The 68189-nt window shown below is 52.8% G+C and overlaps 5 protein-coding genes across 6 annotated transcripts in view; 3 read left to right on the top strand and 2 right to left on the bottom strand.

Annotated features, from left to right (window-relative positions):
- Window positions 1–6678, bottom strand: part of PRPF19 (pre-mRNA processing factor 19) — a 10741-nt gene extending 4063 nt beyond the window's left edge. The window contains exons 1-10 of the mRNA XM_032414897.1: window positions 6458–6678; window positions 4641–4790; window positions 4380–4456; window positions 3476–3617; window positions 3319–3392; window positions 3130–3192; window positions 2230–2271; window positions 2021–2095; window positions 1589–1664; window positions 1321–1430 (exon numbers count right to left, since the gene is read on the bottom strand). Of these exons, the coding sequence (XP_032270788.1) occupies window positions 1321–1430; window positions 1589–1664; window positions 2021–2095; window positions 2230–2271; window positions 3130–3192; window positions 3319–3392; window positions 3476–3617; window positions 4380–4456; window positions 4641–4790; window positions 6458–6476 (828 nt within the window). The 5' untranslated portion in view covers window positions 6477–6678. The remainder of the gene's footprint in view (window positions 1–1320; window positions 1431–1588; window positions 1665–2020; window positions 2096–2229; window positions 2272–3129; window positions 3193–3318; window positions 3393–3475; window positions 3618–4379; window positions 4457–4640; window positions 4791–6457) is intronic.
- Window positions 6679–10880: 4202 nt separating this feature from the next.
- TMEM109 (transmembrane protein 109) lies at window positions 10881–18400 on the top strand. Its single transcript, XM_032414326.1, has 4 exons — window positions 10881–10983; window positions 15110–15354; window positions 16223–16325; window positions 16782–18400. The coding sequence occupies exons 2-4, from the start codon at window positions 15118–15120 to the stop codon at window positions 17171–17173; spliced, it is 732 nt and encodes a 243-aa protein (XP_032270217.1). The 5' UTR covers window positions 10881–10983; window positions 15110–15117; the 3' UTR covers window positions 17174–18400.
- A 1167-nt stretch (window positions 18401–19567) lies between these two features.
- Window positions 19568–32574, top strand: TMEM132A (transmembrane protein 132A). Of its 2 annotated transcripts, none has more exons than XM_032414324.1 (11): window positions 19568–19772; window positions 22200–22414; window positions 22656–22874; window positions 23636–23967; window positions 25281–25430; window positions 26690–26888; window positions 26978–27121; window positions 29104–29306; window positions 30041–30320; window positions 30680–30871; window positions 31291–32574. In XM_032414324.1, exons 1-11 carry the CDS (start codon window positions 19673–19675, stop codon window positions 32332–32334), a joined length of 3078 nt encoding a protein of 1025 aa, XP_032270215.1. In that variant the 5' UTR covers window positions 19568–19672; the 3' UTR covers window positions 32335–32574. The 2 variants fall into 2 exon arrangements, with proteins under 2 accessions (XP_032270215.1, XP_032270216.1); XM_032414325.1 differs by having other exon boundaries at window positions 26693–26888.
- Window positions 32495–44532, bottom strand: SLC15A3 (solute carrier family 15 member 3). The gene is made up of 8 exons (XM_032414805.1): window positions 43993–44532; window positions 40939–41228; window positions 38657–38804; window positions 37182–37292; window positions 36331–36499; window positions 34773–34931; window positions 33259–33414; window positions 32495–32803 (listed from the first exon to the last, which is right to left on the bottom strand). Exons 1-8 carry the CDS (start codon window positions 44530–44532, stop codon window positions 32649–32651), a joined length of 1728 nt encoding a protein of 575 aa, XP_032270696.1. The 3' UTR covers window positions 32495–32648.
- Window positions 44533–61133: 16601 nt separating this feature from the next.
- Window positions 61134–68189, top strand: part of CD6 (CD6 molecule) — a 41027-nt gene continuing 33971 nt past the window's right edge. The window contains exon 1 of the mRNA XM_032414727.1: window positions 61134–61245. Within this exon, the coding sequence (XP_032270618.1) occupies window positions 61185–61245 (61 nt within the window). The 5' untranslated portion in view covers window positions 61134–61184. The remainder of the gene's footprint in view (window positions 61246–68189) is intronic.

Genomic DNA, 68189 nt, shown 5'->3' on the forward strand with positions numbered 1-68189 from the left:
GGGATAGCGCAGGTCTGAGCAGCACTGGGTCTAGGAGGGGCTGCAAGGGCATGTTCCACGTTCCAGTACCTCCCACGCTTCACCTCTGCAGGGGCAAGTTAATCCTCAGAAAAATTGGGGGCAAAGAGAACTTACATAGTGTCAGCCACCAATTATTTAGATTAGGACATTAAAAACTGTAAGGCAGAACCAACTACGCTAGTTCGTCAACACGATTTTATAAGAGACATAACATATTTTTTTTTTTTTTTTTTTTTTTAATTTTTTAAAGATTTTATTTATTTATTTGACAGAGAGAGACACAGCGAGAGAGGGAACACAAGCAGGGGGAGTGGGAGAGGGAGAAGCAGGCTTCCCGCTGAGCAGGGAGCCCGATGCGGGGCTCGATCCCAGGACCCTGAGATCATGACCTGAGCCGAAGGCAGACGCCTAACGACTGAGCCACCCAGGCGCCCCAAGAGACATAACATATTAACACCCAGTCAGCAAGAAAGGAGTGCTTTCCATCTGAAATACATTTAGTTTTAGGGCTCCTGGCTGGCTCAGTCGGGGGAGCATGTGACCCTTGATCTCAGGGTCAGGAGTTCAAGCCCCATGTCGGGCACAGAGATTACATAAATAAATAAAACTTAAAAAGAATAAATGAAAAACCAACAAATAAATACATTTAGGTCCATGAAAAATTCATGTTACTCATCTACTTCTAATTTCCTTAAGGGACAGGGAAAAGGCTGACTGTCTGGGAAGCACAGACTCAGCCACTCTCCTACAGTCTCAGGCCCAAACTGTCCCAGACCTCAAGACTCAAAACCTGTAAGGTCAGTAACCCGGTCTAATGAGCTGCCTTTGCCCCCTACGCCAGCACCCATCTATTTAAGCCCACACCACTTTCAATAGTCAACATCAAGTTCCCCACCCCCAACCCCACAGAACCATGGGAATGTGGACAAACCTGTCCTTCCCAGATATGCTGAGTCAAGATTTTGCTAAGCTTTGTTTTCCATAGTTTGTATTATAGATACTGTAGGGTTTTTCCTCTTCCTAACGTAACGTATGTCTCTGAATATGCTTATTCAAGCTCTCTGTTTCCTCTCTTCCCCTGCTCTGAAGGCCACTGCTCTAGGAGGTTCTACAGAGAACAGGGCAACCCCATTACTGCAAACAAAGGCCTAGTGCCCACTCTGGAGGCTCAGCGCTTCCTCGGGCCCGATTCACTTCGACAAGGACACAGTAGGGCACTGGATGACTGGGCCGCGACCCTAAGCCACTGCAGCAGGGCTCAGGAATGAGGAACCCAGGGTGACTGGCAGAACCCTTTACCTGGGAAGGATGAAATACCACACTGGTGACTTTCTTGGTATGGCCTTTGAGGGTGGCCAGGATTTGCTCAGAACTCTTGTCGAAGACGACAACATTTTTATCTGCCCCACCTAGAAAGGACCCAGATGAGATACAAAAATGAGTCACGCCCACCTGGGTCCCTCTGCTGAAGAAGGTACTTTTGTCCCCAGGCCATGCAGAGGACAGGAGCATGCACCTTCCCCACCAGCCTCCCCGCCTTGGCCTGCTGGGCTTGGCTGGCTCTCACCAGTAAGAATCTTGTTGGTGTCGGCAGGACAGAGGTCCAGGGCAAGGATCCCAGGAATGCTGGCACTGTGCAAACCCTGAGCAGAGGGCACAACATCAAACCCAGTCGTGGCCAAATGCAGGCCGGCCATAAAGCCACACAACTGCCCCATTCCATCCCCAGTCCCAGGGAACAAGAGCGACTTCTGTTCCTCATCCACTGCACTTGGCCTTCTGCCCGGACACAGCGCCACCCTGCGGCATTACTGGGAAAGCCAGCACCAGGCAAGAAGAGAAGCCCTGAGAGCTCTGCAGCCAGGGCAAGAAGCCGGGGCTGGGGCTGGTGCACAGCTCTACGGCCACCGCTCCCGATGCTGGCCGCCCAGCCCAGATACTGGCCCAGACGCCACGGGGGGCACCCTGACTCCCAGTTAGCGGGGACCTGGCCACTCACCACGTGGGATGCCACCTGCCGGTATTTGCTCAGCTCCTCCGGCTTCACCAGCTCCTCCGGCACCGTCTTCCCTCTCTGAGAAAAAGCAAAAGCCCCCCAACAAGAGCGGCAGTGAGTGCAGGATGCAGCGACCTCCCCTTCTCCCGAAGGCGGCAGCCGCCTCCACTGGCCAGCTCTCCCCTGGCTCCTCTGGCTCCGGGAGGACTCACCTTCTTACGCTCCGTGGTGAGCACAGTGGCCTTGTCTTGAAGCTGGGTGAGAGAGAGGAACAGGCACAACGTGAGACAAGTTACTTTGCCAGGGCAGCGGCATGCTAGACACTGGTCACATCTGCAGGTGTCACCTGCACTCGTGATCTGCCAGGTTCTGTGCTAAGGGCTTACGGGCATTCCCTCTTCTTACTCTCACCCCAACCTGATGAGGTGGTGCTGACCTTACTTCACAGAGGAGGACACTGAGCCTCAGAGGAGTAAGGTCCCTTCCCCAAGGCCTCAGTGGTGACAAACGGCAGAGTGAGCACCTGAACCAACTCCCACACCAAGTCTACACCATCAAGACAGCGGAGATGCAAGGTCAGCACAGACAAGACACAAACGATTAACTCCTACAAAAGGTGAGTTCTGTGCGTACAAGAGGGCACTGGCCCTGGAATCTGGCCCGCTCTGCCTTTGAATCTTAGGCTCTGGTTCTTTATCTGTAAACTAAAAACGGCAATTCCCCTTCTGTCTCCCTCAGAGAAAACACATGACAACGTGTAACAAAGTGTTTTACAATCTGCAAAGAACCCCGTGAACAGTAAAAGCTACAAGTTGCACTTATCAGTAATTACAATCTTTTAAATTCTCACAAGTCTACAAAGTAGACACTGTTATTCTCAGTTTAGAAACAAGGAAAATGAGATACAATGTTGGTTAAGTCAGCCCAAGGTCATAAAGCTTCTAAGAGGTGATAACAAAGCATGAACATGGGCAGTGCGGCCTGAGTCTGTGCTCTGCACCCCTCTGCTTCAGTCCCACATGGATGGGACTTCTATTCAATCTGGACTCAAGGCAGAGGGTGAGAAGTGAGGGCCCACGAGCATTCCCACTGAGTGACTTGCTACAACTTACCTTCTGGATAATCTCGGGGGTCATTCCCACCAGCTCACCCAAATCCATCGGCTCGCCTGCACCCTGAAGACAAGAAAGTTAAAGGTTAGGGAGGCACAGAAAGCCAAAGACACGTGCAGAAGAACCATGTGCAACATCGCACACAGGGGCTATGGACTGGCGGGGGGGGGGGGGGCTGGCCATACTCACCGCAACACTCGGCTGTGAGCTCGGCACGGCCTGCGGCACGATGAGACCAGCCTGTGGTTTCAGGGTGGCCAGAGCTGAGAGAGAAGAATACATTAGAAATGGGGTATTACAAAGCAGGACCAACCCAGAGTGGGGGATGGCGGGGCCGAGGCTGCACCTTCTCGGGCAGCTGTAACTTCCTTGGTGAGACGGGCAATGACACGGCAGGCGGCATCGTGCTGGTACAGAGCGTGGGACAGCTCTTGGCGGGTCGTCTGCAGCTGCTGGCGCAGAGTGAAGCTGTGCAGCATGACTGCATCCTGGGGAAGGGAAACGCCACTGTGAGGGGTGGGGAGGAGCAGGGAGCACCCAGCAGAAGAGTCAGCCCTTGATCAAGAGGACACTGCCCCGTATTCCCACAGCCTGGACCAGTATAAGTAACTCAAGCGATACGTGAGGGACGAGGAATGTGCTGGCAGCCATTCTGGAGCTGCTACCCCACACCAAATACTGGGCACAGAGAGGAGTGGGAGCCCGCTCTTTCGCACCCCCATCTCCTCTAATTTACTGGCAAATCTCAACGTCATGCCGTCACCTCCCCACGAGGGAAGAATAATGCTGCTGCTGCCATTTGTGGACTGCCCTCATTGTGTCAGGTACTGTGCAAGACAGTCGCTCAAGATGTATTCACTCATCCATCTTTTAGAGAGCCTATTACATACGGTGCAGCTCTTGGCGCAGGGGATATACTGATGAATAAAACAAATCCCTGATGTCACAAGGTTTATACTCTAACCTTATTCTAATTCTCCCCCAAACCCTGAGAGATTGGCACAAATCCTTGTCCTATAGTCAGGAAAACCAGGACTCACATATGAGCAATTTGCCCAAGGTCATATGGCAAATGAGCAAGGGAGCTAAGTGTGGAACCCAGATCTGTGTGAGCTCAACAACCAGGCTCCTCCTCCACTATCATCCTGCCCCTCAAAAAAAAAAAAAAGCTCCATCTTTCCCAACCCAAGTCTTAGAGCATTGGTCCCCTCTCTTCAAGTAGAGACATCAGTTCTCTTCCACGGACTCACCCACTCATCCTGCAAGGCTTTCAGAATGGCTGGGATGCTGGTAGCAGAGGGAGGCTTGGGTCGGATTGGGTGAGCAACTGCCAAGAGAGGGAAAGCAGGTATGAAGAACCATAAGCCGGGGACTCTTCCTCTCCCCCACCTCTTTCCTCTTTAGCCTGCATTAACAGAACACCATCTCCTCCTCCAGCGCGCTGGCACCACCTCCCAACTTCTCAAGCTCTGAGCTAAAACAGCCCTGGACGGGGGCCAGCCACCAGGCACCTTTGATGTCAATGAGCTGCTCCTCGGACAGAGGCTGGTTGTTGATGGGGTCTGTGCCATTCTCTGCAATATACTTCTCAATGAGCCGCCGCTCGTAAACATGATTAGAGACAGGGGACACGCACGGGTGCTCTGGCACTTCATTGGAGACTGTGGAGAAAAGGCAGGCAGTGAGCTTGGAGTGGTGAAAGGGACCCTGGGACAAAGGGATGCCTCACAGGCAACTGGCCCCAACAAAACCACACGTCCCCACATTCAACTAACAGAAAGCAGGACATGACGCTAGTTTTGTAGTGTCCCCAGCATCTTTTCAGCTACCTAACTAGCTTCTCCATCACTCTCCTGACAGGTAGTCAATCAACAATTACTGCATGACTACTATGTGCCACGTACCTACAGAGCAGTCAGTGATCCCCGCCCATCTCCATCTGGAACAAAGATGCCCAGCACCCATTATACTCCAGGACACAGAAATACACATGGCCACTCAAACCTCAGTCTAAAGCCAAAATGGATTATCAAAGAAATTACTAATGTTACATTAAGAAGAAACACTTACAAGGCATTCACCAGGTGCCAAGCATGATTGTAAACATTTTCCATAGATTGACTCAACCTCACAACAACCCCCAACAGAGGTATCATTGACACGCCTGCCTCAGTAGACTATGCACCCTTGAGGATAGGGATTACAGCTGGTCTGACTTCCAGTACGATGTAGATGCCCAGCAGGCATCCAGTAAACATCTAACAAAAACATCTAAACACAATCAAATGAAAGGAAGGATGGTGCTGGGAATATGGAAAAAACCCTCCTCAACACTGAAAGAAAACAATGAATGTGAAAATATTCTCCAAACTTTAATTTCTTCACTATGAAAGATTCCTTTATCTGGCCCTCATTTCCCTTCCTTCCTTCCTCCCTCCTTTTGGATTCATGGAGAGGTTCTGAGAAGAGCACAGGGCTTCCGAGTTGGAAGCAGATAGAGAAAGGGATGTTCTAGTAACCTGATGACACAGTGAGAATGGAAAACATCTGCGTGCCGCATTAAAATACCAAAAGGAAAGACCGTGCAAGGCAGGAAAAAAAAGCATGGATCTGGGGTCGGAGAAACGACCTCCACCACCCAGCTCCGCCACAGTCTCCTCCAGCCTTACATCCTCATCTGTAAAACCCCGATCTTCCTTTCTGCTTTGGAGAATTCTTGTGAGGATAAAATGAGATCACGGACTTGGAAGCGCCGAGTCAACCAAAGGCTTTATAAATGTGCGCTGTGTTCGGTAGTCGTACAGGGTGAGGCTGGGAGCCAGGGACCTGGATTCCAGCCCTGTCACTGCCTCTAACTCGCTATGTGACCTTCGCAAATTGCAGAATCTCTGACTACCCGAGCGGGACCTCAGACGTCATGCAGTGCAATGCCCTCTTTTTGCAGATGTGGAAACTGAGGCCCAGAGCCTGCGCCAGATCACAAAGCCAATCGGAAGGGAGATCCTGCACAAGCCCGATTCCTACACCACAGCTGTTTCCCTGCACCAGCTCCCTCCATCCAGGCCTCAGTTCACTGCGTAAACAAGGTGCTTGGCCTCAGTGACGTCTGCGACAATAAACTTGAGGCGTTATGTAAACTGTGAAGCGCTGCGCAAATGCACCCCACGCCGAGTAGGAGGAGGACCCCCGCGCTGACAGGTGGCCGCCCTGCCCCCAGGGAGCCCTGTTTTCGCCTCCGCCCCGACCCCGGCGCCGCAGCGGCCCGCAGCTCCTCCCGCTCCGCGCTCCGGCCCCCTGCGACCCGCGATCGGCCGCAGCCGACACTCACTCGAGCAGATCAGGGACATGGCGCCGTCGCTGCGCTCCGAGGCGCCTCACACCGGGCTCCGGGATTCGCTTCTGCGCCCCCCCCGGGCCGCTTCCGGTTCCCCGCTGCTTCCGGGACGCTCCGCGGCTAGCGGGGAGCGACCCCGCCGAGCGATGCACGCGTAGCGCTTCACGTGGGGCTGCGGCCGGTCGCGCGCCTCAGCCTCCAGCACCTAACGGAAACTGCCCTTTCCCAGAATGCAACCGGGCAGGAAAGGGCCCGCCAGGGAACCTTCGGCCATTTCCGGACCGACTCGGCGCCTTCCGTAAAGCGCTCCCGGGGACTGGGGCAGAGGAGGTTCCAAACTACATTTCCCACAATGCAGTGGGATTTTTAAAGCCAATGTATTGAGCAACACTTTCTTGAGACCGTCGTCTTACAAACTTTGGAGTGTATGAGAATTTCCTAATGAACTTTTTAAAATACATCTTCCTGGGGTCCGCCTTAGAGAGTCTGCATTTTTCGTGTGTGCCCCTCGTGATTCTGAGGCAGGTGTATCTCCGACCACGCTTTGAGAGACAGGGCTCGGTGACCGCGAAGAAAGCGCAGGTGCAGATGGGTAGAGAAACTAGCACTGAGGAAAAAACTGTTCTGGTTCTGCCTCTACTACCAATTTGCGCTGTGATCGTGGGCAAGTCATCTCCTTCTCCGCCCCTCTCCTACATGACTTCCAGGCCCCTTCCAGCTCAGATCTGTCAGGTTCTAAGTGGCTATCTGTAAGAGGCTCTAAGGAATCATGTACAGAACATGTGGTGTGGGCTATAAGGGATCCAAACAAAGCAGGACAGACAAGTGTAATCAGGGAAGTCTTCGTGGCTGAAGAGGGGTGAATGAGCTGGATTTTGACAGGTAGGCAATATTCAGATAGAAGGGGAGAACAGAGGGCATCCCAAGAAGAAGAGCATGAGCAAAGGCTTGGAGAGAATAAAATTTACAGGTATGAGGGGCAGAATGGCATAGGAGCCTGAAGTCTGAAGTCAGATTGCGGGTGCTCTAATCCCAGCCCAGCCAGCTAGTAAACTGTGTGAACTTCTCTGCCTTAATTTCTTCATCTGTAAAATAGGGGGAATGATAACAAAGGTTGAACTAGCTCATAGGGTTGTTGTGAGGAGTTAATATTTAAAAAGTGCCTTGGGGGCCGCTGGAGTGGCTCAGTCAGTTAAGCGTCCTTCTCTTGATCTCAGCTCAGGTCTTGATCTCAGGGTTGTGAGTTCAAGCCCCGCTTCTAGCCTACTTAAAAATAAATAAAATAAATAAAAAGTGCTTTGGACTTTGCCTGGCACATAGTAAGTATGATATACATATTCGGGTTTGTTATCATTATCCCTGAATCCAAGCAAGATTGTCCAAACTACTATCATGTCTCCCCTGCAGCAGTAAAATAGCATCCTAATTGGTCTTGCTTCCAGCCTAGCCTTCTAATTCACTCTTTACAGAACAGCCAGTGATCCACTTTCCATGAAAAATCTATTCCTGCTACTCCCCAGGCTTTCCATTCATCCAACAAGTATTGATTGGGTGCCTCCTAAGTGCCAGACTCCGCTCTGATAACTGGAGATACAAATGGTGAACAAGGTTTCTGCTCTGTTGGAGCTTACATTCTTTTTTTTGGAGGGGGGAGGGTCGCGGGGTGGCAGAGACAATCAACACATCAGAAGAAAATTCCAGAGTGGTAAGCGCTAAGAATAAAACAAATCAGAGAAAGATGGATAGGAGGTGGTGTGGCTGGGAGAGATGGGCTGCTTTAAGCAGGGTATTCAGGGAGGGCATCTCTGAGGAGGTGACATTTTTGCTGAGACCTGAATGAGGGAGAGTGTTTCTGGCAGAGAAAACTTGCCCCCAGGTCCTGCACCATCTAGCCCCTACTGACCTCCACCACCACACCTCATCTTCCCTCCAGCCACACTGGCCTTTCAAGTCCTCAAACTTAGCCCCTCTGGCTGGTTCCACTACTTGTGCCTGGCTCACCTTCCTCCTCTCTCCTCCCCTCCTATTCCCGCCAAAGTAAACTTTCAATCTCATCTTAAATGGCACTTCCTCTGGGGCCTTTTTCTTGACCCCTGTCTGAAGTTTAGACCCCAAAGCACCCTGTAATTCTCCTTCAAGCCATTCTGGTAGCTATAATCATTTGATTATTTAATTGCTTACAAGTGTCTGTTTGATATCTGTGTTCTCCACTAGACTTAAACTCTGTGACATCAGGAACCATCATTGTTCTGGTCACTGTTGTTCCTCAGAGTCTAACACAGCACCTGACACACAGTGGGAACTTCATAACTGTTGTTGCTTGAATGACAGGCTGCCCGACACCAAGTATCTTGAATATTTGGATTGATAGGGAATAAAATGGATGCATTTAGTCAGGGCCTTGAACCAGAGGCTAATTAGACTTGATAGGGCTGGCAGCAGAACAGCAGCTGAGCTGTGGAGTGATAGCTACACTTCCAAAAGATTCCTCTGGAACATACTTACTGAATGGGTTGGAGGAGAACAGACTGGAAGAAGAGAGCCAGAAATTCATTTGTTGAACAAATCCTTATTGAGTACCCACTGTGTGCCAGTCAAGCACTATCCTGGGCATTAGGGATACCACTGTGAGCAAAAGCAGAGGTGTCCCTATCCTGGGGAGCTTAGGGCTGTGACTGAAAAATGGAGAAAACAGGCAGTCCTTTCAAGGCTTGTGAATTTCAAAAGCCAGCCCCTCATGGATAGAAAGGATATAGGGTTAATAATAGGAGTAAATATTACAGGTAAGAACTTGATCTCAGAGTCCTCCCCACTCCCCCCCAATCTCAAACTCCCACAGGGGAGCTAAAGATCCCCTAGGCAGGGAAGGAAGACATAGTAAAAAAGGGATATATGTGTAGCTATAAGTCGCACCTTGAGGAAGGAGCTCTCTGCCTTGCTCCCTTGGCCAAGGCTGCTGCTACTCGGGAACTAAGGGGACATGTTGGCCAGTAACCCAGAAGAAGCTCCATTTCTCAGGTGGATTTAGTGGCAACCTGTGTGGGCAAGTGATGGAAGAGTAGGCAAGACAATGCAGCTCAACTGACAGGATTAGTGACACTTCGGCCCCATGTTAATTTTCCAAACACTGTGTACACTCTGAAAACCAAGGTGGGAAGAACCCCCAACTGAGATTGTTTCTACTACTCAGATGGAAAAGAGCTAAAAAGAAAGTGACTTGTCAGAGCGGGGGTGGGAGTGGGGAGTTACGTTTCTTGCACAGGAATCTGTGACCTGAGATTGGTAGTCCTACAAATCAGAAACCTCTCACAAACAAATGTACATTTCTAACTGTTAGAAAAGCTGCAAGGTGAGCCCCAGGATGCTACCAGAGCCTGTTCTGGAAGAAAGAGAACCTTAGCTTAGGCAGGAAGATGGATGCGGCTGAGAAACATCTCAAGGAAAGAAACAACTGGAGGAGGTGACAGGCTGGTTACTGCTGAGTTGTGTAGTCTGGGAAGAAGGCACAATTAGAAGGCTGATCCAGGGAGGATGGGAAAAAAGGAGTTCTGTTTTAGAATGTTGAGCTTCAGGAACTGTTTTAACATCTAAGGGGGAGATTTCCTAAGGCAGCCAATGTGAGAGAGGTATTCAGACAGCAACTTGGATTTTTTTTTTTTAATGTTCACTCTCGTTACTTGATTGAATCTCCACACACTACTGTGAAGTGAAGTGATATTTTTAGGACCGTATAGGAAAGTCGAAAAGCTGAGGTCAAGAGGGATGAAGCAACATGCCTAGAATCACAAAGCAGACAAGGGATTGCCTCATCCCAAACCCCTGGTTGTTCGCCTTCACGATCTTGCCTTTTTTTTTTTTTTTTTTTGTAGAAATGGGGTCTGGAAGTTGGTTCCTTTCCTTCTCTAAAATTGAGTGAAAAATTGGGAGCCATCTGCAGGGTTCCGGGTGTGTAACTGCTCTCGGAGGGGGCGGATGCAACTTCCCAGCGCTAGCGCCTCTTACTGCTCCTCTAACACCTTTTTCCTTTGTGCCTTTTTAGCGCGAAAGTGCCTCAAAAGACCAGGTGCCTCTTGATTAGAACTACATTTCCCACAAGGCCCCAGGAGGCACTGACTAGCCCAAAACTACATTGCCCGGAATGCTGAGGTATTGAAGAGAGGGATGGGCTTCGACTCCGAATTTCAAAGATCAGTTTACTTACTTCACAGGCCAGATATAGTCACTCCTTCCCCCTTTCCTGCCAGAAACTTCCGTTCCCAGCTCAAACTTCCGATCCCACTCTTTTTCGGTGGGAATGCTTGGTTGGGAAAGGAGGGGGTGGGGTGGCAACCATGAGCAAGAGGGTAGGGCGCATGCGCCCACGGCGCAGGCTTTGGGCTGGGAGGGGGACTGGTCGGTCCCCGGGCTCATCCCGCCTTGCGCGTGCGCAGACGATAAACCAACGCCCCGGGGTTGAGGCGCGGGTTTGGTGGCGCGTTTTAGCGAAGTCGCACGTGAAGGACAGTAGTGGCCGGAGCCGGGTGAGTGCCAGTGGAGACCGGGGCTCAGGGGCAGAACGCGGGACGGGCAGGCGGCAGCCGCTGCAGGTGGGAGCGGGGCGGGGCCTCGAGGCCTGGCGAACACGCGTGGGGAGGGGTCCGACGGCGCCCGGCGAGGGAAACAAACTGGGGACCGGGATCCTGGTTGCTATGCAACAGGGGGCGTCGTTACTAGGTAACAGGGAGGCACGCGTTTCCGGGGTGAAGAGGGTTCGGAGCTCTGCTCAGAGGTCCGGCTGAGGCGGGGCGGCTGCCAGGCTGGGGTATGAGGCTAGCGCTGAGCCCCTCGACCCCGCCTCACGGCCCAGCTTCCCGCGGCCTCGCTTTGAGCATCTCGGGGTACCCCGAGCCCCTTGGGGTATCCCGAGCCCATGGGCCGCGCCGCGTCCCTTGCCAGCGACGCCACCCAGCAAGGCTTGGCAGGGGACTTGCTGTTCGAAATAGCACATGCCACTGACACCCTGTCTGGGGGAGGCTGGGCCCTGGGGAGGAAGCTGCCCCTTTGCCCGTCGCCCTGCCCCCAAACAGTTGCTGGGCAGCAGCTGTCAGGGGTTTAGCGGGGGCTGCCCCCACCTGCCGGGACGCTGACTTCATTTTCCTCAGTGGCAGCTTCGCCCCATCAAGGAGCTTCCTTTCAACGCAGCTGTGCTTCTCCGGTGGCCGCTGCCTATTTGGATCAACTTTAAAATAAGCCTTTTCTCCCCACCTCTCCCTTGCTACTCTCACAGCTTCTTGGCGGTCTTCTAATATTCCTTTCACAAGCATCTATTAGTCATTGTTCTGTGCTAGGCAATGAGGATTCCAAAAAAAGTTGTCAAGTCTAACCGGAGGCGGTCAGAGTCTAATGGGGGAGGCTGGCCTATAAACTGCTAAATTATGCTACAATGTAATGAGTGGTGTATTGGCTGTCTGTGTACTTGACCATTAAGGTCTACAAAGCTCTTGCAGAAACGTAGTAGTAGTTCTTAACCCTGCTTAACCCCATTTTGCATTGAGGAGATTGAAACTCAGATTAAGGAATAGGCATAAGGTAGTGGCTTCTAATTTGTGGCAGAACTGAGTCTGGGATGCAAGTCTCGGTTCCTTTGTCTCCTGCCACACTTTGGAGGCTTTGCCTAAAATAGACTTCCTGCGCTGCTGATCGCTTGTGGCAGCTGTCTGGTTATGCATATCAGAAATCCTCGAGGGGCTCTAAAAACAAAATGCTGAGCCCTTCTTTGGGAGAGTCTAAGGTGGCCGCTCTTGGGGCAGACATCCTTGCTTGAACAGGCTCTGCAGACAGACCTTTCTGATGGGCGGCCAGAGCTGAGAACCACTCTTCTACGGGGGCAGCTCTGAGCAATGATAGGGAAAATCAGGGCCGGCAGAGGGGTGTGGAACAAGCAAAGAGGCAGGATTTAGATCCTGGGTTCTGGAGGCAAGGCCCGGTTCTGTTGTGTGAGCTTGAACAAGTCACTTGGCCTCTCTGAGCCATAGTTTTCTGAGTAAAATGTGGAATCACAGAACCTTATCAGGTTGTTGTAAGAGTTAAATGAGATGGTGAGGAGACAAGCACTTTGTAAATTATAAAGCACCACACTCATACACAAATAAACATATGCTTAACAAGATACAGACACACTCAACTGGGGCAGGTGGCCGCTTGTGTACATAAATATAAATACACACACATACAATTTGTTGTTGTTGAATGCCTACCATTTGAGGCCAGGTATTGCAGGAGATGATGTTTAAGACCTACTTCCTCTCAGAGCTCGAGACTGCGTGGCTCTTGACTGCCATGGCTTCTCTTTATTAAAAGTATTTGATTGGGCTGCAGTGAGGAGATGAACAGCAGTGAGGCTGATCCTTGCTGCCTAGAAAGAACCTAGAAGAAACGAGAAGGAATCCTGTTAAATAAAACAATTGGAAGAAACGGACCAGCCAGTGAGCTGCACCCTTATCTGCAAAGGGTACACTGTAGAATCCTGCTAGATTTGGTTTCTGGTGCACTTCAAAAGGTCAGCTGGCAAGGCAATGATGGCTTCACGGGGGAGGGTTTATTCCAGGTCCCCTAGCTCCTGTTGACTGGGGCAAATGGCTGCCTGAAAGTTGAGGCTCGCACAGAATGCCAGAGGCTCCATGGGGGGAGCAGCTCACGTCACCCTGACCTTCTAAAACAGAGGAGATGACATCTGATCCCTCCTGGTAGAGGTCCTTGGATATAGGACCCAACCCAAGATAGCAACCCTGCTCTTTCAGTTCCCAGGGTGGTTATGACCCAGATAGCTCAGGAACTGACCTGTGCTTTCCTCACGTCTGACCACTGACTGGCAGGCAGGAACCATCTGGTTCTTGATTTATGCCAAAGAGAGTAGAATAAAAGGCTTCCCAGCCTGAGGTCTCTCCCCATGAACGCGTGTTTTGCAGCCCTGCTTGATTCCACAGACCTCAAGAGGAACTTAGGGCAGCTGTTTCTGGGCCAGAAAGTGCACGGATATGAAATTTTTATAACTCTTGGACTCTTCTCCATTGCACTAAGTAAGAATGGGAACCTCTTCCCTCTCCTCTATCCTGGTGGCTCCCATTTCTGGCCAACTCCCTGAGTGATCTGGTAACTGCAAACACTTCAGATACCTGGCTGCTCCTGTACCCGGGGCCTGGCTTAGCCTCTGATCGTCGGGTCTCAATCATGGAAACTCCCTGCAGCTACAGGTTCATTTCTGAGCCTGGAAGAGAACAGGGGATTTGCTGGTGCTGTTTGACATTTCTCAAGCACTGTGGCAAATGGAAGGTAGACTTGGCAAACATTTTTTTTGGCTGATCCACACCTGCTTCAGTGAATCGGTACTTATTGGGCCTTAACTTGCCTGTAGCATCACGTTAGGCGAGCTCAGAGCACAGAGCACAAAGTGGTTAAGTGAATTGTCACCAGTCATTCACGGAGATGACTGGTAGATGCCGGGTTTACTTTAGCTCATGAATAATCTATTGCGTGACTTTCTAAATCACTTTGGAGACGACCCAGCTGGGCGGCGTGTGCGAGGGGTCCGACATCAGGTGCACTTGGGTTCAAATCCTGGTTTCCCCACTTACTGCTTCTCCCACCTCCGTTTCCTCACATCGGTAAAATGGACTAAAGTAACAATGCCTACCTGATGGCAGCGATTGTATGAGATAGGTGGTGCGTGGTTCGCTTTTTATTAATAATAGTATCTTTCCCTAAAGGTTGTGCTTTAATCCTTTGTCTGCCTTGGAGGCTGGGGAGTTGAGATCATTCTGTGTCAGCGCATCTCATCTTGGCGCAGTGGAATCACCAGGGGAGATTTGCAGGTCTAAACCTAAGTCACAGCCAGTGACACCAGGGGCTCTGGGCTCTGGACAGAGGCATCAGTAGTTTGGAAGCTCCCAGGTGATTCCAGTGAGCAGCCAGTTGAGATCCACTGTGTTACCTTCACTCCCAGGGAGTGTGCAGTTCGAAGCAGAAGCTCAGGTTCAAGTCCTGACCTTTCTGCTTAGCCCAGTGACCTTGGGCAAATGCCTAACTCCTAAGTCTCAATTTCTTCTCATTTGTTACCGGGAGGGCGAGGAGGTTCATACCCACCTCGTACAATGGTCCTGCAGAGCAGATGGCATATGTGCCGTTCTTTCTTGCTCGAGCACGTACCTGAGTGCTTCCCTTTACATCATTACACAGCAGTAATCGTATTTGTGTGCTATTTTTTAAGTTGTTTTTTTATATCAGCTTTATCTTAAGTAGATTATAACCTCCCTGGGGACAAAGCCTTATAGTCTTACACTTTTTTTTTTTTTTTTTTTTTTTTTAATACTCATAGCACCTAAGGCCCAGAGATAGGATTTTTAGAACTGGAATAATCCTAGCTCTTCTCATCCACCCGAAGGCATTGAAGAATACTTACTGGTTAATTAATATGCAAGTGGTAAAGAATGTGAAGGAGGCACCCATGAGTCAGATGGTCGTGCCCAGCTTCAGTTGAAAGACCCAGTTCTGCCTTTCTCAGCTAACAGGGTAGGGGTGGAGGAGGGTGTTGGGGCAAGTCATAGCTGGGCTAGTGGGTGTCCATGCCAGTTCTGGCTCCCTGCTCACCCTGTGCTTCTCTCCTGGCAGACCCCGCCATGGCAGGCCCAGACAGCAGTTCACCGTGGGGCAAGCATGTGCTCAAAGTCATCCTGATGGTCCTAGTGGCCCTCGTCCTCCTCCACTCAGCATCATCCCAGTCCCATGCAGACTTTGTGCCACCAGGCCAGCAGAAGAAGGAGGCCCCAGTTGATCTCTTGAGCCAGATAGGTCGCTCTATGTGGGGAACACTGGATGCCTGGTTTGGGCCAGAGACCATGCACCTGGTTTCCGAGGTAAGGACGGTGGTCCCTGCTGTGACCACACATATCGAAGAGAGATAAAGGGGGAGACGTTCATAGTCACCCTGTCTTGGCTCCACATCTTCTGTGCATCATAATCCCTGGTGCAGAGAGCCCCACATTCCACAAAATGAAGCCAGACAGTACCTGCTTTTTGCAATCCCATTGTTCGATTCCTGCCCTGGGACCTTTAGCTCTTTCCCTTCTTCCTGCCCTTTCTTGTCAGAAAGACTGAGAAATGAACCAGTCTTTATAAACCCATGTCGCTGGATGACGATAGAGTCTGACTTTGGTCTAAATCTGACCTAAAGTCTTAAATTGGCAAAATATCAAGACCTGAACCCTGTAGAGGTAGAGGTAGGTCTGACTCAGGGTGTAAGGCAGGGCTGTCTCTTCTCCCTAAGGGCATCCCAGGTGTGGCATCACAGACTTTGCATAGGTCATTCTAAACAGTCCAGCCGCTCATTTATAACATCCATCACCCAGTAGAGATGATTGACCCCTTTTTCACTGAAATATCCTAACCCTTCACAGATGTTGCTTCACACAACTTCGTGATTCCCTGGGAAGACCCCAATTTCACAGGGTGACTATCATAGAGATTTGTTGATTTCCCCCACACATATTCATCTACTACCATCACCAAAGTATTCTGGCAAGTCAGTTGAATGAGGGCCCAGATGTCCCGAGTTCCAGTTCAGGAAGGACACACGGCCTGCTGTCCCTGCTTGGTGGGCTAACCTTTGGCTGAGAAGGAGGTGGGACCCGTTCGTCCCGGGCCTTGCCGGGCGGGGGTCAGAGGCCTAAAGGAGAAGGAGCATGATTGATTGTGGACTCATCTCCTGCCCTGCTCTTTCCACAGACCTTGTCCCAGGTGATGTGGGCCATCTCTTCAGCCATCTCGGTGGCCTTCTTCGCGCTGTCTGGGATCGCTGCACAGCTGCTGAATGCCTTGGGAGTGGATGGTGAGTGCCAGAGGACTGGTCAGGTCTCCCGGAGCTTAGCCTGTCACTTCCTGTTGGTGGGACTTTATCTTTTCAGGGCCCAGACTTTTTCCCAGCTGCTTGACGCCTGCCGGGTTTCCCCAGAGGCAAGCATAAAAGTGGGCTAATGACTGCAGCCTCCCAGGCGTTTGCTTCATGTCAGGCAGAGCATGGTGCTAAGCCATAGTATCTCATTTAACCCTTACCCGCAGCCCAGAGAATCACTCGCATTTTGCAGAGGAACCAGTTCAACCAAGGGCAGTAATCTACGCCCGGCCAGCAGGAGCGGGAGCTGAGATTCAAGCTCCTATCTTTGTGACCCTGTGGGAAAGGGTTTTTCCTTTGTAAGGGGGTTTAGCTCCTCCCCCTTTTTTGGTTCTTGCCCCCTGTGCCCTGACCACTCCAGGTTGGCTGATTCTGTAACTCTCCCTCTTCCAGGAGACCACCTCACCCAGGGCCTGAAGCTCAGCCCCAGCCAGGTCCAGACATTCCTGCTGTGGGGAGCAGGGGCCCTAGTCGTCTACTGGCTTCTGTCTCTGCTCCTTGGCTTGGTCTTGGCCTTGCTGGGGCGGATCCTGTGGGGCCTGAAGCTTGTCCTCTTCCTGGCCGGCTTTGTGGCCCTGGTGAGGTCAGTGCCCGACCCCTCCACCCGGGCCTTGCTCCTCCTGGCCCTGTTGACCCTCTACGCCTTGCTGAGCCGGCTCACTGGCAGCCGTGCCTCGGGGGCCCAACTGGAGGCCAAGGTCCGGGGGCTGGAGCGCCAGGTGGAGGAGCTACGCTGGCGGCAGAGGCGGGCAGCCAAGGGGCCCCGGAGCGTGGAGGAGGAGTGAGAAGGCCGCCGGACGAGGCCACCTTCGCCATACCAAAGAGCTGCACTGCTTCTGGATCGCACAGCCCTCCTTCCGGCCCCCGGCCCCTTTCTTGCCCTGTCTCTGAACTGTCAGAGCCTTCATCCCTCCACCAGACCCCCTAGCTGAGAAAGAGGAAGACCATGACCCATGATGGACCCCAGGAGCCCATCTTCTGAGGTTCTCTGTCTGGAATTGGTTGTCCTAACCCTTTCTCTGCTCCCAGCCTGCCTCAGTCAGGCCGGGTTGGCAGGGTCTCCCCTGTGGTTTGTGCATCTGCTCTCAGTGGACATCCCTGCCATTGGTCTCCCGTGACTCAGCCAGCTCCCCTCTCCTCCTGCCTTGCCTTCCTCCTGATGCTCTCACTCTCCTGTCCTTCTGGAGCTCCTCCTCTGCCAAGTCCCCAGCTTCCTTCCTGTTTGTCTCCTTCTAGCCCTGCACTCCACCCAAACCACAGTCCCTCGAGGCATGTTCCTGTCCTCTTCATTGCCTAGCCAGGGGGAAGAGGCAGGGCATATGGGACCTGAGGGGAAGGGCTGGGGGAGTTCCCAAAGGGTTTGGGAATTAGAATGTACATTGAGTCTGTTACAAGTGCCTTAATCCGAGCCAGCAGGGCCCTCTGCTTGCCCGCCGCTGTACTGTATGTAGGAAAGTGCACTGTGGCTGCTTTGTGTCAAGAAGAGAGTTTTCCCTCTCAGAATCTTGATTCCCCTTCAGCCAGAGCAAAAGGTGACTGCTTCATAGGCTTGTGCCTGCAAGTAGGACCCTGCAGTGGCCATCAGATCCCCTGTGGGGATTTCAGAGACACTGAAGGAGAAAGGAGGACTCCTCTCGTCTGCACAGCTCTGGACGGTTCTCCACCCCTCTCCCTCCACTCACTGCCACTAAGGAGTTGCTCATCAGGGTCCACCCCAGTGGCCCAGGGGGAGTGCAGAGCAGACAAACCAGAGCTGCACACCATGGCCCCTTCCTCTCCCAAGCTCCAAGAGGGGCAGGGTGCCTGCCACCTGAGCCCTCTCCACCAGGGGTCTCATTCTTCCTCTGAGGCTCTGGTGGCGGTGGGTGTCCTCTGCCAGGGCCAGCACAGGATGTGAAGAATGAATTCAGTGCTCAGTTCTTACTGTTAAGGTCTGATGTGGAATCACAGCAGCAGTGATATATATTTTTATCAGCGCTTGGTTGGTTTTAAATAAAATGCACGCTATTTTATTATCTCGTTCATATAAAATGTATTTACTCAAAGTCTTGGATGGCTTTCATTTGTCCCTCCAGCTAACTCCATTTCTGCGGAGCAGCTCGGTTTTCTTGACTTCTCCCTGCAGGGGCAGCGTGAAGCTGGTAGAAAGGGAGGGAGAAGGGGGAGCAAAAAAGAAGGCTGGTACCAGGCACCCTTCCCTCCTGGAGTGTGAGGGATGAGGAAGTCATGCCCCCTTTACAAAACTTCCAGGAACTGGCCCACGCTCTTGGAATAGTGTGTATGGGGCGGGGTGTGTATGGGGGGAGAGCAAGGAAGGGCACCCCTTCCCCCATGGTGTGCAAGAGTATGAAAGGCTGGCCCGCAGGCAGCCAGGAAATTTGCCTGCCCTCCCTCCTTCCCTCACCAGATGGGAGTTTCTGGCACTATGGTTCTCAACTTGGCCCATAGGTTAAATTAGTTGTTTTGTAGAGGGGCCCAGGTGTGGGGTTTTTTTTGTTTCTTTCTTTTTAAGCTGCCACAGAGATGCTAATGTGCAGCCAGGTGCCCGGGTCCGGACCTCTCCTAACTGCCTGGTAGGCAAGGCTGGGCCAGGAGGCCAGGACCTGGGTGGCAGGACTTCCCTCAGGAGCAGAGGGGCCCCCACCTTTCCTAGGCCCATGGGCCTCTCCCAGGGATGGGGCTGGGCGAGCCGTGTGCACCTGAGACCTTCCTCCACAGGAGTGGCCCAGGACTCTGTCAGGGCAGGCCCAGGTGATCGTCACCTGGCCCATTTTGGCCCGTTTCTCCCCCTTTTCCGCCCCTGCAGTTCGGTTCCCCATATCCCCGAATTCCAGTTCTGATTCGGGTGTCCGATACCTTTACAGGTGAGTTGCTTGTGGGGCGGGCATGAGGCAGAGGAAGTGGCTGTTTGCTCCAGGGGCAGGAGCTTCCGAGAGGGAGCCAGCAGAACGCCTCGAGGCCCTCTTAGTAAGGCAGATCAGTCCCCAGGGAAGCGGCCTTCTCCCCGACCTCAAGCACGGGGGCGCTCGGGGCTTGGGGATCCGTAGGGCACTAGGACCCGGCGGGGCGGAGGGGCAGCCCGTGTGCCGCGCTCGCTCCCTCCCACCCTCCTGCTCCGGCTCCCGCTCCATTGTCTGGGAGCTGCGGCTGCGGACAGGCGGCCGGGCGGGCGGCGGCGGGGACCCAGCCGGCGGGGTCGGGGCGGCGCGGAGCGGGCGCGGGAGATGCCGGGCGGGCGGGGGCCACCTGGGCCGCCCGCCTAGTCCCCGCCCTCCGCGGAAAGGATGTGCGGCGGGATGGCGGGGCTCGCAGCAGCGGTTCCCCGGGGGCCCTGCGGCCCCTGGCTCTGCCTCCTGGTGGCCCTGGCCCTGGACGTCGTGAGAGGTCAGCGGGAGGGGAGGGGATGGGCGGGGCGAGGGGCGGCTGGGGCCCGGCCGGGCTGGAGGGATGCGGCGAGCCGGGAGCTGCGGGTTCCCGGACTGAGCGCGGAGCGGGGTCGCCCCGCAGCGCGCCCTGAGGGCTGGAGGTCTCACCCCTCGGATCTTCCCTCCAGCCGCGCTCCTCTGTTGCTTCCCTCACTTCCAGAACGCGGCAACTCTTCTGATCCAGGACCAGCTGGGTCCCGGGCTCTCCCCGCCAGGCCCCGCACCTTCCGAGAGCTCCCCCTCCTGCCCGGGCATTTAACCCGGCTGCCCCTGGCCCAGGCGCACCAGCTCCCTAATCTGCGGTCCACAGAGCTGCACCCAAGTGGCTCCTAGCCTCCCCCCTCCGCACCAACGACTCACCCACCATCGACCCAGCCCCCACGGGCATGGGAAGCAGCCCCTTTGCCTGGGACCTGCGAGGTGTGCAGCCGCCCCCCCCACCCCACCCCCCGGCCCCAAGGAGCAATCTGACCTTGGAGTCTGCGGGGATTGCCCCATCCGTGCCTTCCTGAATTCTATGGGGATCCCCATCACTGGAGGAAGGGGGAGCGATTCCCCTGTGCCCAGGGTGGGGGTCAGACTTGGCAGGGCTTGGCTGCTAGGTGGATGACACCACAGTACGGGGCGGGGAGGGGGGATGCGGGGGGGGGGGGTGGCGGATAGTGAGGCATTCTCTAGCCCCCTCACCCTCACCGTGAGAGCTGAGCTCTGGGTGCTGGGAGTCCGTGGCCACAGAGCATCTTGTAATTATCCAGGCAGTAGAACAGGAGGAGGGCTGGAGGTCAGGGGCTGCCCCCAGGAAGCCATAGTCACTCACCTGTTACACTTGGGGGCAGGATGTGTGGAGCGTCTCAGACACAAGTTCCTTGGTGGGAGGGTCTTGAAGGAGGTTGAGAAACCATCAAGTCCCCCAGCCCAGGATGGGGCAGAGAGGGAGCTGGTTCTAGGGCTGCTTTCAGCCACCTGCTCCCCTCCCCAGGGGACCAGCAGGAGCCCTAATAACCTCTTATACAGAGAGATGAAGGAAGCCTTGTCACATCCATTATTCAACAGCAATAACCCCCCCTCCAGACGGCTCACCGCACTTTACAAAGCCCTCCCCTATTCACAGTTGTCACTAAATGCTCATTCTACAGGTGAGGACTCAGGCTCCGAGATGTTAAATGACTGACCCAAGTTTTATTGAGGCAGAATTAAGACGTAAACGCAGTCCTCCAGGCTCCCAGAACATCCTCTCCAGGGAGAGCTGCCCAGCTTGGGGGATTCAGGAATGAGTAGAACAAGTCCCCCTGTCGATAGACAGGAAGACAACCAATTCAGATGAGGCAACTAGGGGGCTGGTGGGAGGGCAAGCAATCAAGAAGGGCTTCGTTAAGGAAAGTCCCTTAAGGACTTTAAGGGCCGGGGGAGAGACCCACAGTCTAGGGAGTGAGGCTGGAAGTGCTCACCCTTGCAAACAGCGTAGGGAGGAGAGGGGGGGTATCCCTCTGGGTGTGATGCCTGAGCTCTGACTCCCAGCTTCACCGCTCTCCAGCTATGGGATCCCAGGCAAGTCCCTTAACCTCAGCCTCATCTTTCACATCCATAAAATGGAATTAATAGCAATAGAACCTAGTTCTCAGAGTTACACAAATTGAAGAATTAATCTCAAATAGTCGTCTGTGTATAGTGTTCGAAAGTGTTTATTATTACTAGGTCTAACTAATAGTTGGTACAAACCAAGTATGGTCTTAGGGGTCCTTTGCCCTTCTACTCATTGAATATTTTGGCTCTCTCCCCAGGCTCATAGTCCCCCCCCCCCAACCCCAATCCCAATCCCACTTTTGCACTCCAGTACCCAGTTGGGACAGGGAAGAAGGGAGCAAGCTTAGGAAACCAGTGCAGGGTTGCCATGGTGATGATGGAAGGGGAGGGAGGGTGGGTGCCCCAGCAAGTCTGGCCAAGGACCTGGGGACAGAGAAAGGGTCTCTCTTCTACAAAGCTCACCTCATTGCCATCTTACTGCACAGACCCTGTCTGGGGAGAACTGTGCCCCACAGATGCCTTGATATCAGAGGCAAGTAGGTAGAGGGCAGGAATGGGGAGGAGATGTTGAGAAGGTTCTCCTCAAGGGAGGAAGGCCTGAGTCTATGGTAGGTAGGAGAAGGAAAGGTTTGGAAGCTGGCATCCAGTCCGAGATGTACGTTCAAATCTTGGTCCCGCCACATGCTACCTCCTGTTTCCCCATCTGTGAAATGGGACAACTTCCCCTATATCCTGGGGGGATGGGACATTTCTAACCTTTTCTTCCTCCACTGCCCACCACCACTGTGCCCCAGGCTGGAACTCAGTTCAGCCCCAGCCAGCTCTGGAGCTGTCATCATCTCTACCCCTTCTCCTTCTTCAGTGGGCTGTGACCAGGACCCCCTGGACCCTGTCTACCTGCCTGCAGCCCTGGAGCTCCTTGACGCCCCTGAGCACTTCCGTGTGCAGCAAGTGGGCCGTTATCCCCCGGCCAACTCCTCTCTGGGCTCCCGATCTGAGACCTTTCTGCTCCTGCAGCCGTGGCCCAGGGCCCAGCCACTTCTCCGGGCCTCCTACCCACCCTTTGCCACTCAGCAGGTAAGGAGAGGGCACCAGGGACTGACCCCCAGGCTCACAGGATGCAGAGCTGAGGTCTGCTTGTGCGTAGTTCAAGGGTCCTCCCCAGCCCCAGCTGTGCTCCACATTTTCCAGAGGGGGAAATTGCAGCCTGTAAATGCTCTGTCCTGCCACACCAGGCCTGGAAGCCTGGTGTCCCATCTTTCCGGATCTTGCTTCCCTGCACCCCCTGCTTTGTTGAGCACCCCCATTCTCCCTCCAGGTGGTCCCGCCACGGGTCACTGAACCCCACCAGCGGCCAGTGCCCTGGGATGTACGGGCTGTGTCGGTGGAAGGGGCCGTAACTCCAGCGGAGCCCCATGCCCGAGTCCTCTTCCACCTCAAAGGGCAGGATTGGCCGCCAGGGCCTGGCAGCCTGCCCTGCGCCCGGCTCCATGCCACACACCCTGCAGGCACTGCTCACCGAGCCTGCCACTTCCAGGTGAGTGGGCGGGCCCTACCTAGGCCGGCCCTACCTGCTGTGCCAGCCAGAGGGTAGTCCTGGGTAGGGAAGAAAGGGCTTACCACTTCTGGGTGGTTTGGGAGTCCCAGACAAGCTGACTCCATTCCTGTTCTGCTAGCTTTCATGGGGACCCTTTGAAAGGGTTATTTAGGGTGCCTTAAGGAAGTTAGTCCATTGTATATGACTTTGGGCAAGTAACTTAATTTTTGTGGGACTCAGCTTCCCCATCTATGAAATGGAGTAGTAATAATTCCTACCACATATGGAGCTGGGATAAAGAACAAATGAAATGAATGCAATAGCTTTTAGCACGATGCCAACGCCTGGCCCAGAGTAATCACTCAGCAAGTATTTGCATTATTATTAGTATTACTTTTATAATTGCAACTTACACTGTTTTGGAGTCGAGCACGGGAATCCACCGGGGAGAGGTATTTTGCGGGCTTTGGGATTCTTCGAAGCCTCAGGTACAGTCAGGGTGGTCCTGGGGCATCATTAGGGGGAGGCATTGGGATTGGCTCACTTTGGAATGAGACTGTTCCCCAAAGTCGAAGTGTGGCTTTTGGACGTGTTCAGAGACCCATCCCCAGTCACGTCACTCATTGACTGTGTCACCTGGAACGTGTCTCTGGCCCGTGCTGGTCCTGCCTTTCATGGACCCCTCCAGCTCTGCGTTTCCTGCCGTGGATGCTGGAACCCCCTCCCCTGCCGGGCCAACCGTGGCCATTGTGTGTTTGCAGCCCTCCCTAGGTGCCTGTGTGGTGGAGCTGGAGTTTCCCTCCCACTGGTTCTCCCAGGGCTCCACCACGCGGGCCGAGCTGGCCTACACGCTGGAGCCCGCAGCTGAGGGCCCTGGGGGCTGCGGCCCTGGCAGGGAGGAGGACCCCAGGGAACAGGCCCTTCCGGTGGGTGGTGTGGAGCTGCGCCCAGCGGACCCCCCGCAGTACCAGGAGGTGCCCCTGGACGAGGCTGTGACCCTGCGGGTGCCTGATGTGCCCGTGAGGCCCGGCCAGCTCTTCAGTGCCACCCTCCTGCTTCGGCACAACTTCACAGCCAGTGTCCTGACCCTGCGGTGAGTGCTGGGCTCCTGGGGAGGTGGAAGGGGCGGGTTGGAGGCAGGAACCTCTGCAGGAAGACTGGGCAGGTGCCTTCTCCTTTTGGGGTCCTTACTGGCATCCTTGATCGCTGCAAACACGGGCCCACCACACTCCCTCCAGGCCAGGCAAGACCCGGCCATGGGCACAGTCCTGAACTTGAAGTCAGAAGCAGGAAGCTCCCCTTCCCCTGGCACCTCCCTGAGACTCCTTGTCCAGTGGGACTAACATTGCCTGCTTCTCAGGGCAGCTGTGAGGCTCCAGGGAGGGAAAATGGGAGAGGACTTGGAAACTGGAGAGTGCAGTGCCTGGGGGATGGTTAATGCTCTAATACCCCAGGATAGGTGTTCGCTCCAGTCGTGTTATCTGCATGTTCTCCCGCCTGCCTCCTTGCTGCATGTCCCTCACCTTTGGACAGGAAGGCCCTCCTTTTGTGTCCCTCTCTGCAGGAAGTTCTCCCAAAGTAGCCTCCCATCCCAATTCCACTGACAAGGATTTGCGGAGTATGACTCCCCTCTCCCATGTTTGGGTTTGCGTGTGTCCTGTCCCTCTGTGTTTCTCAGGTGCCTGTCGCGTCCCCCTGTCTCTCACACCCTCCTATGCCCGCTCGCACACTCATTAGATCTTTCGCAGACACTTAAAACATGTCCAGGCCTGTGTCTCCACTCTGAAGCTACAGAGGAGCAAGGCCAGGTCCCCACCTGGTGCTCAGGGGCCCCGGCGGTAGGGAAAGGAGCTGTGTGGCCTGCACTGGATTATGTGCTCTGGGAGGTATGAGGTGTGATGGGGGCCTGGGTGAGGGCTGGAGGAAGGAGAAAATTCATCCTGCCACAGGAAAAGCTTTCTAAAGGAAACAGTATTTGAGTTGCTGGAAGCTTGAAGAACGAGCAGACGAAAAAAGGAGGGGCAGGCCGGGCTGAAGGCACAGCCTGAGCAGACTCAGAGGCATAAAAATGAGCTGGGGTGGGGGGTGGGGAGGAACTTTCGGTGTAACTGAAGCAGAATGACAGAGGGATGTCACAGCCAAAGATGAAACTAGACCAGATCCTGGAGGGCTTTGATGCCGGTATTAGACTTGACCCTGTGGGCAGTGGGTCTTTGAGTCGGGGAGAGCTGTGTGACCTGACCTGCGCTGAGACGGGGTCCTTCTGGACCAGAGGATGGTGAGCAGAAGATTCAGACCGGAGCTGGGGAGGCCAGACAGGAGGCTGATTGCCTTTCGCCCCTTGTGTCTCTCCTCATTCTAGTTCAGCACCCACCTTGACACACTGGGCCTATGTCCTCTCCCCAGGATCAAGGTGAAGAAGGGGCTGCACGTGACGGCTGCCCGCCCAGCCCAGCCCAGCCTCTGGACTGCCAAGCTGGACCGCTTCAAGGGCTCCAAGCACCACACAACCCTCATCACCTGTCACCGTGCCGGGCCCTCAGGGCCAGACTCCAGGTGGGCAACTCCCTCCCCAGGGGGCGGAGGAAGGCGTGAGCAGATTATTTCTGGGGCCCGAGGGAAGGGGGCTGCCAGGCTGCTTCCATATTCCCACGTGAGCAGGCACAGAACACTCCTTCAAGGAAGCTGCACAAAGCAGATAGTGATTCATTCAGCTACTATTTATCCATCTCCAGGTACAGCGAGTGTCTGTGATCTCATTCCAGGTGATACCAACCTATCCTGGCTACTCAGTGACAGCCCTCACAGCCACCACCCTGCCTCCCTCAACCACCAAATGGGTCCCTTTTTCTGGACCGTTAATATTTCAGAAACAGCTCAGCTGTGGTTAACCTTTACGAACTCTCATTCATGCTCTGAACCTGGGCCAAGGCCAGGAGCGTGGTAGCTCCAGTTTGAATCCTGGTTCTGACACTTTTGGATAACCGTGGGCAAGCCGGTTAACCTCCCGCGATACCCCCTGCCCCCGACCAGAGCCTCAGTTTCCTTACCTGTAAAGTGGGGATAATAATACACCCCTTAGGGTCCATGAAAATAAAATACTGTAGAGCAAGCAGCCAGCCAGTGCTTGATCAGAGGAACCCGCGAGAGTTATGATTCAGGGGGTCGAGTGCCAGTCCTGGGGCTTGGAAGTGACTCTTCCTCCCGGGTAGAAATTGACCCCAGCTGCTTTATGCCCTCCCCTCCCCCATGGCTATGGAAGGCAGAAGTCTGAGTGGAGGGGGACTAGGGAGGCAGGAGGGCAAGCAGGCTTTCCAGGGGGGTGGCGAAGTGGCTACATGGATCTTCTAGAGGCCAAGGGTGTATAAGAGCTGGGGCTCTGAGCCAGGATGCTTGAGTTTAATCCCAGCCCTGCCACTTTTCACTCTGACTTTGGACCAGTTATATGACTTCTTTTGTTTTGTTTTGTTTTGTTTTTGAAGATTTTATTTATTTATTTTGACAAAGAAAGAGAGACAGCGAGAGAGGGAACACAAGCAGGGGGAGTGGGAGAGGGAGAAGCAGGCCTCCCGCAGAGCAGGGAGCCCGATGTGGGGCTCGATCCCAGGACCCTGGGATCATGACCTGAGCCAAAGGCAGACGCTTAACGACTGAGCCACCCAGGTGCCCCTGGGCCGGTTATATGACTTCTGTCCCTCCGTTTTTTCCCCTGCAAATTGGGGTTTATCATAGGACCCAGCTCACGAATCTAGGAAGTGCTGACAACGGCGCCTGGCCACTAGCAAGCACTCAGTCTCTCTCTCTCTTCTGGCCAGCAGCCCCCTCGAACAATCCGAGTTCCTATGGGTGGACTTTTTGGTGGAGAATGGCACAAGTGGGGGCGTGGCAGTCACTCGCCCTGTCACATGGCAGCTGGAGTACGCAGGCCAGGCCCCCGAAGCAGAGAAGGACAAAATGGTGTGGGAGATCCTGGTGTCGGAGAGGGACGTAAGAGCCCTTGTCCCACTGGCCAAGGTAAGGAGTCCCCACCTGTGCCCGGCCAGGCCCAGGGCCAAGGGAGGCGAAGAGCTGGGGGCTGAGCCCCTCCTGAACAACCCCCTCAGGCCGAGGAGCTGGTGAACACGGCTCCATTGACTGGAGAGGCACGGCGTGTGCCCGTGCGCCTGGTCACTGTGGACAGCGGCGGGGCTCTGGTGGAGGTGACAGAGCAGATCGGCTGTGAGTCGGCCAACACACAGGTCCTGCAGGTGAGTGGCATGTGCCAACCCCGTGTGAGTATGTGCTCATGTGCACAGTGATGCACAGTTGCCCTCCCCACTCGGGTCCCCAAGAGAACAGCTTCTTCTTCACACCAGAAACCTCGTGGGGGGCACCACAGATTCAACTTTGTTTCCACCACCCCTCTCCACAGTCACGTGGGAGCTGTGTCACCCCAGCAGCCACAGCTTAGGCATTTCCATGTTCATTACTGTATTGACAAATGAACCGATGTGGGAGAGTTAACAGCACATACTTTGGGGGCACGTGACTGGCTTAGTCAGTAGGGCATGTGACTCTTGATCTCAGGGTCCTGAGTTCAAGCCGCACATTGGACATAGAGCTAGAGCCTATTTTTTTTTTTTTAAGATTTTATTTATTTATTTGAGAGAGAATGAGAGAGAGCACATGAGGGGGGGAGGGTCAGAGGGAGAAGCAGACTCCCTGCCGAGCAGGGAGCCCGATGCGGGACTCGATTCAGGGACTCCAGGATCATGACCTGAGCCGAAGGCAGTCGCTTAACCAACTGAGCCACCCAGGCGCCCGAGCTAGAGCCTATTAAAAAAAAAAAAAAAAAGAGTATGTATGTTGGGATCCACAAATTTTGGTTTGAAACCCATCTTTGGGGGCACCTGAGTGGCTCAGTTGGTTAACTGTCTGCCTTCAGCTCAGGTCATGATCCCAGGATCTGGGATTGAGCCCCGCCTCGGGGGTCCCTGCTCAGCGGGGAGCCTGCTTCTCCCTCTCCCTCTGCTGTTCCCCCTGCGCTTATGCACGCTCTCTCTCTCTCTGTCAAATAAATAAATCTTAAAAAAAAAAAAATCTTTTTTATCAATTAGCTGTGTGATCATGGACAAGTCTCTTCACCTCTCTGAGCCTTGGTTTTCTAAACTTTAAAATGGGAAAATATAAAATGGGAATATATTGTAAGAATTAAAAGCATCCAGGGGCGCCTGGGTGGCTCAGTAGGTTAAGCATCCGCCTCTTGATTTCGGCTCATGTCATGATTTCAGGGTCACAAGATTGAGCCCCACGTCCAGCTCGTCGCTGGACATGGAGCCTGCTTAAGATTCTCCCTCTCCATCTGCCCCTCCCCCACTTCCTCCCTCTCTTTAAAAAAAAAAAATTAAAAGCACCTACGACACTATACCAGCAGAGAGCAGGAGCTGAAGCGATGGCAGCTTTTAATACAATGTAATACTTATAGGATGCTAAAAATGATAATTATTAGAGCCTTGTAATGATCCATGAGATTAGGAAAAAAAAGGGGGGGCAGGGTAACTTTCTCCATTTTGAAGTTCTAAGAGGGGAAGCCCAGAGCTTGCATTTCCTAAATCCTGGCTGCCTGGCTGGAAGAGGTGTCTTTTCACTTACGATGGCACTTTGCCCGTGTGAGTGGTTCCCTCCTGAGGGCTCTCGGGTGGGTAGGTCTGTCTTGCCTCTGCCCACCTTCCTGTAGTTGGTTGCCAGGTGGCTCCAGCACAAAAGTCGGAGGCCAGCACTAATGAGCCAAATGTGTGGGTTCGAACTCTCCACTACCAGGAGAAAGACTTTGCTTTTACGCAAATAGTTTCCCCAGCTGAGCCCCAGGTGAACTTGGGGAATGGCTGGTTCCTCTAGAATGGATCTCGGATGCATAGTGAAGCCCTTTTTTTTTTTTAAGATTTTATTTATTTGAGAGAGAGCAGGAGCAGGGGAGAGGGGCAAAGGGAGAGGGAGAAGGAGGCTCCCCACTGAGCAGGGAGCCATGCGGGGCTCAATCCCAGGACCCTGAGACCATGACCTGAGCCAAAGGCAGACAACTGAGCCACCCAGGCGCCCCTTGGTGAAATCTTCATACTCTTAAGACATGCCAGTAAAATGCAGAATGAATTTCAGCCCTGCCCCATATGGCGGGGGCTCAGGGCAGCCCTCTCTGCCCTGAGCTCCACACCTGTCTTCCGAGGCTTAGCCCAGCTCCTACCTCCCATAGGTGTCGGAGACCTGTGATGCTGTATTTGTGTCTGGCAAGGAGAGCCGGGGCGCCCGCGGGGTGCGGGTGGACTTCTGGTGGCGCCGGCTGAGGACCTCGCTGCGGCTGACAGTGTGGGCCCCGCTGCTGCCCCTGCGCATCGAGCTGACCGACACCACCCTGGAGCAGGTCCGAGGCTGGAGGGTCCCCGGCCCAGCTGAAGGGTGAGTGGGGGCCTTGGCGAAGTCGCTCTGGGACCCGAGAGATGGTGCAGGGAACACAGCCATGGGCTCAAGCTGGGATCTAAAAACTGCCCCGTTGCTTCCGTCCCTCCTGCCCACCTGCCTGTCACCACCCAGCCCCTGGCCACTTTGTGATCGCCGACCTCCACACTCTCTCTCCCCCTCCCATGCCACACTTCTCCGAAGTACAGATCATTTCCTAATTACTGGACCGCCTGATTCATCTTGTTTGTGGTCTGCCCACCGCCTTCACTCTCCTCCCTGAGACTTTAAGACCTTGAAGGCGAGGGGTTTTGTCTATTCTGTTCACTGCTCCGTCCTCAAAGCCTAAGATGGCACCTAGCTCAATAAATATCGAGAGGGTCCCACCAGAGCCCAAGGGCGAGGTGGCCTCAGGAATCTGAGCCAGGCCCCCCGGACACTGAGCACCGCAAGGTCTCCCCCTCGGACCCCGCCTCCCCAAGAGCCAAGAATTCAGATTAAGAGCAAGAGGAGGGCGAGAGCGGCTTGATGGACAGGCATAGGGACCAATTAGGAACGGCGGCGCCGCGCCGGCACGCAGACGGGCAGCTATGCGCAGTTTGAAGAATGCGCGTCCCTTAGGAGCTGGGGGGGGGGGGTCTCCAGAGGGCGGGGCCCTCAACGGCTGGGGGCGGAGCCCGAGCTGACGCCCCGCCCCCGGGCCTGTCCGTCCTGCCCCACCCCCACCTCCTCAGAGTGCCGGAACCCGAGGCTGCTGCGGTGGCGGAGGAGGCCGAACGGCGCGCCCGGGGCTGCCGCCTGCAGTACCAGCGGGCCGGCGTGCGCTTCCTTGTCCCCTTCGCGGCCCACCCGCTGGACGGTGGCCGCCGCCTCACCCACCTGCTCGGCCCCGACTGGCTGCTGGACGTGTCCCACCTTGTGGCGCCGCACGCACGCGTGCAGGACCCGCGCGTAGCCTCGCTGGAGGGCGGCCGCATCCTGGTGGGCCGGGAGCCCGGCGTCACCTCCATTGAGGTGAGCAGACCCTCATGAGAAGGGCATAAGTGGCCCCCAGAATGTTCATGGGCAGGTATGAAGAGTGTCAGAACGGGCCCAGGGTGTACCTGGGCAGGTATGAGCCCAGCGGGATTGGGGATTGAGTGAGAATAGGATGGGGGACACCCTCAAAGCATGAAGGGCTGGGGTTCGGTATGGGGGGACCAGGCCTTGAGAGAGGAGGGAACTGTTCCCTAGGCATGGGGGTCCCGGTATGTATAGGTCGTATGGAGTGCAAAGGGTGGGGAAGAGCAGCGTGTGCAGATGATGAGGCTCAGACGGGAGAGGCTCTCTGTGTACTTGCCCCCCCACAACTTGCAGCTCCCTCTCACCCTCAGGTGCGTTCCCCACTGTCTGACTCCATTCTCGGGGAGCAGGCATTGGCCGTGACGGATGACAAGGTCTCAGTGCTGGAGCTGCGGGTGCAGCCGGTGATGGGCATCTCACTGGCCCTGAGCCGGGGCACTGCTCACCCTGGGGAGGTCACAGCCACATGCTGGGCACAGTCAGCCTTTCCCGCCCCAAAGCAGGTGACAGCCGGGGGTTCGGGGGGTGAGCTCAACATCGCCAGGTGGGGGCTAATGACAGGGGGATGGGAGGCACCTGGACCCCTCACCTTAGGGTTTTCAGAATGAGGACTGACTGCCCTGTGAGGTAGTGAGCTCTCTGCGGCTGGAGGTGATCAAGCAGTGGCTGGCTGGAGTGTGGCAGTGGGAGGTTGGTTAGATGGCTCTGAGGACCCTCCCGATGACTCAGACCCCAGGGCTGAGTGGCAGACAGGTGATTGACGCATGTCCCCTCTCTCCCTGTGTTTTGTCCATCTGCCCATGTCTGTTTTCTCTCTGATCTCTCCTCCTTCGTTCCGTGTGGCCTGTCTCTGTGGGAGTGGTCTCTGTGTGCATGCGTGCGTGCCCTCGCATGTCTCTGCCTGTGTCCGTGTGCCCCACAGGAGGTGGCCCTCTCCCTCTGGCTGTCCTTCTCTGACCACACCGTGGCCCCCGCTGAGCTCTACGACCACCATGACCTGGGACTATCTGTCTCAGCCGAGGAGCCCGGTGCCGTCCTGCCAGCCGAGGAGCGGGGTGCCCAGCTCGGGGTGGTGGTGAGTGGGGCAGGTGCCGAGGGGCTGCCCCTGCATGTGGCTCTGCACCCGCCTGAGCCCTGCCGCCGGGGCCGCCACCGTGTGCCCCTGGCCTCTGGCACCGCCTGGCTAGGGCTGCCCCCTGCTCCCACCCCAGCCCCTGCCCTCCCATCCAGCCCTGCCCGGAGCTCACTGGCCACCGAGGCCAGCATGGGTGGTAAACGATGGGAGGCAGGTGGTGTTGGGGGCAGCGGGGGTGTGAGGGGCAAGTTTGAGCGGGCAGAGGAGGAGGCTGGGAAGGGGGCAGAGGCTGGAGAGGAGGAGGAGGAGGAAGAAGAGGAGGAGATGGTCCCCGCCCCACAGCGGGTCACCGACCTAGAGCTGGGCATGTATGCTCTGCTGGGCATCTTCTGTCTGGCCATCCTCATCTTCCTGGTCAATGGTGTGGTCTTCGTGCTGCGCTACCAGCGCAAGGAGCCTCCCGACAGTGCCACCGACCCTGCCTCCCCCCAGCCCCACAACTGGGTCTGGCTGGGCACTGACCAGGAGGAACTGAGCCGCCAGCTGGACCGGCAGTCCCCCGGCCTGCCCAAGGGGGAGGGGGGCTGCCCCTGTGAGACTGGGGGCGGAGGGGAGGCCTTGCCCGTGGCCCAGGCACCTGCTGGGGGCACCACCAGCTCCTCGAGCACCCTGGCCCGGAAGGAAGCCGGGGGGCGGCGGAAGCGGGTAGAGTTTGTGACGTTTGCGCCAGCCCCCCCTGCCCAGCTGTCTGAGGAGCCCGTAGGGGCCCCTGCCGTGCAGTCCATCCTGGTGGCGGGTGAGGAGGACATCCGCTGGGTATGTGAGGACATGGGACTGAAGGACCCCGAGGAGCTGCGCAGTTACATGGAGAGGATCCGGGGCAGCTCCTGACCCCTCCCCAGCCCGCCTGGCCCGGCACTGTCGGCCGCCAGCCCGGGCAGCCTCCTGCTCACCCTCTGGTGCTTGCGGATCCAAGTCCCCTGCCTGGCCTCTCAAAAGGATGCCCACCCAGGCCCCTCTGCCCTGCCCGCCCCTGTCATGGACCATGCTCGTGAGGAAGGGCTTACGCCCCTTATTTATGAGAACCATTTCATCCTAATGTTGGGTACAGAATAAACTCAAGGAACCCCCACTGGGACTGTGGCTATCTGTGTCCTGGGGAGAGAAGCGAAGGCAGGGGGGAGGAGGCAGGTGGGGGAGGGTGTTCAGCCCCTATCCCTGCTGGGACAGCTCTGGGAGGTTGGGCCCTGAGCTACCCTCTTGTAGCGGCCAGCGATCCAGATAAACAGGAGGGCTGTGGCGGCCTGAATGCAGGCCAGCAGGAAGAAGTAAAGGTCCATCCGGCAATTGTTGATGTTCCCTGGGGAAAGGAGGGGTTGGCATGAGGGTTGGGCAGGGCTCCCCTGAGACTGGCAGCGTGGGCAGTGGGTGGGCAGACAGCCCTCTCGCACCTGACAGTCGCCAGGGTTTCCTGTGCTGCCGGCAAGTCCCTGTGGGCTATTCTTTCAGGGGTTTAAAACACAAAGACCCCAGAGAAAGGTGACCCTTCAGCCAGAATGACAGACTTCCAGAAGCAGGAAGGAGACTTGGAGGTCTGCCAAGTTCACAGATTCCTTTTTGACAGTTAGGGAAACTGAGGCCCAAAGCGGGGAGGCCATGTTGTGGGCGACCGGCCAAGTTCGGGCTAGAACCCAGTTCTCCTGAGTCCAGCCTGCCATTTCACTCTGCCTGGGGTCAAAGCACTTAGTAGTTGCCACCGCCTTTCCAAGCCTCCCACCACCCACGTCCCGCTCCCAGGGAGGGCCCCACACTCACCAAAGTCCTTGGGGCAATAGAGCCAGCCCCCGGGCAGGGACAGCAGTGCCACGAGGCTGGAGCCCAACAGCGAGCCCACTCCCGACAGGCAGAAGAAGATGCCCATGATGGCACCCTGCATGGAGCGCGGAGCCTCGGAATACGCAAACTCCAGGCCTGCAGAGGGAGGGGGGAGAGCCAAGCGGACGGTGGAGGAGCAGAGATGAGGCCCACCCAGCCTCCATCCTGGCCTCCCCTGCATGACTGCCCACCACCTGGCTAGGACGACACCCGTGCCCCCGAGACCCCTTGCTCTGCCCTGCTCATCTATTCCCCTGGTTGAACACCTCCACCTGGATGCCCCCACATTGCTCTGTCTCCCCTCCTCCTCCTGGGTCTCCCATTTCAGGGATAGCACCTCTCTCTCCCCTACCCTCTCTGCCCGCCTTCAACATCATTACCAAATCCTTTTGATTTAGCCTCAGAAATATCATGTCTGCCCTCCCTGTTCCCTCTGCCCTGGGCCAAAGGGTGGCCCTGGTCTTTTAGTGCCCAGCCCCTGCAAATGCCTCTTAAATCACCCCCCTGCTTCCTGTCTTCCTCCTCACACAGCTAGATGGGTCTGTCTAAAAAAATCTCTAATGGGATCCTTTCCTGCCAAAATCCCCATGGTCATTGGGGGTGAGGGGCGGGGGGCACTGTTGCCCTCAGGAGAGACTTCAACATCCATCCAGGTTTGGCCCCGTACCTCCCCAGCCTTCCGCACACTCCCTACAAGGCTTAGCTCTCCGCGTCTGCTGCTCCCCCTGCCTAGGACATCCTGCTACCTGCTGAGTTCTGCCTTCTCTGCCCACCTGCCCCTTCCCGACCTCGTCCCAGGGGCTTTCCCTACACCCTAGAGCCACCACTATAGCCCTCCCCTGGGTTTGCTGTCTGCGTGACTGTCCCCCCAGCTCTGAGTGAGTCCCACCAGAACCTAGCCCCGGGCCTGCGGCTGACTAGCTGCTGCTTGGCTGAATGAAGAGCCCACCCCCACCCCACAGCTCTGGCTCACAGCCCGACGGGGCACACAAACGTGCTGCATTCCTACAGCACAGCGACCCGGGTGCCGCGATGGAGATGAGCAAAAGGAGGCTAGAAGGACTCCCTCTGCCCAGGGGCCTCGGAGAGGGCTTTATGGAGGAGTTGACATTTAGGCTCAGCAGTGAAGGGGAAAGAGGAGTTCACTTTGAATCTGAGGCACGGGGAACAGCAACCACGCAGACACAGGGGATGAAGAACAGCGCACCAGGGACGATGTGGGAAGTCGGTAGGGAGTGCCTTAACCACCTGCAAATCTCCAGGGCCTATCACAGTGCCTGGCACAAAGCGGGTGCTAACAAGTCTCCACTGGGTGAACGCGGCCCCACTCAGAAAACCTGGCCTTCCTCCACACCCACGAACTCCAGAAGCTGTGCCCGTGAGACCTCTGACTTCGAGGCAGCACCAGGCAGAGCCCATCACTGGTGCGAGAGCAGAGGAGGGGTCCAGGGTACCTGGGATACTGGCAAAAATCTCACTGATCCCGATGAGCAGGTACTGAGGGATCTGCCACCAGATGGACAGCGGAGCTGCGTAGTACACATCCTTCCCGATCTGCTGGGACACCGTCTGGTTGCGATGGATGTACTGTAAGCGCTCCCTCTCCAGGCCTCCTGGTGGGGGACAGAGGGGCACTATAAATAGCCAGGCCCACCATCCGCAGCTTAGCCCAGGGCAGAGCTTGGCACGTGGAAGCTATTCCCTAGGTAGCCTGTGACAGCAGCAGGAAAGGAGAAGGACACTGGCCTGGGGGCACGGTGGAGGTCCAAGATACGAGTTTCAACTCTGTGACTTTTGCCTTGGCTGCTAGGAAGCTCAGAATGAGGTTTTGCACTCATGAACAGGACCAGCTTGCATTAATTGAGAGCCTGTTATGTGCTGGGCATTTAATATGCATTCTTGTAAATGAAGAAAGACAAATTTAGGTTAAGCAACCAGCCCAGGGTCACCCAAGTTGATGAGCATAGTTGGGGTCTGATTTCACAACTGACCCTATTTCCCTAATATCATGAGACTTCTCTACTGCAGCATCCAGAAGGGTTTCTAACCTGGCTTTCAAGCTTACTTTTATCTCCTTCCCCTTCGTTGCTTAGAAGACACTGGATGTGGTGGGAGGTGACACAGGTTCCAATCCTGAGCCCTGGCACTGGTTAGCTGTGTGACCTTGAGCAAATCACTTAACCTCTCTGAGACCCAGTGCTCTTATGCAAGAAGTAGGAATAAAAATCCCAGGATTGTTGTGGGGATGAACTAGGACGAAATGCATTAAAGCGTGGAGCTGAAAAAGAGGCTAGTTTGGTTTTCGTCCTTGCAACACAATACTGGTTTTTGAGCTTTGAGTCCCCTGGGTCCTCCTCGTGATCCAGACACAATGCTGGGTGTCTCACAGACTTCACCTTTTTTAATCCTCACAACACTCCTGCTAGACCACATTCCATGAGGGCAGAACTCGGGTCCTGCACCGGGGCTGAATGAATTACTATCCCCATTGCAAAGTTGGGGCTCAAAAACGCTAAGTCACTTCAGGATCATTAAGTTACCGAGTGTAAGGGACGGAGGTTTGTGCAGTAGCATGAAAGGCTTCTTTACCAGAGCCCCTTTGTCATAAATGGCTTCAAATCCTTTTGAACTAGAAGAAGGAAGAGAATAAATGATAAACTCTTTAAAAAAAAAAAGTGGCTGAGTGTCTGAAAAATTCTTCAGCACATTGATTGGGTGCCCACGTGCGTTATTCATAGAAGTGAAAGAAAAAAAAAAAAAAAAACCTGCCTTCAGGGAGCTTACATCCCACAGGGGAAAATCTTTTTCCCTCTCGTGGCCTGAGTTCCCTCATCTGTCAAGACGAGGGAAGGCGGGACTAGAGGAGGAGGGTCCCCTTCAGCTCACAGTCCCTGGGAAGCCAAGACGGATGCCCATGGCGGGAGGGTGTACGTGGCGCAGGCCCACGGTTCCAGCATCAGCCCGAAGTGGAGCCAGCCTCCCTCCCGCGTCCCTCCACTCGGGCCCACACACCTGCCACAAGGACGGAGGCAAAGCCGAAGAACATCCCCAGGGCCATCTTCTGCAAGGCCGAGGGAAGCAGCTTGCACCGCTGCAGTAAAGGGTCGAGCAAGTGGTCCTTCACAGGCACCAGGATCAGCACCACCACGACGTTGGCCAGGAGGAGCCAGGCTTCTGGGATCTGGGCAAGAGGGGGCCAAGCAAGGCAGGCTAGCAGAGCAGAAGGCGCTCTGGGCGGGAGCTGGGGGTGCTGGCCTCCGGACTGTCCCTGGTGACCCAGCATAAGCTCTTTCCCCTCTCTGGAATGCACCTTCCTCAGCAGGGTGAGTCGGGAATGGGATTAAATCAGAAATGGCAAATCGGTTCCTCTGGCTTCTGTCGGTGGGTGGTGGCTGCCTGGAACATTCTCGGGCTCAGCATGAAAATGTGTCAAGATGGATTAGTGATGTCTGCCCTGGGCAAGGAATGGAGGTATAGTGGCAAAGGTCATTTCTCTGCCAGCTCTGAGGATCTTTGATGTTATGAGTCTTGGAAATGCCAAGGACCTGATTTGGAAAGTTCTGGTGAAAGACAGACATCTGGGCATCCAGGGTTCCCAGAGAGTGAGGGAAGTCAGGGTAGAATTGAGGGACCCGAGTGCACCTTGCAGGCCCTGAGGCTTGCCTCAGAACAGCAGTGGGTGGGAGCGAAGCTGGCCTGAATTCTTGGGCTGGGGCACAAGTGTACCCATCTTCCTGGGGCTTTTCATGTTCCCCGAGGAACCCCTGCACCTGGGCATGGAAACCCCTTCATTTCCTTCTGTTTGCAGAGGAGGCTCCCAGCACCGCGTGCAGTGGGGGCTGAACACACGCCTGGTCTCTTACCTTGTAGCTGCTGCGCTGGGCTCTCAGAGCCACAGAGCTGTTGGCAGGGTGGTCTGGGAAAATGTTCGGGATGCGGAGATGAAGACCCTGCAGGACATACGTGGACTGCATCTGCCAAGAGAGATGGAGCCGTGGCTGGAACAGAGCTGGCCACCTAACCTCCAGCCCAGGAGACCGCCAGCTCCTAGATGGGCGTTCTTCGGAAGGAGCACAGGATAGCTGGGCAGCTGTCCTCTCTGGGACGTGACCCCCCTACTCTCCTTCCTCCTCAGGAGCCAGGCTCGGTCGGGGAGCTTCCTTCGCCCTGCTCCCAGGCCCGTGAGCTCTGTGTGCAACCTGATCCCAGAGCCTGGGCACAGCTGGTCTGGCTCACATTTGGTGTCTCCAGGGTCTGGCACAGAGGAGGCGTGGAGAAATGTTTGTTGACGTGGGGAAGATAATGACACGGCTGTCCCCACAGAGAGCTGTCATTTGACACTGAGGCCAAGCTGCGTCCCACGGGCTGACACAGCATAGGCCCTGCATAGGCACCAGCCCGCCAGAATGGCTCCGGGCAGAGCTGAAGGGGCAGGCTCAATGCAGGGGGATCCGGGAGAATCCCCCAGGAGGGTTTGGGGTGGGGGAGGACACTCGGGTTGCTCAGGACAGCAGCTATGGACCAGCTGGTGTGTAAGAATGTCAGTATTGTGAGAATCGGCCGTGGACACACACACACACCCTCCCCATGTCCCTGTCCCCTTGCCTCTGTGTCACCCCCAAGTAGCAGGCTGGCCCTGCCTAACCCCCATCTTCTGTAAACGCAAAACAAGCTTCCTAGAAGGGGGTATGGAAGGCAAAGACCTTGTCGTCTGGGGGTTAGAAGTTGGGGTTAGGCAGCTGCCAACCCTACACACACACACACACACACACACACCCCACCAACCTTCCCCTCAGGAGATGGTGGGAAGCAGCGGGTCTCAGACCTGGCTGAGTACCAGTCTCCCCTGAGAAGTTTATCACTCTAGAGACTTCTCCAGCAATTCTTTCAGTAGTCTGGGGTGGGACATGGAATCGGTTTTAAAGGCTCTGCAGGTGGTTCTGAGACACAGCCCGGGTGGGGGATCACCACTGTGAAGTATCCGACGCTCTGAGCTTACCCTTAACTGGCTGTGGGGCATTGGGCAACTCTGGGCCTCAGTTGCCACGTCAACGAATCTGACTGTTCTAGAGCTCTGAGAGCCTCCAAGCCACCCGTCTTACACATGAGGCCCAGACAGACGGGGTGACATTCGAGGCACTGGGCCTCAGACCCATCTCCAGAGTTCCTCATGCTATTCATTATCGGGATGGCTTTGAGCCAGGCCCCACGTAGCCCCAAGTCACACTGTGAACCCCTGCCTCCCTTTCCACATGCTCTGGGCTTCTACGGTGAGAGCTGAGGCCCGTCAGGGGACCGGGGAGCCCGTGCCCCCAGAGTGAAAGGGCCGGGTGCTCACCTGGAAATACACCATCCAGTAGGGCACCAGAGTCACCATGACGGGCAAGATCTTCACCAGCACCTGGAAGTTAGCCATGTCCTCTTGGGGGGAAGGGCCAGGCTGGGGAGACCTCTGGTCAGGCAGCGGTTGGGTGCCTTGAGGGTCTCTGTGGGGCCAAGGGGGGACGGCAGATAAATAGCAGCCCCACCGCCATCATTATCCCCTAATTTAATCTTGCTCCCCTATCACCAGTGACTTTAGCCATCACCTCCGAAATCACTCATCTCCTCCCTCCACCATGAGCATCACCTTCTCCATCATCATCATCATCATCATCACCATCCTCGCCATCATTGTTGTTAGTGAGGCGATCGCCCCCCAAAGCCAGCCTCCCGCCGACTGTTCATTACACTCCTTGTCACTGTCCTCACTCTCCCCTCCTTTCTCACACAGGTGGCTGATCAAGACCCCTCCCACCCCGGAGCTGAGGCCCAGTGGTCTGGGGGAAAGTAGCCTAGGGCCTGTGGCGAGCGGAGAGTTGGGGGATTTTTGGCCTCACAGCATCAGCATGCCGTGGGAAGCAGGGAAGTCCCAGTCGAAGCCTGACTCAGAGAGAGAGGTCAGCCCGGGTCTGATATATGCCAGAGCTCCCCCACTTGCTGTCTCCAAGTCCACCCTCTTCAACAGGGCAACATTATAGTCCTCTCCCTACCTGACGGATGAGGAGGGAGGCAGCCGAGAGGTAGGGGTGCAGGGGAAATGATCAGGAAACAGGACAGATCAACCACTGCTGTGACCTTCCCCCTTTGCCCTTTGTCCTGACAGGTTTCTAATCTCTTCTTGCTCTAGAGCCTTGCTTCATCCTTTGAGATGCCGAAAGGGGTAACATCAGTGCGGTCCTTTCCAAAGATGGGCCGCTATCAGCTTCTCCCCTCCCAGGATGCCACTCCTCCACCCATTGGCTATTCGCCCCCCTGCCCTGGAATCTGGGCCGGCCTTGTGGCTGACCCACAGAATGAGCGGAAGTGATGGCTCTGGGACTTCAAGCCCCGTAAAGGACTGATAGCTTCTGCCTCCTTCCCTTTGGAACCTTCACTCTTGGAAAGCTCCCTCCTCTTGCAACCCAGACACCTTGCCGCGAGGAGCTCCAGCCACAGGCGTGAGGCCACATGACGGGAGGGGGACCTGACGTGGACTGCCAGCCACATAAGTGAGCCATCTTGGATGTTCTAACCCCTTCAGGTCCCCAGATGACTGCAGCCCCCTCCTCCCTCCCAGTGACATCACAAGAAGGAGAAGAACTGCCCAGCTGAGCCCAGTCACCCACAGAATTGTGACAGGTAAGAAAACATGGTTGCTTAAGCCACTGAGTTCCAGGACAGTTTGTCGGGCTGCACTGGATCGTTAAAACAAAACCCCACAGCAATGCACCAGCTTGGACAAACATGTCCTGCCCCTTTTCCATCTAGAGCCTACTGACAGGCTCTGTAACCGGCTCCAAGGTCCAGACACAGGTTTGCTTAGCATGAGTCGTCAATTAACTTCAGGAAGGACAGGGGCCATAGGAAGCCGGTGTGTATGTGTGTGTGAAGCTGTTCAGAACCTTCCGCCCTGGGATGCAGGCTAATGGAGGGGGGGCAAGTTTGGCTGATTTCTTAGACTTTCTTTTTTTTCTTTTTTAAAGATTTTGTTTATTTATTCGAGACAGAGAGTGGGAGAGGGAGAGAGCACAGGCAGGGGCGCGGGGCAGAGGGAGAGGGAGAAGCAGGCTTCCCGCTGAGCAGGGAGCCCCACTCGGGGCTCGATCCCAGGACCCTGAGATCATGACCTGGGCCGAAGGCAGATGCTCAACCGACTGAGCCACCCAGGCGCCCTCTTAGACTTTCTTATACTTAACACCAGCGTGGCATTGGATTATTTATATCATATCCCAACGGCCTTGGCTGGTACCATCGTCTCCATCATTATCCCACCGCCGTTGTCAGTCACCACCAACTTATCTTCGCTGCAGCTGCTAACGATCACCTCCACCTCGACCTCGACCGTCACCGTCAAGACCACGAACAGCCTCCCACTTTCTACAGTTAGTCCGTCAGCAGTACCGCCGCCACCACCACCTTGACCTCCGTCCCCATCCTCAGTCACAGCGGTCCGCTGTGGCCCGGGCACAGCAGGTCGTCATAAAGGGCCGCCACGGGAGCTGACCCAGAACGTTCTTCCACCTGCGCCATGCCTCCCCAGGAGGAGCACGGCACGCCTCCAGGCCCCGTGGCCCCCTTCCCCGAGAGCCCCCTTCTTACCTGGCAGAGTGTCGGTGCGACAGCCGGGGACAGCAGTTTTGGAGAGCGAGTTTAAGCATAGAGGACACTTGGCTGCCCGTGGGGGGCTTGGTGACGAAGATGGGGGTGGCAAAGAGGAAGATGAAGAACGCCAGGCCCAGGCAGCCCACGATGATGCTATACCCCAGCAGGAAGTCGATGTTCTGTTGGATAAAGGCCACGACCAGCAGTGACAGCACGGCGCCCACGTTGATACTCCAGTAAAGCCAGTTGAAGAAGCGACGGCTGGCATGGCGGCCCAGATCCATCACCTGCGGGGCGGGGGTGAGAGTAAGGGAGGTCCAGGGGCTCCCTACCACAATGTCCCTGCACCCCTTTTCCCACAGAGGCACTTCCTGGGTCAGCACTTTCCTGGTCCCCGATCACTAAACAGACACTCAGTACATATTGGTTGATTGAATGAATAAACCTTTCCCTTGGGAATCACTTGTTAATGATCAGGACAGTTTGGCAGAGCTGGTTTTTCATGCCCATGGCACACGGTGCTTTTTTATTTGCACCAAGGAGTGCATACAACAGATGTCTCTGATGCCACTTTGTTCATTTCCGGTTGACTTATTCTTTTGTCTTTGACTGAACAACCTACAGTATGTATCACCTTTATAATCAGAAGAAAGCCAATAAAGATCAGGTCTGTTTCACATTACTAAATATGATGTATGTGTATTACTGAAAGAACAGTTTAAAGTTTAATTGAGAATTTCCTCTGCAACTTGGAGATGCAGAGTTCTCTACTGTGGCCCATTGGCCCATCCCTTCGTCTCCTCTTGCTCCCTCTGTTATATGCCCAGTCAAATAAGGTTGGCATATCAGGGAAAGCAGGGGCGGTCTCGGACACAGCCCAAAGAGCGGGTTCTGGCCCGATGAAAAAAAAAAAAAAGGCCCCCCAGCAAGGGCAGAAAGACTGAAAATCTTTACCCAGGATTTGGATCAATCTGCAACAGTCAGGCCCCAGGCCCCCTTCCGGTCTGCTGGCTCGGGTCAGCTGCACTGGCTGATCCCACCTCTCCCAGACCCTGGTCCCAGATTCTGACCCAGCAGGTCTGGCGCAGGGCCCAGGCGTCTGCATTTCTAAAAAGCAGTGAAGACTAGAGGTCAATTTTCAAGGTGATTCTGTATGCTGTTACACCCGTCACCCTTTCAACAAACCAACGCATCTCAAAATCCACTTTTCTCCTTTTTGTCAAGCTTTACGTTCTGTAATTGCATTGGGGAAAAGATAAGCATTTATTTTTCCTTTTCCAAAGGTAAAATTATAGTCCATACAGATGCATGCCCTTAGAGACTCTGAGGGGTCCTCTAGGCATTGCCCGGGGAGGACCATGTCCACACGATGAGAATGTTTGCTGTAGACTTTCGAGCAGAAGATTGAATAAGTCCCATTATGTGCAGGCACTTCCATTTATTAATTGGATGTAAATGAATATGACAATCGCAACTCTAAGGGGAAGACCAGGCAGCCCATTCAGGATATAAATGAGCTCTCCCAAAATGAGCACTTTGTCAAGAATGATGGATGGCCCTTTTTGAAATCAGCAAGTGTGTTAAAAACGCGGCTCCTGGGTATGGCTGTCTGCCAGATGGTGCCAACCCTTCCCACCCACACACCCTCCATCTGACTGCGCCCCTGAATTCTGCAACAGACCCTCACTGCTTTGGTGTACCTGCTCCTGTTACCCCACCCACTCTGTACTGTAGCCAGAGACATTTTTTAAAGAACTCAAATCCAGTGATGTCCACCCCTGCCTGAAATCATTTCAGGGTTTCCAACCTGTCCTATGGGTCAGGTTCAGACCCCCTAGGGCAGCCTAGGGCACCTGGAGGTGTAGTGGATGTCAATGAAAGAGTAGAATGAAGGGAAGAAGAGAGATTCCTGTTGGCAGATGTTGGGGGTCTCCTAATCCAAAGGAAGGTCAACAGTAGCTGAGGAATGGACAGGCCTCCCTGGGGGCACCAAGTCCCCCATCATCAAAGGAACCCAAATAGGCTGGATGAGTCAGTCCTTGGTAAGGACACTGGAAACCATGTAAGATGTTGAACTGTGGGTGGCAGCTGGATGCAATGATTCTTTGAAAATGTTCCCTTTATGATGGTGAATACATACAGTTAAAGAACATTTGAAGAACAGAGGCGAAAGGGAGAAGTACAGTAAGTCCTGTGATCTGATCACACTGTTGTTACAATCTTTTCCGGTTTCTCCTTTTAGCTGACTCCTACTCTTTCATAGGGCTGTAATCATATTCTGTACTCAGTTCTGCCTCGCTTTTGCTCACTAACACCACATGTGGTTGTTTTAATCCTATTACATATTACTTAAACTTATTGTCTAATATCCCACTGAGTAAAGCTATCAAAATATAGCCATATCGTTAGGCCTCCACTCATTCATTCGGTAAACACTCATTGAATTTCTCCTGTGTGCCACGCCCACGGTCCAAAAGCATACAGAGAAAGGCTCAGAAGTTGAGATATTTGCCCAAGAGCTCCTGGCTAGTGAGTGGCAGAGCGAGGATCTGAACAAGTCTGCGGGACCCCCACCTCTGGCGCTGCTGGTTAGGAAGGGGCTTACTCCTTCCTTAGCCCCCAGATCCCTAGGGCACATAAAGCTGGGGCTCGTGGTGGGGCCTGAAGTCCAGTTACCCTTCCTATTCCTTGACCTGCTCTCTCTGTGACCTTGGACAGGTTGATTCATATCCTGAAACCTCAGTGTCCTCGTCTGTAAAGTGGACATACTAATACCACCTACCTCCTGGGTAGTTAAGAGGATGAAAGGAGTGAAAACATTGAAAGCAGCGCAGAGTCCAAGAAAACCAACTACGGTTATTACCATGGTGGCCATCGGTATTGTTTGAGTTAGCGCCCCCTCTTCTTTCCAGTAAGGAAGCCGGGAGCAGCGAGGGGAAGCGGTTTGTGTGAGGTCGCTCCTGGCTCTCGGCCTCGGCCCCCACGAGCCTCGCTGGCCCTGCGAACCTCCCTGGGCCTCGCTGCGCGCGGGGCGGCCCGCCTGCCACTCACCTGGTCCGCCCCGAAGGAGGTGAGGTTGCTCCTGACGGAGCTGGCGGCCAGGGCGAGCAGCAGCAGCCCGGAGTAGAGGGTGGGCGCGCAGTACGGGGTGGGCGACACGCGCGTGCAGCCGGGCGACGGGCAGGCGGGCCCCAGCGGCGACACGGGCACCTCCCCGCAGAAGGAGCGGCGGCCGTCCCCGAAGGCGGTGGCGGGCAGCAGGCCGGAGGCGACCAGGTAGAGCCCCAGGCTGAGCGTGACGGCGCGGTAGCGGCCCAGGTACGCGTCGGCCAGCCAGCCGCCCACGGGCGCCAGCAGGTAGGAGGCGCCCAGGAAGACGAGCGCGGCGCGGGACGCCTGCTGGCCGTCCCAGTGGAAGCTGGCGCTGTTGAGGTAGAGCACCAGGTTGGCCGAGATGCCGAAGAAGGCGGCGCGCTCCAGCGTCTCCACGAGCAGCACCGCGGCCGCCGCCGTCCGCCGCCACCGTCGGGGCGCCCGCGGCCTGCGCCCCAGCAGCGGCCGCCGCTCCTCCGGGGCGCCCGGCGCGGGCATCGTCCGCCTGCCGCCCTGCCCTGCGGCCCCGCGCGCTCAAACGGGGCGCCCTCCTTTCTCACCCCTTGCGGCTCCCCCGCCCGCCCCCCCCCCCCCGCCTTCCTGTCCCCTCTGCCTGGCTTTCTCCCCCCCACCCCCACCCTGGCCTCAGGGGCTACCCAGTCTCTACCCCCGCCCCGTCCCTAACCTTCAACTCTGTCCTCTCTCCTCCATCCACCCCTGACTCTGCCGACCCCCTCTCTTTCTCCCCCTCCTCTCAACCCCACTGCTCCCGCTGCCGACCCTTCTTCGCCCCGTTTCCCTGCCCCTCCCCCTCCTTTCCTGTTGATCTCCCCGGTTGGTCGCCCCCGCTTGCTAAAGTGTCGTCCCTCCCACCTGGGACACCTGGCGTACACTCCGGGGAGGGGGCCCTCCCACGGGGCCCGCTCTGCCCCCACCGGCCTGGCTGCCTGCTCCACCGCCTCCTTGCCCACCCCCCACTGCCTCCCCTCCTCCCCTCCTCCCCTCCTCCCCGGCTCCCTGTGGCTCTCCCGTCCCGCTCAGCCTCTGTCCAGCTTTCGGCTTCTTGAGAAATTCTGGGCTCTCCTCGCTTCCTCTTTCTGTGGTAGGGCTGCGTCACATGGTGCTCTGGGGAGCTTAGGAGAAATGAAAGCCTGGGTCACAGGGTCTCTGCCTGCCCAGTTTTCTAAAAACCTCCCTCCCAGCCTACTCTTCCTACCCCCACCTCTGGAGCCTGGAGGAATAGTTTCCATCTTTCACTTTCACTTCTTCCCTGGATCCCACTTGGGCTGCATCCTCTTCCAGTCACAATCCAAAATGACAGCGACAGAACTGGAAATGCCATTTGCATCTTTTGGTTCCCCCCTCCCGGGCCCCGGGCACTTTACAGATGCAGCGACTGAGGCCCAGAGGACCTGTAGGAAGGGAGGGTGGGGATGACTGCTCATGATAACTCAGCTGGGGGTGAACCACCAGTGGGGCTCTTGAGTGACAGGGGAAGCTCTCGGAATGCAATTCAGATTGTGTAACAGCTGTTGGGAGGAAGGAAGCGGGGTCACCTTCAGGAAGCATGTGGCACCACAGAGGGCCCACAAGTGAGTCAAGATTGGGAGCACAGGGACCTCAGACTTCATCCAAACCAGGCTCAGCACTCCCTCCGCAGAGCCCCGCAGCACGCCTGTGACCCCTGCCCTCCTCCAACCTCACCAGAGCCCCATAGCCACTCAAGTCCAGCCCCAGGGACCTTCTTTCTGCTCCCCTGACTGCTGAGCTCTGCCCTCTGTCAGAACTGCTCTTCCTCCCGAGCTCTGCATGGCTGCTGTCTTCTCTTTATCCGGATTTCAGCTGAAATGTCTCCTCTTCATAGAGACCTTCCTGGTGGACCTAAGTAGTTGCCTACTGGATTCCCTCCACCTGTCACTCTGTCTTGTGTTCGTGTCTTCAGAGCATGTAATACTCATGCAGTTACTGGTTTATTGTCTTCCCCAACAGAATAGAAGTTCCACTGGGTCAAGGACCTTGTCTTTTTTTTTTAAGAATTAATATTTTTTTAGGGGCGCCTGGGTGGCTCAGTCAGTTAAGAGTCTGCCTCTGGCTCAGGTCATGATCCTGGGGTCCTGGGATGGAGTCCCCCATCGGGCTCTCTGCTCAGCGGGGAATCTGCTCCTCTCTCTCCCTCTGTGATCGCTCTTATTCTCGCTCTTCCTCAAATAAACAAAATCTTAAAAAAGAGAGAATTAATGTTTTTTAGAGCAGTTTTAGGTTTACAACCAAATTGAGAGGGAGGTACAGAGATTGTCATATACCCCCTGCCCCACACACGCACAGTCTTCCCCATTATTAACATCACTCACCAGAATGGTACATTGTTACCAAAGATGAACTGACACTGACACATGATAATCACCCGAAGTCTATAGTTTACTTTAGGGCTCACTCTTGATGTTGTACATCCTATGGACAACTGTATGATGACACGTACCCACCATTATATTATCAAGTAGAGCACTTTCACTGCCTTAAACATCCTCTGTGCTCCACTTACTTATGTGCCCGCTCCCTACCCCCCACCACTCCCAACCCCTGGCAACCACTGAATTTACTGTCTCCATTTTTGCCTTTTCCAGGACGTGATGTAGCTGGAATGGTGCAGTGGGTTGCCTTTACAGCTTGGCTTCTTTCATTTAGTAATACACATTTAAGATTCCTCCATGTCTTTCCATGGCTCCAAACCTCATTTCTTTTGAGTAATTGTCTGGATGGACCAAAATGGATCCATTCACCTACTGAAGAGCATTTTGTACGCTTCCAAGTTTTGGCAGTTACAAATAAAGCTGCTAGCAGCTTCCTCGTGCAGGTTTTTGTGTGAATGTAATCTTTCAACTCCTTTGGGGAAATACCAAAGAGCAGGATTGCTGGGTCATATGGTAAGAGTATATTTTGTTCTGTACGAAACCGCCAAACTGTCTTCCAAAGTGGCTGTACCATTTTGCATTCTCCCCGGCAATGAAGGAATGAGTTCGGGTTGCTCCATGTTCTTGCTGGCCTTTGGCATTGTGGGTGCTCTGGAGTTTGGCCATTTTAAGAGGCGTGGAGTGGTATCTTATTGTTGTTTTGATTTGCTCTTCCCTGATGACGTAGGATGCAGAGCACCTTTCCATATGCTCATTTCTAATCTGTTTATCTTCTTCGGTGAGGTGTCTGTGAAGGTCTTGGCCCATCTTTTAATGAGGTTGTTTGTTTTCTTATTGTTGAGTTATAAGAGTTCTTTGTATATTTTGGGTAACAGCCCTGTATCAGATGTGTCTTTTGCAAATATTTTCTACCTGTCAGTGGCTTATCTTCTCATTCTCTTGATGTTGTCTTTCCCAGAGCAGAAGTTGTTAAAAATTTAACGAAATCCAGCTGGTCAATTATTTATTTCATAGCTCGCGTTGTATCTAAAAAGTCATCACCATACTCAAGGGTGTGTAGGTTTTCTCCTGTTATCTTCTAGGAGTTTCATAGTTTTGTGTTTTTATAGTTAAGCCCATGATCCATTTTGAGTTAAGTTTTGTGAAGTGTATAAAGTCTGTGTCTAGATTCATTTTCTTGCACGTGGATGTCCAGTTGTTCTGGCACCATTTGTTGAAGAGACTTGTCTAGCTTACCACTTGACCTCTCAAGAGCTGTGTGATCTTCATCGAGTTACTTAACCTTTACCGTTTCTTTATCTGAAAAGTGGAGAATGAAAAATACTTACACTACAGGCTTTTTTGTATCAAAATGAGATAACCCAGCCTGGTGGCTGGCATATCATAAGAACTCAGGAAATGTCTGCACCTTAATTAACTAACAAATAAAACAAATGTTTAGAGATTGCTTACTATGTGCTGGGTGCTGTTCAAGGGGCTGAGGATACAACAGTGAACAAAATGGACACAAACCTCTGCCCTCGTGGAGGTGATGTTCCAGTGCTTGGGGTCATAGACAAGGAACAAAAGAAGAAAGGGGAATAAAACAGATCAGAAGGTGTATTTAATATCACATATAATAAAGGCTACAATGAAAAATAAAGTTGGAATGAGACATGGAGATGACAGTGGAGGCTTTTCACTTTTATTTATTTAAAAAAAAGATTTTATTTATTTAAGATTTTATTTATTTATTTGTCAGAGAGAGAGAGTGCAAGCAAGTGCGGGGGGCGGTGCAGAGAGAGAGGGAGAAAAAGCAGGCTCCCTGATGAGCAAGAAGCCCAATGTGGGACTCAATCCCAGGACTCCGGGATCATGACCTGAGCTGAAGGCAGATGCTTAACTGACTGAGCCACCCAGGCGTCACCAGTGGAGGCTTTTTAGATAGGGTATAATATAATCATAATCTATTATAAATCAAACTTTCTCAACCTTGACACTATTGACACTTTGGACCAGATGCTTCTTTGTTGTGTTTGTAGGCTGCCCTGTGCATCGGAGGGTAGCTAGCGGCATCCCTGGTCTCTGTGAACAAGACACTACCCATACTCCAACCCCTCTGTTGTCACAATCAAAATGTCTCCAGACATTACCAAATGTCCCCTGGGGGCAGAAAACTGCTACTATACATACAGGTCTGCTGGGGAAGGGTATAGTGGGCTTAATGGTGGCCCCTGAAAAGATACGTCCACATGCTAATCCCTGGAACCTATGACTGTTATCTGATATGACCAAAGATGTCATTAAATTAAGGATCTTGAGAGCAGGTGCTTATCCTGGATTATCCCGGTGGGCTCTAAACGCCATGGACAAGTGTCCTGGTAAGAGCAAGGCAGAGGGAGAGGAGACTGAGCCACCCAGAAGAGAAGGCACTGGGAAGACAGAGGCCAAGAACAGATGTTGCAGCTGCAAATCCAGGAATGCCAAGGAGCTTGGGTCGCCATGACACGTGGTGGGGAGGGCAAGGGACAGACTTTGTGAGGGCCTCTGCAGGGAGTGCGTCCCTACCGACATCCTGATGTCAGGCTTCTGGCCTCCTGAACTGTGAGAGGATCCATTTCTGGATCCACTTCTGTCGTCTGTCGCCAGATTTGTGGTACTTTACTAACAGCAACCACAGGAAACTAATCGGGAAGGTGTACATCACCAGCGAGAGGGTTTCAACATCGAATGTTCTGATGCAAGATTCAAATTGCCATAGGAGAATTTATGGAGCTGGTTGATGTTGGATGAGGGTGATCTGGTTTGCAGATCACACGGAGCTGGAAAAGTTAGCAAAACAAACAAACAAACAACAACACAACAACAACTTTGGCTAGTGGACTCCAGACACCAGAAGATGTCTGCAGGGCAGTGGACAGATGTGAACGTCAGGCTCTCTCCGTGGCACACTCAGCCCCACATGGAAAGGGCCAGGATGACGTGGCTTAGTGGAAGCAGGACAAAAAACAAAATGAAACAAAACAAACAAACAAACAAAAACCTTGGGGATTTCATCAACAGATTCAGGATGAGTCAACATTGTTTGGGCCACCTGAGGCCACAACAGAACGGCAGTTGTCAATGTGATGAGATTATAGTGATTTGTTTTCTTTTCCTAAATTTCCAGAGTTGCTGTAATGTACTTCTAAGGCTTTGTTACCCAAAGGTCAAATTTGGTATCAGGGGGTTTTCCTTCCGCTCGACTCCTGGGTTTAGCAGAGCTTTGAGTCCAGCGGGTACCACACTTAAAGGTCCAATGGGGAGCGACCAGGGGAAGGAAAGGCCTTGAAGTCCTGCCCATGGGAGAAAAGAGACAAGTGGCAGCATATCCCTGTTGCCAAATGTGCCTCGAAGGCTGCCCCTCAAAGAGGGCGTCTTTTTTTCAGATTTATTTGAGAGAGAGAAGAGAGAGCAGTGGGGAGGGGCAGAGGGAAAGGGAGAGAATCTTCAAGCAGATTCTGCACTGAGCGCGGAGCCCGACTCGGGGCTCAATCCCACAACCCTGAGACCCGGACCTGAGCTGACACCAAGAGTCGGACGCTCAACCGACTGTGCCACCCAGGCACTCCTCAAAGAGGGATTCTGTGTCTCAGGTAATGCTTCAGAGAAGAGCGAGGATTTCAGGGAGCGCGAGGTTTCAACTCTGAGCCCCACAGCCTTTCCTTTGAATCCAGGAATTTTCAAAGCCGGGTCCATGGGCAGCGCCTTTTAAGTCCCCGAGACCATTCCTGGGATCTAGGAGGTCAAAAACTATTTTCGTACTCATAGAAAGACATCGTTTGCTTTTCTCCTGGCCTCATTTGCCTGGTACAAAAGCCATGATGGAGTGGCATAAAATTGTCCTAGAAGCCACTGAATTCTAGAACCCTCTGCTCAGAGTACAAGCAGGGAAAAAAACGGCTAGTTTTACTTAGGAATGTTCCTCCACAAAGCAGTTAAAATCGTTAACATTATTAGATTGCAACCATTGCGGGCACAATTTCTTGGCATCCAATGTGACAGGACGAGAATACGCGTAGCGTTCTTGCGCTGAGTCCCGCGGTGCGGCCGTCACCACGGGGCTGAGCTCTGATACTGCTCTCCAATTTGCCAGCAAGCGAGTTGGGCTGTTGGTTTTTTTCCATGGAACACTCTTTACTTGAAAATGATGGTTATTCAGCCTGGAGAATGTGGCATATAATTTTTTGAAACCGAGCAAAGGAAACCTGTCATTTCAAAGGAAACACATGACAGTATTTGCTGCCAGTGATGAAATTGGAGCTTTTGAGTGAAACTTAGAAGTTTAGAAAGACTCTTATCTGCCACCGTGCTCTTGACAGCTTCCCAGGACTTAAAAGTTTTCTGATGAGCTCACAGATGATATTAATGAATGTGATTTTTTTTTTTTTTTTTTGGATACCATGCGACGAAATATGGTATCTGCATGACTTTTGTGAGCCAGTATGTTCCAGAATGACCGACGCATGTTATTACAGAATCATGCGTGGATAAAAGCTCCGTTCAAAGTGCAAGATAGGCCAATGGATTTTAATTTAACAGTGGATTAAAGTTCACTGATACAGTTTCAGACCTCACACTGCAACTAACCTTTAGAAAACATCACTTGTCAAATTTTGTTGCAGTATCAGAGAAGAATATCTAAAATTATCTAAAAAGGGTATAAAAAATACTCCTCCTTTTTCCAACTGCATATGATGAGGCCAGATTTTTTTTTCCCCTGTATGCTTTGACCAAAACAACACCTCTCAACAGATTGAATGAAGAAGCTGATAGGAGAATCCAAGCGTCTTCTATAAAGCCAGACATTAAAGAGATTTGAAAGCGTCTAAAACCAGGCTACTCTTCCCAATAATTTTTTGGGGTTCAGAATATATAGTAATTTTTCATGAAAAGTGTTATTTACATTGACATGTGGTGAGTTCATTGTTGCTATTTTTATTTTTTTTTAAAGATTTTATTTATTTATCTCAGAGAGAGATAGCGAGAGAGAGCACGAGGGAGAGTGGGGGGTGTGGGGGGTGCAGGGAGAGGGAGAAGCAGGCTCCCCGCGGAGTATGGAGCCCGACTCGGGGCTTGATCCCAGGACTCCGGGATCATGACCTGAGCCAAAGGCAGACACTTAACTGACTGAGCCAGCCAGGCGCCCTGATTGTTGCTATTTTCAAATGAATTAAATAAATGTTTAAAATTTATCAGTTTAATTTCTAATATGATAAGTATCAATAGATACAACCCACATAAACAAAAGTTCTTTGGGCCCTTGATAATTTTTAAGAATATAAAGGAGGCTTGAGACCAACAAGGTTGAGAACTGCTGTCCTCTCTGTGTGCTCAAAGCGGGGAGACACGCCCCACAGAGATTTAAGCGGCTGCCATAGTGAGGAACATTTTCGGTATCCAAAGGTCTAAGGCATGCTGGGACCCTGTCTCTATGGCAAAGAGCAAGACTTTGCACCTTGCATCCTCTCCCACCAAGAACAGGGCACAGTACCAGGGGGCCTGTTTAGAATTTGGAGCATAGACTATCCTTAGCAATTCTGTTCTGACCCATTGACCATGTGACTCGAAGGGCTGCCAGTTCTGAGTGGGGCCCAGAGCAGGAGAAGTCTCTGTGGCAGCTTCCGGGCAGTGGTGCGGGCCGCTGTGCTAACGCAGCCGTAAGACCTGGACAGTCCAATCATGCCAGAGATGCCAAGATGGATAAGGATGCTGTGCTGAGTCTCTGGAAGGCTCTACAGGGGGAGAATTTGCAGCACAAGCTTCTAGAGCCCTGGAGCACATCTCTGACTTCTGCAGCAAAGAACCACTTGTCGTCCGAAAACCATCTCCTGCTGCGTGCCACCACGCACGCCCTGATAGAGACTGCATCTGATGATGGGTCACCAAGGACGAGGCCACCTGAGGGCCGGTCATAAGCTCGGTATTATCACATACGCCGGGTTGTTAAAGGATTCACTGGACACAACAGCTTCAGGCCCCAGCAGGCCCAGAAGTTGCAAAGAAATGATAAAAACAGATGGCCTTGGCCTCTGTTGCATTCTTGTTTCTCTTTGAACTCATACCTCTAGCTTTCACGGAGCTGTCGCCGATGGAGGGGAAACACCCCTCAGGCCTGGTTCACAAATGGGAAAGCGGAGTAGGCAGTTCCTGAGTAGAAATGGAAGTCCTCCTGGGGGCAGGGGTGGGGGCAGGGGCGGGGGCAGAGATGTGAAAGTACCTTGGGTCACCTGCTGCCGGTGGAAGGAAGAGGGGCTGAAGGCATTGGTTGTGCATGAGTCCCTGCGTGGGGCCCCGGGACCAAACCCCAAATGCTCTGTGTCTTATGTTAATGCCCAGCAGAGAAGGTCTACCCACGGGAGGCTCCAGCAAGCCGCTGGACCGGATGCCTTTCCCCGTGGGTGTGGCCAGCTTCTCTCCCTCGGCCTTGGGGTATAGGGAAGCAAGAATGGGGGCTGTCCCTGGGGCAGACCGTTCTGAGAACCATCTCATAAGCCTGACATCCAGTACTACTCGCTAGAGTGGGGCCAACCCAATGGTGTGCCCTTTTACTGACTGTCCTTCTTCTCCTTTGTCACCCCTCCATGTTCCTCTCTGTTCCCCGGGATCACATTCCCTAGTAACCCATCTGCAAGCAAGGCTCTTCTGAGAGGGGACAGGCTGAGCCCCTATTCACAAGTGTGATGTCTCCCTCGCTCTCCTAGTACCCGGGACTCAGCTCTACTTCTTTTCTCGTATAATTTACATTTGTTAGGTCTATTGTTTATGATGTGACTCTCCCACCAAGGACAGCAACATTTGTCTGTTTTGTTCAGTGCTGTGTCCCCGGCCCCTAGAACGCATGACATCGGTGTTGAATGAGTGACCAAGTGAGGACAGTTAATGTATGTACATTTAGGTGCTGGATGTTTAGACTGTGGTAGAAAACGCTGGACCTCAGGAAAGACAAGGAGCTGGCTGTGACCGTTGTAGGGACCGTTTCAGGACTCCGGAGACAGGAGAGGGCTTGGCTTGAGCTGGGGCAGGGCTGGTCCAAGATTCAGAGCCCTGTAGAGCCAGAGCCTTCCTGCCAAAGAGTCCACGGTTTGGCCAAAGCTTTCGTGCCAAAGGCTGAATTGCCTATGGTTAAGAGCTCAGGGCCCTGGGGTGGACAGACATGAGTTCGGAGCCTAGCTCTACTCCACGTCTTAGCTGTGGGATCATGAGCAAACGGTGTCTCTAACTTCGGTTTCCTGATCTGCACAGGTGTGTTAGGAACAGCACCTGTCTCCTTGCACTGCTGTGAGAATCGGGGCAGACCCCACGCGAAGCACGGGGCACAGTAGGATGCACTCACTAAGGGTCAGTCAGCACGAGGCTTTCCCCTGCGCCACATAGGGTAGGGGGATGCAGTTCTAGGGCTCCCCTTCTTTCTGGCCAGAGAGGCAGATTTACGTCCCCCAATAATGTTGCATATTCCACTTTGCTGGGCCAAGGTCAGGAGAGAGACACAGTCTGGATGGAAGATGCCTGGGCTCTCCACAGCATGGCGGAGCACTAGGTGTCCTTGCAACTTGAGTTCAAAAGGGCTTGGCTCCGGGGCACCTGGCTGGCTCAGTAGGCAGAATATGTGACTCTTGATCTTGGGGTTGTAAGTTCAAGCCCCATGTTGGGCATAGAGTTTACTTAAAAAAAAAAAAACTTAAGAGAAAAAAGGTCTTGGCTCTAAGAGTTATAAATAAAAATGAGCTCATTAAGGGACGCCTGCGTGGCTCAGTCAGTTAAGCATCCGACTCTTGATTTTGGCTCAGGTCATGATCTCAGGGTCATGAGATTGAGCCCCATATTGGGCTCCATGTGGGGCATGGAGCCTGCTTAAGACTTAAGATTCTCTCTCTCTGCCCCCCCGGTCCCCCCCTTCTCAGAAAAATAAAAAGAGCTCATTGAGTTGGGTACCCAGCCAGGTGTATCTTCTAGCTTCCTGCTCAGAGCTTCACGTCCATGAAACATGTGACGTGTGAGGTGTGTCCCATCAGTTCCCAAGGATGCACCCCCATGCTGTCCTGCCTCGACTTACCCTGTGCCCTCTGCCAGAAAACCTACCATTGTTCTGTTTGTCCTTCATGTCTTTTCCTTTCCTGTCCTGACTTCTTATGGTTTTCATTTTTTTTTTTTTTAATGCCAGAGAGAGAGAGAGACAGGTAGAAGGAGAAGCAGGCTCCCTGCTGAGCAAGGAGCCCGATGCAGGATTCTATCCCAGGACCCTGAGATCATGACCTGAGCTGAAGGCAGACCCTTAACTGACTGAGCCACCCAGGTGTCCCTCCTTACGGCTTTCTATCAGGCTCTTCAACTCGTTCCCTTTGATTGTTCTGCTGGTTTATCATACACATTTAATTGAACAAAGTAAAAAACTAGTCAATATCTTATGCTTCTGACAAATAATAGACCTTTCCAATTCTGCTCACTCCTTACTAATTCATGTCATTATCTTCTGGTTCCTTATTTTTATCTCGTTTTTTTTTCTAGCCCCACAAATTAGACATTATTGTAATCATTGTATACCATCATTGCTTATTTAATTCACCTCCATGGTGACATATTTCTTTGCTCACCATTCCTACTTGAATCTTATACTTTCCTTCTGGGATTATTTTCCTTGTTCCTGAAGAACATCCTTTAAAATTTCCTTAAGTGAGGGGGCGCCTGGGTGGCTCAGTTGGTTAAGCGACTGCCTTCGGCTCAGGTCATGATCCTGGAGTCCCTGGATCGAGTCCCGCATCGGGCTCCCTGCTCAGCGGGGAGCCTGCTTCTCCCTCTGGCCCTCCCCCCTCTCATGTGCTCTCTCTCTCTCATTCTCTCTGTCTCAAGTAAATAAATTAAAAAAAAAAAAAAATCTTAAAATTTCCTTAGGTGAGGGTCTGTTACTACTCTCAATTTTTATCTGAAAATGATTCTGTTCAACCTCATTCTTTTTTTTTTTTTCCGAGTCTGTAACAAAGCCGTTCTGGGTTTTTTTGTTTTTTTTTTTTGATTGAGGTATAATTGATATGCATCATATTAGTTTCAGGTATACAAGGTAATGATCTGACACTTGTATGCCCTGCGAATGATCACAAGAAGCTAATCACCCTTCACCACCATAACAAGTTACAAAAAAGTTTTTATCTTCCTTGTGACCAGAACGTCCAAGATCCACCGTCCTGGCAACCTTCATATCTGTACCACGTTACCATTAACTGGGGTCACCTTGCTGCGCACCACATCCCTATGACCTGTGCATTTCATAACTGGAGTCTATACCTCCCGACCCCCTTCATGCATTTTGCCCAACCCCCAGCTGCCTCCCTCACCCTGGCAACCACCACTCTGTTCTCCATATCCATGAGTTTTGTTTTGTTTGCTTTGTTTTTTAGATTCCACATATAAGTGAGCTGATATGGTATCTGTCTCTGTCTGACTTATTTCACTTAGCATAATAACACCCTCTAGGCCCATCCATGTTGTTGCAAATGGCAAGATCTCATTCTTTTTAATGGACGAGTAATAGTCCATTGGACATGTCTACCACAATTTCTTTATCCATTCATCCGTAGATGGACATCTAGGTTATTTCTGTATCTTGGCTTTGGTAAATAATGCTGCAAAGAATATGGAGCTGCATATATTTTTTCGAGATAGTGTTTTCCTTTTCTTCAGATAAATACCCCAAAGTGGAATTGCTGGATCATATGGTATTTCTATTTTTAATTATTTAAAAAAAATTTTTTTTAAGATTTTATTTATTTGGGGCACCTGGGTGGCTCAGTCGTTGGGCATCTGCCTTCAGCTCAGGTCATGGTCTCAGGGTCCTGGGATCGAGCCCCACATCGGGCTCCCTGCTCTGCGGGAAGCCTGCTTCTCCCTCTCCCACTCCCCCTGCTTGTGTTCCCTCTCTCGCTGTGTCTCTCTCTGTCAAATAAATAAATAAAATCTTAAAAAAAAAAAGTTTTTATTTATTTATTTGAGAGAGACAGAGAGTTAGCAAGAGAGAGAGCATGAGTGGGGAGGAGAGGGAGAAGCAGGCTCCCCATGAGCAGGGAGCCTGACACAGGGCTGGATCCCAGGACCTCGGGATCATGACCTGAGCCAAAGGCAGACACTTAACCGACTGAGTCACCCAGGTGCCCCTATTTTAAATTATTTGAGGAAACTCGATACTGTTTTCCATAGTGGCCGCAACAATTTACATTCCCAGCAACAGTGCACAAGGGTTCCCTTTTCGCTACATCCTCACCTGCATTTGTTATATTTTGTCCTTTTGATAATAGCCATTCTGACAGGTGGGAGGTAATACCTCATTGTGGTTTTAATTTGCATCTCCCTGATGATTAGTGATGTTGGGCATCTTTTCATGTGTCTGTTGGCCATTCAAATGTCTTCTTTTGCTTTTCAAATCCTCTGCCTATTTTTTAATCAGAATTTTTTTCTATTGAGTTGTATCAGTTCTTTACATATTATGGATATTAACCCCTCATTGGATATATGATTTGAAATCTCTTCTCCCTTTCTGTAGATTGTTCAATCTCATTCTTAGAACATATTCGAGGTAGACTTACTTTCTTGGCACGTTGAGATGGTATTCCATTGTCTTCCAGCTTCTATTGCTAACATGAAAAAGTTAGCTGTAAGTCTACTTTGTAGTTCTTTCTAGCAAGTAGCAATCTTGTTACCACAAGTGATTGGTGTAGATTTATTTATTGATTGATATGTGTATGAAAACATTTTTATTCTTTTTTAAATTATTTCCCTCCAGCCCCCCAGTTTTATTGAGAGAGATTTCTTTTTATTTAACAGGTGGGGCGTGGGGAAACTTCTGGGATCTGAGGGCTATGTATTTCATCAGTTCTGGATTTGACCTATTCACCTTGTTCCATCCTCTGTGTCTCTTAACTTCTGTTTCATAGTCTTCTCTTAGACACTTTTTTGTCTCTCTGTGCGGCATTCTGGGTAAGTTCTTCAGACCTACTGTCCAACTCACTAGTTTTCTCTTTGGCTATGTTAGTCTGTTGCTTAATCTATCCATTGGATTGCTAGTTTTGAAGATTATATTTTTCATTTATGGAAGTACTATTTTTTTCCCCCAAATCTTCCTGGTCACTTAGTTCCTTATCTATAGTCTCTTGTTCCTTATCTACAGCCTCAATTACCAACTGTATTTTTTTAAGCATAAGAAACATCCTTATTTTATATTATGTACACCATAAGTCCAGTAGCTGAAGTGTTTGAAGGCCTGAGTCTGTTGCTTACTGCTTTGTGCAATTCTCACTTACAGTGCCTTGTTGTGATGGTTACTTTTATGTGTCAGCTTGAATGATCTGTGGGGTGCCCAGAAATCTGGTTAAACATTATTCTGGGTGTGTTTGTGAGAGTGTTTCTAGGTGAGATTAGACTTGAATCAATAGGTTGGGTAAAGCAGATTGCCTTCCCCATTGTGGATGGGTTTTGTTCAGTGAAGTCCTGAATAGGACAAAAAGGAGTAAGATAGAATTGTCTCTCTCTGCCTGTCTTCAGGTTAGGACACTAGTCTTCCCCCTGCCTTTTGACTCAGGCTCTGATTGGAATTTACACCATTGGTTTTCCCAGTTCTCTGGCCTTTGGACCTGAACCGAAGTGATACACTGGCTCCCCCTGAATTTCCAGCTCACCAACTGAGATCTTGGGACTTTGTTTCCAAAATCACTTGAGGCAATTCCTTACAATATATTTCATATAGGGGCTCCTAGGTGGCTCAGCTGGTTGAGCATCCGACTCTTGGTTTTGGCTCAGGTCATGATCTCATGGGTTGTGGGATCAAGCTCCGCACTGGACTCTACACTCAATGGGGAGACTGCTTGAAGGTTCTCTCTCTCCACCCTCTCCAACACCCTCTCTTTCTCTCTCTCTAAAATAAATAAATCTTTTTTAAAAATCTCATATAAATTCCATTAATTCTGTTTCTCTGGAAAGCCCTGATTAATACACCTGTGTCCTGTGTTTTATTCTTTCTTTCTTCCTTCCTTTCTTTCTGTGCATGTGAGCTTATATTCCTGGGAACTTTTCTGTGGGAATTCTTTGAGACTTAAATTTAAGGTGAGTTACTTTATTTCAGAGAGGATTTTTGCATTTGTTTCTGCAAAGTGCCCTGGGAACTGCAATCTGCTTTATTATTTTTTTAAGATTGTATTTATTTATTTAACAGAGAGAGATAGCGAGAGAGGGAACACAAGCAGGGGGAGCGGGAGAGGGAGAAGCAGGCTTCCCGCTGAGCAGGGAGCCCGATGCGGGGCTCAATCCCAGGACCCTGGGATCATGACCTGAGCCAAAGGCAGACACTTAATGACTGAGCCACCCAGGCGCCCCATGCTATCTGCTTTAAATTCTCCTGTTGTTCTTTACTTGTTTGTGGTGGTGGTGTTTTTGCCTCACAAGTAGTGTGAATTCCCTCTCAGACCCAACTCCAGGTGGATTTGTGGTTAAGAGCATTTAGGGTTAGCATTTCCTTTTCTTCCACTCAGAGTCAATGCTGAGCCAAGTACATTCTCTGTCAGATCCCTTTGAGAGGTGTTTTCTTTCTTAGTTCATTCACTGTGGATGTTGTTTTTCATTGGTTTTGCTTTAGGGGGTAGGTTTCTGATTTTGCTTTTCATTTGCTCAGGCTCTAGGTTTCGTCTCATTAAACTGAAGTTCTTGGCCACCTGGGATCAGCAGGTACCTCAAGGCAACCTCCGCTTCTGCTCTCAATTATCTCTTTGGATTTGTGTTTTCTTGTCATTTTTGCCTCTGATAATTACTGTTACCTTCTTGCCACCTCAACTTTGCATTTTTAAAGATTTTTACAAATATTTTGTCCCCCTCCCTTTTTTTGGTGTTTTGTATCAGGAGAACTTTCGGCATATACTGCTTATCATATTGTCAGAAATGGAAATCTAGCCATCCTCTCTAGCGCATTCAGCTGTGTTTCTTTTAGGATGCTGCTCATCAGCAGGAGACCTCTCCTTGTGTTCATCTTACCCTGGCCTGTGGTTGGGTCACATGGGTTTGTGAGCTCCGTGCTCCTTGAGGGCAGGGATATGGTTTCCTGTCTTCACCTTCCACAGAGCCCATGCCAGAATTCCCCACACCAAATTCTGCCTAAGTGTCAGTTGAGGAAGTGAACCCAGGAGATGGAGGCCCCCATCGGCTGCCTGTGCTACCAGTGACCTTCCACAAGAGGGCAGCCTCCACTGGTGCCGGAGTCAGGTCCACCCCCTAGGTCTGGGCAAGGTTTACGGTGGAGGGGCCTGGCTCTCTGTGGCTCCCAAATCTGCAACGTCAGATGCCCCCTTGGACTGGGACCCAGTGGAGAAATCCTCCCCATTCCACAGATGGGGAAATGAAGTCGAATGGGGAGGAGGGAAGTGTCAGGCCGGGCCAGGTAAATCTGAGAGGTCACACAGAGAAGGGCTATAATGGAATCAATCTCCTCTGGACTCAATTTCTTAAAGGATACTGCTTATACAAGCAAATTAAGTTTTCTGTTCTTTCATTCACTCAACAACATTCATTCAGCATCTACAGTATGCCCCACAGGGAGTGCAGTGAATTAAACACACTAGATCCCTGGGGCACCTGGGTGGCTCAGTCTGTTGAGCGTCCAACTCTTGGTTTTGGCTCAGGTCGCGATCTCAGGGTTGTGAGATCCAGCCCTGACTCAGGCTCTGTGCTCAGTGCACAGTCTGCTTGCGATTCTCTCCCTCTCCTTCTGCCTCTCCCCCCACTCACGCTCTTCCTCGCCCCCCTCTAAAATAAATAAATAAAATTTAAAAAAATAAAAACCCACACTAGGTCCCTGCTTCCTTTAAAAAATAAAAACCCACAACCCAGCGTTTCCCCAGCAGCCCTGGCCTTTTGCTCCTGCTATTCCTTCTGGCCCTTCCAGAGGCCTTCTACCATCTCTGCATTTTGAAATCCTGCTCAATCTTCCTGGACCAGCTGCCATGCCTGACTCTCCCTGAGGAATGAGCACCCAGCCCAGTGCCTGCAGGTGATGGTCCTGTAGCCTCCTGTGCCATCTCAGGGGACACTTCTAGCCTGTAAGGAGATGGGGAGACAAACCATCCCTCAGTCCCTTCTCCACTGATAATTCTCTGAAGGGAATCTGAGGCTCTCTCCTCTCAAAAGTGCAAGACCACACCCTCCTTCCTAACCATTAACACACCCAAGGACAAAGTACGTTTTGGGATTTTATCCCAGAAGAGCTGGATTTCCGTGGACTGGGACAGGCCGTGGGTCATGCGTCCTCTCTTCTTACGTGTATTGGTTGAGCATCTACTATGTATCGGGTCTCCAGAAAGGAAGCATGCCCTCACTTCCCTTTTCCTTAGGACACAGTTGGAGGAAATGTGTGTGTGTGTGTGTGTGTGTCCTACTCTGTGACTCCTGGGGTTCAGCCAGGCTGGGTGGGCTCATAGCAGAGGCAGCTGGGCTCTCCCTCCCAACCCCTGTGATACCAGCCTGGCTTCCTGGAGACCAAAACCACAAGTAGAGCACAGAGGCGTAAGAGACACTCAGAGGCTGGGTTTGGTCACACGCATGTAAAGGAGTGCTCTCTCTCTTGCAGAGAGAAGGTTATAAACAGGAGGAGCAAAGGTCCGAGCGGGTGTGAGGAACACATAGCAACCACATCCCCCTCCCGGCCCCAGGATGGCCCTTCCCACTGACAGGCACGCGTAGCAGTCAAAGATGGCCCCAGACATGTGGCTCCTCTCTACGATCATCGGATTGCTGACAGCAGCCCTCTCAGGTAGGGCCCCTTTCCCATCTCCTGCCACTCATGCTGGAGGACGTGGGTCCTGGCCTCTTGGCCCCCTTGCTGGTCATGTTCTCACTCACCTTCCTAGAGCCTTCTAGCCAGGACTGTCCCAGGGAGGCCCCAACTCTGTCAATGGCGACTGGGGCCTGGAGAGGGTCCAGGAACCCCCTGGAGGGGCCAGGGTTGTGCCTGGACGGTGCTAGAAGACTCCCGGGCATGAGATGATGTGGGCAGCAGGCCTGGTGTCTCCTCAGCGGGCTCCCAGGGTCTGAGGAGGGAGACACTTCCCACCGTAGGTTCGGGAACTCCCCCAGCCCTATTTCTTGGCAACTCTCAGTAGGGAGCGGCCTGCCTTCCAGAAAGGTAGGACCACGGTGATTGTATTCCCGACCCAAAGCTGAGGCTCTGGACTCACTAGGCTTCTGCCATTCACGGTAGAACTGTCCAGACATAGACTGTCGGGGAAGCCAACGGGCACCGAGGACAGCCCGTAGCTCGGGTGCAGCCAGTAGGGGTAGTTTAGGGCACAAATGAGTGGGAAAGCGCTTCCTCCCCCACCCTGAGCTCCCCCTGGGCGCCAAGGCCCTTCCCAACCTGGGCGGGGGCATGAGGTGGCCAGAAAGTTTGGGGGCTGGCTGTGCTCATTGGATACTGTTGGCCTCTGCTGCATGCGGGGTCCAAGCTGGCAAGAACCGGGCAGGGGCCATCCTGCCTCTGTTGGGACCTCACAATTCGGGGATGGGGAGATGCATGGAAACAGAATTCTGGGCCAGGGAGTCTGGGCCCACCTGGCAGGCAAGATACCAAGTGCTTTCACTTCGCTTTCAGAAGGCGACCCAGAGAGGCCCCATCGGGAGGGGCATCCAAGCCGACTAGGAGAACTGGGAGACCTGGGGAGTTTTTTGGGGTGGGGGCAGCTCTTCTCTCTGCCTCTATCTGGAGGCACATGCTTCTGACCCCACACTGGTTCAGGGAAAGCCATTTAGCTCTGGGAGCGGGAAAGTGTGTGCCTTCGGCTCCATGTGGGGCGGCTTGGTTTCTCCTGCTCTGCCAAGAGCACCTGGACCTCAGCCACCTTCTGCCCCTGAGCTAAGACAGACAGACAGTCAGAGGGGCGTCCCTCCCACCACCACCCTCTGTCCTTTTCCATGAGGCCCAGCCACCAGCCTCGGCTCGGAAAAGTCTAGGAGGGAGAGGTCTGCTGGCCGGCCCCGGGGCCCCGGGGAACTGGCCTGGAGTGGTGCCTGACGGCAGCTGGGACCCCAGGGCCCCAGCAGAGCTCAGCAGGGTGAGATGAAGGGGCTCCTGGAGCCAAGGTCCGTACACCGAGTCCTTTTCATCCCCTCCTGACACTCCTGCCTGGCCCACTCCACTCCCAGTACAGATATTTACTTTGTGTTTCTAAAACTGCATTTATAGTCAATGGCCTCACTTGTTACTAATACTAGTTTTGAAAGGAAACTTTATGTCACTACTGTTAAGTGGAAAACTGGTATCATGTGTCAGAAGTACAAGGTGAAGGTAAGCATAAAAATAAGTGGGGATGGAAACCAATTTCTATTACGTGTTAGCAAAAAGTGGAAAGGATGCGGGGCGCCTGGGTGGCTCAGTCTTTAAGCGTCTGCCTTCGGCTCAGGTCATGATCCCAGGGTCCTGGGATCGAGCCCTGCATCGGGCTCCCTGCTCCGTGGGAAGCCTGCTTCTCCCTCTCCCACTCCCCCCGCTTGTGTTCCCTCTCTCGTTGTGTCTCTCTCTGTCAAATAAATAAATAAAATCTTAAAAAAAAAAAAAAGTGGAAAGGATGCAAAGACCCTGGAGCCTGAAGCCTACACTTGTGCTCTCTGTTGAAGGGGGGATGGGGGACGGGGATAAAGACCCCTTGCCCCCAAGTTGTCATTTTCTCCTTGACTTTCCAGGGGGACTGAGAGCACTTGAGCAGAGAATAATTTCTCTGCCATGAGATTTCATAGCACTAAATGCTGCATCCTTAAAGCCTCGGAAGTGTCCCCCGATGGTGTCTGTCCTCCTGCTGAGAACCAGGGCCTGGCAGGACGGACATGCAGGCCAAAGGAAACTGTGCTCCAAAGCCCTAGGAGTGGGGCGGGGAGGGCCAGAGCGAGCGGATGTGGGGAGGCCGTTCCCCCCTCCCAACCCACCTGCCCGAGCTGTTCTTCCCTCCACCCAGGTCCAGCAGACCCCGACCCCGGCAGAACCGGGCCCTCGGTGGGCAAGATGGACTCAGATCTGCTCCAGGGTTCTCCTAGGCAAAATCAGTGTGTGGGGCAGATCAGGTTGGGGAAAGGAAGTGAGGGCCTCCCAGGAGAGAAAGAAAAGGAAAGAAAGACAACAGAGAACAAGGAGGGAGGAAAGGGGGCTAGGAGAATGAGGCCCACGAGGGAGTTCCAGGGCCTTCTCCTTGAGAGCTGTGGAGCCCTGACGGGGTTATCAGGCTGTGCCCTGGGGCCATAGGCGGGTGCAGGCTGGCCCTCTGGGCCCCAGCAGTCCCGGCCAAGGCTTCCCCTCGCCTGCTCTCCTTTGCAGTCCCAGCGCCAGGCTCCATCTGGAGCCTCACACGGCTATTTCTCTGGCCTGGCTGGCCTGGATTCTGGGCTGTTCTCTCCTCAGGCTTGGGTGTGTGCTATTGAACGACCAGGGCAGGGACCACACTTTCCAGTTCAGCTGGTGCTCCCTGGAGGCCTGGGTCCAGGCCCAGTTTGTCCCCCTACCCTCCAGTTTTGTGCCTCAGTTTCCTGATCAGCCAACTGGGGACAAAGAGGCAGAGAGAATGAACTTGAAGCGCTTGACTGGGGAGGACGGGGTGGGGTCAGGAGACCGGAGTATTGCTTGGGCCCAGTCTCTAATTCACCATGCATTCTTCTCTGATCTGGTTTTTGCACCAGTGAAATTGGGTGCTTTGGGCAGAAAACCCCTCAGGGCTCGGTCAGATCTAACATTCTGTGTGCGAAATAGTAACAAATAACCCAACCTTTCCCCGAAGGGCCGTGCGGAGTTCCATCCGGCCCATGGTCGGTGAGGTCCTGGGGAGCTGCTTTCATGTACTAGGAAGGCCATTTGTGGTTACTCTAAGAAAAGCTTCTTAAACGAACAAATTTTTAAAAATCGGGTTTTGGGGGCGCCTGGGTGGCTTAGTCGTTGAGCGTCTGCCTTCGGCTCAGGTCATGATCCCAGGGTCCTGGGATCGAGCCCTGCATCGGGTTCCCTGCTCGGCGGGAGGCCCGCTTCTCCGTCTCCCACTCCCCCTGCTTGTGTTCCCTCTCTTGCTGTGTCTCTCTCTGTCAGATAGATGAAATCTTTAAAATAAATAAATAAATAAATAAAAATAAAAATCGGGTTTTTCCCTTCACTTGTAAATTCAATATCCAAAAATCATTTTATTTATAAGTCCAATAATTTTTAACAGTGACTCTCAGGGAGCCTTTGATTAATATTTCATCAGATCAGGTCGAACGGAGTAAGCTTCCTTAAATAATAAATACCACTCACAAATGCACGTAATTGAGTGCCCTTAGATCTGTGATATCCCATACAGCGACCACGAGAATATGCATTTGAAACGTGGTAGTCTGAGCGCACAAGTGTTGGGAAGGTAACACAGAGCAGATTTTGAAGATGTGTTCAAAAAAAGAACATCAAGTATCTCATTAATAACTTGTTTATGCATTACGTGTTGAAACGGTATTTTGCATAGGTTGAGTTAAATACATTTTATTGTTACAATTAAGTTGGTCTGTTCCTTTATGACTTGTAAAACGCATGGCCACTAGAAAATTATAAATGACCTATGTGGCTTGCGTTATGTTTCCACCGGAGAACACTGCCTTAGATAATCTAAACTGCATCTACAAATTTAATGAATTTGATTCTCTTATAAATGCTTCAAATACCTCTAAGTAACAAGCCATTTCCAAGGATTTCAGAGAATACTTTCTGCTCTAAAAAACTAACATTTAAACAGAGTGAATATTAAGTTCTCTTAAATATTCTAATAATGTTGACAGACATGGCCAAATTCTCTTAAATTTTTAAATTAAAATTTCAACTAAAGTCGGGCGCCTGGGTGGCTCAGTTGGTTAAGCGACTGCCTTCGGCTCAGGTCATGATCCTGGAGTCCCGGGATCGAGTCCCACATCGGGCTCCCTGTTCAGCGGGGAGTCTGCTTCTCCCTCTGACCCTCTTCCCTCTCGTGCTCTCTGTCTCTCATTCTCTCTCTCTCAAATAAATAAATAAAATCTTTAAAAAAATTTTTTTTTCAACTAAAGTCAATTACTCGGCCACACACATAAGAAATGCTAGCAGCCAAGTGTTCGTAAACATCACAGATCTAGGACTTACTGCACCAACACACAGCAATTGATCCACCTGACACTTAGCATAAATGTGTAATTACTGTGGGTTTCCATGTACTTCCACCATCTTTATTTTTAAAATTCGAATCTTCTTGGGCTTCAAAGCCACTTACCGAGAAGAAGAGGACTGTCCCAGAGCAGATAACTTGGATGATCCCCAGCAGATGGGGGTGGCTCTGTCTTAGTGGACTGCAATGAGGTCAGCTTTTTAATTGTTTTGCCGAAATGTAAGACAGGATTCCTATGTGCTGTTGATGGGTGTGCAGTGCGGTTTTGGATAGCCTCTGCCTTCCACTCAGGCTGGCCCCTCGACCCATGACCCCTGGACCCAAGTTCTACAAACCTAATTCTCAATGTCTCCCCCACCCTCAACCCAGAGGGCTTTACCACTTGATTGGATTTAAATGAAACAGATGTGTTTACGATTCTCTTCTTCTTTCCCTGCTGGCAAGACTGCAACTGATAGATGTATAAATAATGTATGACCGGCATTTGTACATTTCTCCCCGCTCAGTCTGGCTCTCTGGTTACAGGTCGATGACTGGTGGGGCCATTAGCCTGGCGGTCACCACTGTGGTGATGTGGGACAAGGCAGCTCCGAGGGTAACGTGGGTTATTACAGAGGGATCTAGAATGAGTAAGAAACACTGTCCACAGACTCCCGTCATTCGGTCTCTATTTATCGAGGCCTGCTCTGAGCCAGCCTCACTTTCTGATTGGAAAGCTCGGGAATTAAATGGGCCCCCAGCTGTTGGATTCCAAGGCTGAAGAATCAGCCGTCTTCCTGAGGGCAGGGAGGGATTAAGCAGGAGGCCCCAACTCAGGCTCCGGGACAGGGGCTTGGAGAAAAGACCAGGCCAGCTCAACAGCCATGAAACCACCAACCACCACCCGTGCCGATGCTCAGCCCTGCACTGAGCAGACCCTGGTGGGGCTGGAATCCCCAGGCCCACCTCCTCTCTACTCACTGTGTCCTCCAGACCCTCCAGCCCACCCTCGGCACTGCCTACCGCACCCCCCGCCCCGCCCCCGGCCCTTGGGGCCAGGGCGACCAGAGTTACTCAGGGCAGCACTTCCTGGGGGCCCTGGTTCCTGCCCCTACCCAGTGTTTGCCAAAGCTGCCATTTATCTGACAATTTACTTAATACTTTTAATTGATGTTTTAAAGTGTAAATACATTCATTTTTTAGAAAAAAACTTTATGTTCCTCCCTTAAAGATAGAGCCATTGTAAATCACCTAATGGTAGTTAATGGTGAAAATAAACATCATGGAAACAAAACAATGTCACGAAATTCAGATGTGTAGCTGCTTTCCCTTTGCTCAAACGGGAGGGTTTCTAGAAGTCAGGCATTAAGGACAAGTGCCCCGGGAGATTTTCTCCTTCAGGTAATCAGAAAGGCTGAAAGGGAAATACAGGGCATAACTTCCTTCACGTAGCTAATGTAAGACCATATCAGTGACCACGTAAACCATTTTTCAGACCTTTGGATATGTGCCTCACACTTTGGAAGCACTGATCCAGAGAAAGGACAATGGGAATAGACAATCTGTTCCCCTTACCGGACACAGCCTGGGGAAGCCTTCTGTTCACCTTCCCAGGGGACACCCTGGATATAGGGGCCCCATATCAGGCTGTCCCCAGACCCCCTGGGCAGCCCCTGGATTCCTGGTGAGCCTTGAAGTCGGGGATGGTGCCCAGATTCATGTCCCCCAATTTAGCTCTGGGAATCGAGCCCCTGCAGCATGGGGAGAAGGAACCTGGAGGAGGGGGGAGGTGGGGGTAGATTCTTAGAACTCACTGTGGCTCTCAATTGCTGGGTAATCTCGGCAGGCTCATTCCTTTCTCTGGCCCTAGTTTCTTCACTGGATAAATGGGCAAATTGAACACTAAAGACCCAACCGAAAAATCCTTGTACTTTATGTCTGTGCCTCAAGGTTATTACCGTTTGAGGAGCAGGGCTGTGGAGATCCAGCTGTTAGAAACCAGCCTGTGGGGACACCTGGGTGGCTCAGTTGGTTAAGCATCTGCCTTCGGCTCAGGTCTTGATCCCGGGGTCCTGGGATTGAGCCCCATATCGGGCTCCCTGCTCAGCGGGGAGTCTGCTTCTCTTTCTCTCTCCCTCTGCCCCTCCCCTCTGCTTGTTCTCTCTCTCTCTCCCAAATAAATAAATAAAATCTTTAGAAAGAAAGGAAGGAAGGAAGAAGAAGAAAGAAAGAAAGAAAAAGAAAGAAAGAAAGAAAGAAAGAAAGAAAGAAAGAAAGAAAGAAAGAAAGAAAGAAAGAAAGGAAGGAAGGAAGGAAGGAAGGAAGAAAGAAAGAAAGAAAAAGAAAGAAAGAAAGAAAGAAGAAAGAAACCAGCCCCTGGTTGGGCACAACATGGTAACCCCAGCCAGCATCTGCCATGTGGAATCATGGACCCTGGCATCAGGCAGACTTGGGTTCTCAGTCCCAGCTCTGTGTGACCCGGGGTGATTTCTTAGCTTCTGTGTGCCTGCATGCTGCAAAAAACACCCACCTCGGGGTACTTGGGTGGCTCAGTCAGTTAAAATCTGCCTTCAGCTCAGGT

Source organism: Phoca vitulina, unplaced genomic scaffold, assembly GCF_004348235.1.
Source record: "Phoca vitulina isolate PV1807 unplaced genomic scaffold, GSC_HSeal_1.0 scaffold16, whole genome shotgun sequence".
Classification (NCBI taxonomy): Eukaryota; Metazoa; Chordata; class Mammalia; order Carnivora; family Phocidae; genus Phoca; species Phoca vitulina.

Excerpts from the sequence above, each read along its gene's own strand:
- TMEM109 (XM_032414326.1), top strand. The coding sequence starts at position 15,118 with ATGGCAGGCCCAGACAGCAGTTCACCGTGGGGCAAGCATGTGCTCAAA. Across the intron at positions 15,355-16,222 it reads CCATGCACCTGGTTTCCGAG|ACCTTGTCCCAGGTGATGTG; the intron begins GTAAGGACGGTG and ends CTCTTTCCACAG. Across the intron at positions 16,326-16,781 it reads GAATGCCTTGGGAGTGGATG|GAGACCACCTCACCCAGGGC; the intron begins GTGAGTGCCAGA and ends TCCCTCTTCCAG.
- TMEM132A (XM_032414324.1), top strand. The coding sequence starts at position 19,673 with ATGTGCGGCGGGATGGCGGGGCTCGCAGCAGCGGTTCCCCGGGGGCCC. Across the intron at positions 22,415-22,655 it reads CACCCTTTGCCACTCAGCAG|GTGGTCCCGCCACGGGTCAC; the intron begins GTAAGGAGAGGG and ends TTCTCCCTCCAG. Across the intron at positions 30,321-30,679 it reads CCGGCGTCACCTCCATTGAG|GTGCGTTCCCCACTGTCTGA; the intron begins GTGAGCAGACCC and ends TCTCACCCTCAG.
- SLC15A3 (XM_032414805.1), bottom strand. The coding sequence starts at position 44,532 with ATGCCCGCGCCGGGCGCCCCGGAGGAGCGGCGGCCGCTGCTGGGGCGC. Across the intron at positions 33,415-34,772 it reads GATTTTTGCCAGTATCCCAG|GCCTGGAGTTTGCGTATTCC; the intron begins GTACCCTGGACC and ends CTCCCTCTGCAG. Across the intron at positions 32,804-33,258 it reads CTATTGCCCCAAGGACTTTG|GGAACATCAACAATTGCCGG; the intron begins GTGAGTGTGGGG and ends TCCTTTCCCCAG.